The 70,847-nt window shown below is 46.3% G+C and overlaps 2 protein-coding genes across 2 annotated transcripts; both read left to right on the forward strand.

Annotated features, from left to right (window-relative positions):
- Positions 1 to 1,885: 1,885 nt before the first annotated feature.
- Positions 1,886 to 22,829, forward strand: LOC104563916 (cystathionine beta-synthase-like protein). Its single transcript, XM_061988614.1, has 16 exons — positions 1,886 to 1,944; positions 3,114 to 3,298; positions 3,894 to 4,000; positions 5,083 to 5,217; positions 7,819 to 7,898; positions 9,199 to 9,333; positions 9,856 to 9,925; positions 11,819 to 11,910; positions 12,776 to 12,901; positions 13,605 to 13,689; positions 13,889 to 13,994; positions 14,834 to 14,908; positions 15,643 to 15,777; positions 16,712 to 16,820; positions 20,254 to 20,338; positions 22,518 to 22,829. The coding sequence occupies exons 1-16, from the start codon at positions 1,903 to 1,905 to the stop codon at positions 22,625 to 22,627; spliced, it is 1,677 nt and encodes a 558-aa protein (XP_061844598.1). The 5' UTR covers positions 1,886 to 1,902; the 3' UTR covers positions 22,628 to 22,829.
- A 13,004-nt stretch (positions 22,830 to 35,833) lies between these two features.
- On the forward strand, positions 35,834 to 59,138 carry LOC104563917 (cystathionine beta-synthase). The gene is given in 16 exon segments (XM_062004947.1): positions 35,834 to 36,088; positions 37,787 to 37,941; positions 41,706 to 41,812; positions 43,819 to 43,953; positions 45,077 to 45,156; positions 46,396 to 46,527; positions 47,604 to 47,673; positions 48,924 to 49,015; positions 50,131 to 50,256; positions 51,221 to 51,305; positions 52,938 to 53,043; positions 53,958 to 54,029; positions 55,278 to 55,412; positions 55,899 to 56,007; positions 56,502 to 56,586; positions 59,041 to 59,138. Coding segments are annotated over 16 exon segments (1,842 nt in total).
- Positions 59,139 to 70,847: the final 11,709 nt, after the last annotated feature.

The following is a 70,847-nucleotide window of genomic DNA, read 5'->3' on the forward strand; positions in this document are numbered from 1 at the left end:
AAGAACAAGTACTTATTTTTTCAAATCTTTGAATCTTTTACCACAAGTAATTGTTCCCCTTTTACCCTCAATTTTTGGACCCTCTTGAAGGACAGTGAGGACTGATGATTTAAAGCTTTTGAAGGTTTTGTGTTCCTCTTTTATGAGAGCTTGGAAGATGAACAAAATCTACTGTCCCTTGCTGCTTTATTCCTATGTGTTGAAATGGCCTGATCCTTTGGCAATGACGTACTCTGATTAGATGGACTTGGTAAATCTTGTCAGTATTACCTGTGAGCAGGGGTAGTTGGTGTTTATTTCCAGTATTGCATGCCAGCTGTCTGAAGGAGCATGTGGATATGGCTCGTAAGAAGCCTTGAAACTTCTTCAGTATATTTTCTTTACTAATAAAAGGTGATGATAGTCTTAGCTGTGACCCAGGCACCTTCTAGAAATTGAAATGAAGGTTATGTTTCACTCCAGAACTGTAAGTACAGTAATTTCTGGTAACAAAGACTGGCTGGTGTTAGGTTATGTGTATTTCTGGAATGTTAGGTTTCTTGAACTGGTGTCTCTCAGTCTAGTCCTGATCGGTAGCCTAAGATAGGATCCATCTTGGGCATATATTAACCAAAATAAAGTATAATCATATCATTTTGGTGATGTGAAGTCTTTATAACCAGAAGGAGAATTATTTCAAGCCTTAGTCTGGAAAATGGACACTTTCAGAGGCCTTTTTTTTTTATTTCCCCCCAAAGGACAGCAATTTAAACACCTTAGACATTTTCTTCAAATCACCATGCAAGAAAGGAATCGATGTGCCTAGAGCAGTAGTAGTTTGTGGTTAGTAGTCCGTGTTAACTTGTAGGATCAGATGCTAAAGTTCACCGATCCTGTGATTCAAATATTTTTTCAATGTGTCACTAGACCATCAACTTTGCCTGATGAAAGCTGTATCTGTTTTGTGTGCATTTGTCAGAAGGAGGAGATTCAGATCAGGGACCCTTTCCAGGCCTAGCACAGTTCAGTATTGGAAAGAGCTGAATCTTCCTGCAAAAATGATGATGAGAAAAAACGATATTAGGAAAAAAACCCACACTTTCCAAGACTTCAGACAGATTTTTGTCTTCAGAGGAAGAGAAGCAGGCAGACCCTATTGAACAGCTGTCTGGAGCAGGAGAAATTAACTTATTGCTTCCATTTTTATATTTCCTAAATTCTGAAACAAAAAGCCTGCTAGAAGGCTTCCTTGTGGTTGAAGTGTTTGCTGTGTCTCTTACATTCAGTGTCACTGTAGCTGTGTATGAAACACATGTTCAGTTCAGGTAGGAATTTGTGGGATTTTTGGTCTCCTCAAGGGCAGAGAGGCCTTGTCAAGTGATCCTGTAAAAAAAGACTTTTCCTAAGTTTTGCACAGGGTCTTTTGGTGATGGCACCATGAAGCCTGTTCACCCTTGATGTACCTAGAAGAGCATATCCTGTGACAATCTGGAGTATTTTTCTATTGCTTTGTGTAGCTTTTCAGCTTATAGAATTGCAGACAGTCCAATAGAAATGCTTTCTGATTACTTTACTGGATCTGAACTATGGAGGGCAGGGCAGAGGGAAGAATAGGTAATGTAGGAAGAACAGAGTCTTGAGACTGTCCATTGGTCTTACACAATACCTCTGCTGCATGATTATTTTGGATTTTAATCCTGTCTATACAAATCATCTTAACTTTGTTTTGCAGCTTTGCTCATTTTTTTTCCCCTATGAAGGTGGGATGTGTGTCTTGCCCCTATGACAAACTGTTTCCTGATAGTTATTTTTTCAAACTTGTATGACCTGCAGCTTTTGAAGAGGATTTCAGTCTTGTGACCCACAGTACTCCATCTCCTGAGGAAAGTCCAGTCTACTGTGCTGTCACCTTCATCAAAGAACATGGAGAAGGTGATATCAGAAAAGCCTGTTTCTGTGTCTAAGGTACTCATTGGTCTTTGGGGAATATGTTTGCCTGTCTTTCTGTCAACCAGAATTTAGGAAAACTCTTATTGGTTTTCAGAAGGATTTCTAGGTTTTGGAGTGATTTTGGTCTTTTTTGGGTTTTTTTTCTGGAATGCTGCAGAGGTGGATGCAGTGGCCTTTCTGGAAGAGTTCTCCTTTGTGACCACAAGTAGCAGAGTCTTTTGGCACCACTTTCTAACTAGTCACCAAACAGCCTTACTCTGTTCCCCTGTGCTTGGAATTGGGAGGTTTTGTTTCAGAGGGGTTTTTTTTTTTTTGATGTGGGAAGAGTGTCTCCCATGAGACTAGTCCTTCTCCTTGATTGGTATGGAGGTTAGTTACAGTAAGCATATGCTTCATTGTGCTTACCTCATGTAAGGCCACTGTATTGAGCTTTTGGACTCAGCATTGCAGTACAAGATTATCTTTTTGTTGATAAGGATTTGGCAAATGAAAATTACACTGAAGTGCTTTCTCATCTTCACAGTACTATGGAAACATCATCCATTCATTAAAATACCCGTTTGTGATGCCCTTTTTTTGTATAAGGGAAAGCCAACACTGGGATGTTTGAGCATGGAATTTGTCTGAGACATACTGTGCTCTCTCATCTAACACCTGGGTCTTCGGTATAGTGACAGGATCTCTTGCAGTAGTGGCAGAACCTGTTCTTTGGTGTTAAGAACTACTTGTTGTCATTGTCCTTTTTTATTTATTAGGCAATAAAATTGCCTTGAAAATTGCCACTAGGGTAGTTTCTGTGCAGGCTTTCCTCTGAAGAACTGCATGCTGAGATACTAGACTGGAAACAGATTAACATAAAAGGCAGAAATGTTGGTGGAAGGACAGACAAGAATAAGGACTCCTTATTAGTAACATGATTTTTAGCTATCAGTGAAGAGGCGGTGATGTTGAATGGATGGTTTCCCATGGTTCAGAACTTGAATAACTCAGTCTGAAAAGATTCTCTGACCTTGTTACAGCAGGGCACACAAATCACTCTTATATTTGTGAGGGACTTTTTTCCCCTTTTGTTTCCTCTTTGGTTTTGAAGGGTTTTTTTTGAGGGGGAGGTGTTTCTTCTTTGTGTTTTTTTTATCCTTTCCTCCCCCTCCCCTAAGGGTGAAATGTCTACGCTTCCTTCCCAGGAGAAACCAGGTATGAACTCGTGCCCTCATGCACCCGACAAGTATTTTCTCCCTGGTGGGTTGGACAATGAAAACTGCAAGGCTAATGAGAAGGAAATAGAGTGGATCCGCCCTGATACACCTAGCAAATGCACATGGAAGCTTGGGACCCCCCTCTCTGCCTCCCCACATCGTCACACCACTCTGTAAGTATTGCTTTCGTTTGCTGATTTTCAGTACGGCACTAACCCAGGTCTCTTCAGAACCATGTGAATGTGACAAATATGACTGATTTAAGTTGATATTGTTTTAGCATGTAGATACTTCTGAACTTACATGTATAAACAAAGCTAAGAACCCAGATTAAGCACACAAGGGGCCTTGTGCCGAAGCTGTGAAGCTACATGGACTGGAACTAACTTATTTGAAGTAACTTGGCAAGCAGCTCCCTGACTAGATGAAAGTTTGCACTGTTAATGCCTTCTGCTTGTAAAATAGCTGACTCTGAACAGTGCTAAGCTACTTCATGCCAGGAGGAAGTGCAGAGCAGTTCATTCTTGCCTCAGCGTTGGGCTTGATGTCTGATTAATCCTTGTTCGGGATCAAAGACTTGATGTTTTGTGAATTTTTATCCAGTGGACATTCTTTTGAACCAAAATATCTGAAATAACTAGCCTGATAAAGGGCAGTGAGACAGCTGGCTGAAATAAAAAGCATTTGAAGTGCTGTGTTGCTTTTGTGTGACCTGCTCGTGGCCCTTCTGTCAATACACTGCCTTTTTTTTTTCTGCTTGTGTACCAGGCCAGAGCCTCTGAAAATCCTGCCAAGCATTCTGGATAAAGTTGGCAATACACCCTTGGTGCGAATCAACAAGATTGGGAAGCAGTATGGGCTCAAGTGTGAACTTTGTAAGTACTTCTGCAGGCAGAAAATTAAAAGAAGAAACAGTGTCAGACACCTGGACAGTAGTAACCTGGGCACAGGAGGAGTCCTAGATGAGTTCCTGTGTGACCTACTCTAGGTGGTCGTGCTTTGGCAGGGTAGTTGGACTAGATGATCTTTTGAGATCCCTTCCAACCCTTAAGATTCTGTGATTCTGTGAGTGTGGGTACCATGTCAAAAATGGTGAGGAAAAGATTCCTCTTTCTTCAGCAGATTTTCAGATTTTTAGGATTTGGTCATCTAAAGCATCTTTCAGTTTGTACTTCATGAGGAAATTTCCTGAAGCTTTTCCATGTTTGTAGGAGAAGTAAAACTTTCTTCATAACAAATCATTTATTTTTTTAATTTTAAAGAAGTTGTGTGAAGTTTTTGACTGCTGCTTATATCCAGAGTATTCACCATCGAGTGCAAAACGCAAACCTGCAGTTACCACTAAAGAACGCTGGGAATTATGAAAGGAATGCAACTGTCAGTACATGTGGGTGGTTTGGGATTTTGGTTTGTTTTGTTTTGTTTTTAAACCCAACCATATTGGAGCTACCTGAAGGCTCTGATCAGAGTTCTGAAAGGTGTTGTTTAACAGCATTGAAGGAATTCATGCTGGGAGTACTGAAGTGAAAGAGTAGGCTGAACAAGGGGAGAAACTTTCAGTTTGATCAGAAACTCATCTGGAAATGTTGCAGGGAAAAGGCAAGGCATGCTGGTAGAGTTCTCTTCCTACCTCTCTCTGTGGGACCTAAGGCTTGCCTGTAACAATGTCTGAGCTGTGATAAAGAGGAAAGGTGAAAGGAGATGTCATCTCTTGAAGAGATTGACAGAGGATGGGTTCTTGGCTTCTGTGGCCAACATCAATACCAGACTTGGGGTCACATTTTTGTGACCCATAACAGTGGAGATGCTGTATACTGAATCACCATCTCAGGTGGTGTAAGTAGGGAGGTGAATTGGGCAGACAAGTTAACAGAATTGCTCTTGCAGCTATGTTGGAGATCAGCAGCCTGTTTAGCAAATGACTGCTGTTTAAGAACTCTGTTGTCTTTGTTTCCAGTGGCAAAATGTGAGTTCTTCAATGCTGGGGGCAGTGTGAAGGACCGCATCAGCCTGAGGATGGTAGAGGATGCTGAGGAGGCTGGGATCTTGAAGCCTGGGGACACTATCATAGAGCCAACCTCTGGAAACACAGGTAGGGGATGGAAAAACCCTAGCAAAGTGGGGAGGAAAAGTGCTGTGGTGGTTTTCCTGGAAGAGGCAGGCTTAGGATTGGAGTGTGTAGACTGCCTGTGCAAGGAAGAAAGGGGATCTCTTCCTGCCTGCATAGTGTAGAGAGCAATGCCTCTTCCTGCTCACACAAGCAACAACTCTGCAGTGTCCTTTGCTGAACAGAAGAGCTGTGGAGAAGGCCCACTACATTTGCAGAGGCTTTTTGCTTTAAAAGAAAACAAGTGTTGGGCCAGATTGACTGGGGTCCTTAGGCCTTATTTGGGAATGAAAGTCTGACTGAAATTATTGGAAATCAAGTACCAAAAGACTAGTGTGAATCTGGAACTTCCCTTTCTGTTTGTCAAGTCCCATGGTCCTTGTTCTTATGTTCCATCAGATGAGGTGGATCTAGCTTGATAAACAACCTTTCCCATGTGTGCAGCTGAGATGAGATACAAACTGCATCATCCCTACAGCATTATCCTGTAACACAGCCCTTACACACCTAGATTTTCAGTGGATTCCATTTGGGCCAGTGTCTCTTCCTTGGAGAGGTAGAGGAAGGAACAGTCCTGCTAGTCAGGGGCTGGGGCAGGACATCTATCTGGAGTGAACTCTGGGCTCCCGTGTCACAGCTGTTGTACTTCTCTTAAGCTGCTCTACTGGTGAGGAGTAAACTTATCTGGAACGTTTCCCCTCAAACTAGTTAAGTATAAAATACGCTGCCTCTGAGAAAGAGGTTCCTGAGCTGAGCTACAAGCTACTTCCCTGCCTGATATGCTCTGGAGAGGTACCTTGTCCTGTTCTTAAACTCTTTCTTGGGCATCCATCCAGTGTTGCCTTCTGATAGACACAGTCCAGGCAGATCTTTCTCTTGTTCTTTTGATCCAGTCCAGCCTTTGTTAACAGAGGGACTGGAATGATGAGCTGATATGTGACCAGTTCTTGTGCCTTCAGCAGGAAACTGGGAAGTCGTATCTGTTACCATTTGCTTAGCATGCGCTCTGCGGGGGGAGCAGTGCAACTTGAAGCCCGTGTGACTGTGGCTATACCTCTGCCTCAATCGTGGCATGTAGTGGAAAATACCCATATATATTGCATTTCTCCAGTATCTGAGGTCATACTATGACATTCTGCTTTCTGGATCAGTACCTGATAAATGGTTCTTCTTGCCACAGAACCCAAAAGATAGAAAGAAAGCAGAACTGAAGGAGATAGAGGACAATTACTTTAGAAAGCTGTCTCTTTTCATTGGAAAGCAAAGACCAAGGCAGGCAGTGACCTGAGAGAATTGATGTTTGCTCTAGGCTGCTGCTCAGAGCTACTGAGTATGTTAAATGTAAGAGTTGATGTGTTATACTCTTGTCCTCTCTGCATCCCACTTCTCCCTCAGCCAAAGTCTGATGCATTTCCCAATCAGTAGCAGAAAGTATAAAGGGTTAGAATTCAAAAGTGTTAGGTCTCAAAATTCTTTCTCCATCACAGACCATGAGAGAGGATGCTGGATGGCTTATCTTCAGCCTTAGTGAGGCCTTTGCTCTCTTTGTGGTTTGATTTTGGTATCCATAATTATCTGTAATATACTGGGAAAAGGTGTGGGCCTTTTTTTTTTCTCCCCTCTCAGATATTTAGAGACTGATTGAATTACTTGAGGTATGAATTATGTTTCTCTTACAGGAACAGCTAGAGAGTTTCATTTTTTTTTCACCCCTACGCAATCCGGAACCATGTAGAAACAGAGCCAGCTCTGAACAAACAAGTCTCTGTATAGGGTAAACTGCCTGTAAGGCATTGTCCTAGGCATGCGTTGGTGGTATGCCTGATACCCAAAGCAGCAGGGGAGGTGCCATGCAGCCTGACCTCAGACACATATCAGCTAACTTGATCTGTTTAGCTTATCCAGCAAAGAGGTGACCTGAAATTCCATGGGGAAGGCACTCCTGAGCTTAGCTTTTCAGGTAGGGCAGACGATGACGAGCTGGAAGGCAGAAATCGGGCTGGCAGGGCAGATTTTTAAAGTGGAAAAGAGGTATCTGTCTTTAACAGTCGAGATCCTTCACTACAATAGCAAGGTGACACAATGCCTCAGAACCTCAAGCATACAGAGCATCTAAATCATGTATTTTTAGAAAGGACTTAGTTTTGGTGCATTGCAAACTAGGGATTTAACGCAGAAGTGAGCATCAACAGAGGCTCTAATGCTCTTCTGACAGTATCAAAATGATTCCTCTAGTCCTTTTTAGCCTAAAGTTCATTCCTTTCCCAAATTAATTCTGTAAAAATGAAGTGAGTGAGACAGGAGGAAGGTGATGTGCATGTGGTAAGGCATAGCAGTTTGCACATGTCAAGTTTCCCCACCCTTGGCTAAACTTTCTGTTGGCTGTGGTACTCAAAGAACTTGCAGAATCTGTAAATCCAGTTCTCCCCAGTAGCCATAAACATTTTGTTTGCCCTCCCCAGAGACACTGTACTTAAGCCTCTGGTGAAAATCTGATTACAGCCAGGGCATGCTAATGCTAGCGTTGTGGGTTTTGCTCTTTGTTGCTCCTCACTGTATGCTCTACGTGCCTTTGCTTGCTTCCAGGAATTGGGCTGGCCTTGGCTGCAGCAGTGAAGGGTTACCACTGTATCATCGTGATGCCAGAGAAAATGAGCATGGAGAAGGTTGGATCTGCTTTTATTTTAAAGAATTAAGAAATAAGCATGTATGCTCTTGCAGAGTTGCTGGTGCAGATGAGTGATGTGGCTTTAGAAACAAAGGTGTAGGCTCTTGGTCTCCAAGTCATTGGCCAGGCAGAGCTCTGCTGTGGATCTGTTGCCATTGCCCAGAGAAATCCAGGCTGGCTAGCTGTGGACAGATTATGTCTTTAAGACCCATCCTTGCAGCCCTCTTGCTTGGAAAACTCATAACTGTTTTAAATACAAATGTCAAGGGAACTTGAGATTTACCTAGCACATTGAAGTGACTTACTGCCCCAGGTTAGCTGTCCCTCACTGAGGAGCACAAAGAAAGGCAATGCTAAAGCTTTGAATATTCATCTGTTCTTTGAATATTCTTCAGCACTGAGCTGAGCAAGGCTGTGAGGAAGCCTGTTGAGCTCTTCAAGTTACACTGGGAGATACTGGTGAGCATCTGAGTTGTGTCACCACAACAGCAAAGAGGAAGGAAAAGCCACCTGAGTAATGTCCACTTACCTTCACTGTGGAGGGCATAAAACATCTAGCTTTAGAGCAGGCTCTGTCTTGTGGTGCAACCAAAAGAAAATAAGAGATCTCCAGTGTTTCAATTGAAGCAGCAAATTGCTGTTAGCAACACCACTTATTTCAGTCCAAGCACTTGCAGTGTTCCAGCTGAAAGACAGTGGCAGAAATGAGGAAAACATCCTCTGAAGGCCTATACCCATTGCTTGCTCTTACCTGCTCTGGAGAAAGAGCTACTGCATGGCCATTGCCACACGCCACGCAGCACCAAAGGCCTCCCTCCCATCTGAAGACAAGTTTTGTCTTAGCTCAGTGTCATATACTTTCTTGCCCTGTTGTAGCAGTTGAATGGTGTGTGGAGCTTTGGAGGGTCGTTTGCTTCCTATTTCCAAAGAAGGCGGTAGATATGCATAGTTGGCACTTCAACTGAGCCATAGCACTGTTGGAGTGAAGAACATATGTGGTCAACATGAGAGGAGATGATGTTTTGCCTGTATGAGGCTTCTGAATGCATAGTAAGGGTCCTTACAGGCCTGAAGGCTTAGAATAGGATCAGGAATTTGACATCTAGCTCCCAAGTAAAGCTTATTTCAGGACCAGTGATGTTAGGGATTTGGACTCATGACTCAGTAATGTGAGGCTGGGGTCTAGGAGAAGAGCTAAAGAGGCTATTGCAGGTTGGGTAAAAGAGAAGATGCATCTAGTAAAGTCTCTGAACTGGGAGAGTGCTTTGGGGTTATATGACTACTTTTATTTGCTACAGGTGGATGTCTTGAGAGCTCTGGGTGCTGAGATTGTGAGGACCCCAACTACTGCCAGATTTGATTCTCCTGAGTCTCACGTGGGAGTAGCATGGAGACTGAAAAATGAAATTCCCAATGCACATATACTAGACCAGGTAAAAGCCAAGGTGTCAGAGATGCATGGGCAGTGTGGGAGGATGTATTGCAGCCTCTTTCTTTTGTCTAGGTGTATCTCTGGGTCGTCACTTCCTCTGGGTCTGGAGCTGTGGTTGAGCCATCACCGTGCTGGAGGGCAGCAAGTTTTTGTAGTCAGTAGAGGGAGCAACGAGCCTATATTTGCAGAAACTGCAAAACATAGTGATGGCTCTTGCCACTGAATTGGCACTCCAGCGTGGAAGAATGAACACAAGGGTCATGTTCCTAAAACTGTCCCACAGACAGGTCTGATCTTGCCATTGGAAGGTGCTGGCACCTTAGAACTACTCTTAGATTAAGTCACTTAGGAAGGTTGTATCTCCTCTCAGGCATTCTGCCTAGATTCAGATAATAGAGAAGGAAACAGCCTGGAAAGAGTATATGTGGCTGTTGTGGGGCTTGCATAATGTTTTTCATGTTCTTAAAATGCCTCACAACTTTGTCTTTCTGGTCCACTTAATGGCTATCCTCTTTCAATATAGTACCGTAACGCCAGCAACCCCCTGACGCACTATGACACCACAGCTGAAGAGATCCTGCAGCAGTGTGAAGGTATGGTTGCTCTGCTGCTATAACCCTCTCTTCAGTGACTCTCTGGTATTCACTTATGGTTAGGTTCTTGAAGAACGGGACCTGAGGTGGGTGAGAAATGCATGGGATTTGATACAGCAAATCCTACACGTGCTATGTGTCATTTGAGTCTCTATTCACTATTTCAATAGTTGTAGTAATGATTTTTTTTTTTCCCATTAGAGGGACACTTTGGATTTTAGGCTCCTCTGCTTGTGATCAGGTGGAAAAAGCAGTGATGCTTAAGATATCTTTCAAAAAAAAATAGACATAACTGGAGTGGCATGAAGGAACACGATGTTGAGATCTGTTATCTCAAATAGAGAAATGTTTTTTACCTTCTTAGACAAAATACTCCATTACACTTCAGTTATGTACAGGGTAGGTGTCAGGAGGATGGAGCCGAGCTGTTCTCAGTGACATTCAATGATAGGACAAGGGACAGTGGGTACAAGCTGGAACATAAGAGGTTCCAAAGAAACATAAGGAAGAATTTCTTCACTGTGAGGGTGAGAGGGCACTGGAACAGGCTGCCCAGATGGGTTGTGGGGTCTCCTTCTCTAGAGACATTCAGAACCCAGGTGGATGAGTTCCTGTGTGACCTACTCTAGGTGGCCCTGCTCTGGCAAGGGGATTGGACTAGATGATCTCTTGAGATCTCTTGAGGTCCCTTCCAACCCTTAAGATTCTGTGATTCTGTGATTTGTCCTCAGGAGTACAAACTGGTCTGTGTTGCAGTCGTCCCCAGTAAGAGTTTTTTACTTTGTAGAGGTCACTTCCATGTTAGTTGTAGGCAGCTGAGGTGAAGTACCAGAAATGATTGAGCTGTGGCAGTAGAGAGCTTTAGCTGGGCTAACTCACACAGCTAAGAAATTGATCTGAGAGCTGTGAGAGGTGTTCAGTGTGATGCTGCAGCCTACCAACTAAGTGTTTGCCATAGATGGTAGAAGGAGCCACACAGGAGACTATGACCTCCTGTTATAAAGCAGTGCAGTTTTTGGTGGGACCTTCTAATAAGTAAATCACCTATAAATTCCTTCTCATTTAAGGGGAGCTGGAACATCTCTCTTATGAGGAATGACTGAAACATTGGCAGATGTCAGGAGGATAGGGCGAGCCTTTTCCCTGTAGTGCCCAGGGAGAGGACAAGGGGTAAGAGACACAATCTGGAACACAGGATGTTCCATTGGAACATGAGGAGAAACTTGGCTGTGAGGGGGAGAGAGCCCTGGCACAAGGTGTGAGGTTTCCTTCTCTGGAGATTTTCAAAATTCAGCTGGATGCATTCCTGTGTGACCTAGTTGAGGTGAATCTGGTTTAGCACAGGATTGAACTGGATGGTCTCTAGAGGTCCCTTCCAACCCTGACCATTCTGGGATTCTGTGAAGGTGAAGACCATGTGAAGGAAATTTTCTCCTTCACCTCCTCAAAAGTAACTCTAGCTGTTCTGAGGATTCAGTTTGTCTTTGTTAAAGTACCCCATTTTAATTCAAACTTCAAGTTTGCCACAAACTACCATGCCACAAACTTAGAGCCTGGACTGCTCATTCCAAGTTAAAGAATGAACTATCTACTTCAGCAAATACAGTAACAGGAAAACTACAGGTGTCAGCTGTGTGAGCCACCTCTTGTCCTGTCCAAAGTATCACAAATTGATGCCTTGCCAGGCCACTTGGATGGATATTTCAAAACCACTGTTGAAGTAAATGGGGACTGAGCAAGGTGGTCTCAAGGTAGGTCTCATAACACAGCTCTTGGGAAGGAAAGAGCCTTATCTTGCCCATTTTTATTGAAGTCCGTACCTAGGTTTAAGTCAGTTTTTAATCCATCATTCTGGGAGAGGTTTCACAACTAACACCCTTCACCTTTAAACAGGAAAAATAGACATGATGGTGGCTACGGCTGGCACAGGAGGTACCATCACCGGCATCGCCAGAAAACTAAAGGAGAAATGTCCAAGTTGCAAAGTAAGTGGCAAGCCTAAAGCATTTCTCTTTAGCATGGTGAAATTCAAACTGCTCCACTTGGCACATCCCATTCCTTCCAAGCCTGCCCTGGGTCTTCCCTGCTCTGGGTAGCTCTTGGATGTTCTCAGAAGATAGTCTGAAAACCTTTCTTTTCTGCTGAGAACTGTCTGAAACCATCATTCTCTGGTCTCACAGCTGAGCAGAACTCAGAGTTCAGCAGATGAAACCCATCTCTCGGATCCCTTCATGGGGTGTCTGAGAAACTTCCTTCTCTGGTATGCACTGCAGCCTTGTGTTTCCTCTCTGATTGTGCCTTCCTTAACTTGTTTGGAGCTGCTGAGGTTTTATCCAGGCAAATATTCTCTGCACACACCAACCTGTGTGTCTAACTGTGTGCTGTGTTGGATTTCCCCCCAGAAATTGGTGTTGTGCTTCAATAGCAACTATTTTCCTACATAGGCAGGAAGTGGTAAACAAAATAAAACTTATCTGCTTACACGTGGCACAAAATGTATTGGCTGTACTGGTGCCTGACATATGAATGAAGACAAACTTGTCTCAAGGAAACCCTGCCTTCTGTTTAAGCCAAGCAAAACCCACGTAAAACAAGTGGTGCCCCTCAGTGTCCGTCGCTTGAGGAGACAGGATGAATTGCCAAGGAGCCAGAAGCAGCAAAGCATTTTGTGCACAGAGGACGTGAATGCTGCCAGGAAGAAATGAATAGGAGACTAGGTTGCTGTTAGCTTGGTTAGCTGTGCAGCCAGTGTGACAGCAACAGCTGTAAGGAGGCCAAGGCTCATGAGTAAATAGCTGTGTTCTCAAAAGCAATGTGTCATGGTAGACAAAGTGGAAACTGCTTCTCCAGATTATAGGTGTTGATCCTGAAGGCTCCATCCTTGCTACACCAGAAGAACTGAACAAGACTGACACGACAATGTATGAAGTGGAAGGAATTGGATATGATTTTGTCCCCACAGTGCTGGATAGATCTGTAAGTCATGCTTCTTGATTTACTGCCCTTTCACCTCTCCTGGGATGCAGAAGTGAGGTGAAAGGTGCAGGAAAAACTCGGGAAAATATTTTTTGCGCTGAGAAGGGAAGGCTAGGAGACAGAACTATGCTTGTTCTTTCCATCAGCAAAAGCAGTCCTCAGCAGGCTTCTGCACTGGCCATGTTAGTTTTACAATGCTAGGTGGAAATACTATGAGCTGGTAACAGTTTCCTAGAACACAGTACTTACACAGTACTTTTAAAAAATCATTATTTATTAAAGAAAAAAGAACGAAACCAAAACACCTCAAAGAAACTCCACACAACCAATCAAGAAATACCCTCAATAAAGCACCCCAACCCTTCCTGGCCAAAAGTGATATAACTATGTCCTGAGTAGAGCCTGTGTTCCTGGGAAATTCTCCAAGAGGGGAGGAAACTCTTTGATGCTCTCTGTGGCTGTTTCACAACAGCCTGTACTCACAGCAAAGTTTCAATAAGGAGCCTGTTGTGCTGATGTGATCGTCTTACCTTGGCAAAAAAACCCCAGCACTTGGCATTTGGAGGGTGGAAATCCCAGCGCATGGCTCAGTAGGGCAGCTATTACCTCAAAGAGCATGGGTTGAATTAACACTAGTTGTGTAGCTCTCCTAGCCCTGCTCATTTAAAGAGATCCTTGTTTCTGTCTTCCTGCCCTTTCACAGGTAGTGGACCAGTGGTACAAGAGCAATGATGAGGAGTCTTTTGCTTTAGCACGCATGCTGATCCGAGAGGAAGGACTGCTGTGTGGTAAGAGCAGATGCAAATCTTTTGGGTTTCTGTGGATAATACGTGGGAGGCTGAAGCCTTGTGCAGGTCAAGGAGACCTCCTTCCACTTCAGAAGCCATCCTCCTCACCCTCGGCTCCCCTATCTCTCCTCCTCACTTTTGTTCTTTCTCATTTTACTTAACGATTTGACAGCTTTGCCCCTGATTTGCATTTTGGCAGGTGGCAGCTCAGGCAGTGCCATGTCTGCAGCTGTGAAGGCAGCCAAAGAGCTGAAGGAAGGTCAGCGCTGTGTCGTTATCCTCCCTGACTCTGTCAGGAACTACATGTAAGAACCTGTGTGTCTTCTCTCTGGGAAAAGGGCAAGGCAGTCCCTTAAACCTCCTTACAGCAGTAGCGAGTTGAATACAGATCTCTTATAGCATCCAGTTACCAAAGCAAGGAATGTGTGTGGGGCACAATTTCTGAGGCATCTAGAAAGGCTCTCACATGGAGTAGAAAGGAGTTTAGCTCTATGAAAGCTGAGCTCCTCCTTGTGTCTGACTTCAGTACATAACCATCACTGGATAGCATCTTTCACAGGAAAATACTTGCTTTCACTGTTTTATTTATTGGTGACCATTGGTTTTATCCTGTTCCTGGATTAAGGGTCCCTGTAAGGCAGTCTGCTCTCTCTGTCCACAGCAGAATACGGCACTACTGTGGCAGCAGCCAGTGTTGGGGTAAGTTTACAGGTGAAAGTGTGAGGACTCTGAGCTGTGCTGAGAAGTTTCTCTTCTACTGCATTGAAACATATCCCAAAATGTCAAGTTTTTAGCTGTATTTCCCGGTTTCTGTTTCATCCAACACAATACTAGCCAACTTGAAACTGCAGACAGACCTTGCCTGAGTACAGGTTGTCCTGATGTCCCAGATTGGCTTTCTATGCTATTGCAAGGGACTGATGTAGCCAAAACTTTTGTTTCCTATGGGTTTCGTTTTTTCTTCCTATGAGTATTTCTTCTCAGTGTTGCCATTTGGCAAGCTTGGCTTACAAATGGCAGCATATATTTGATTACACTGTAGTTGTTTATGATAGTGGGCTGCAAACAGTTGCCTCTGTGCAATTAGCTTTGCTGTCAGATGTTCAGCCTGCTAATGAGCTTTTCACTTCCTGATGCTTCGCAGGTCCAAGTTCTTGAGTGACAAATGGATGTTTCAGAAAGGGTTCATGAAAGAAGAAGACCTTGTCAAAAAGCCTTGGTAAGCACATTGGATCCCTTAGGATTTTCATGAGTCTGTTCAATCAACTTCATGGCAGTTGCTTGTTTAAAGTTCATTTCAATTTACTTCCTTTGATTCAGCTAATCTTTCATGCTCTTGTGTTGATGTGTAATTGCAGCTGTTAATCAGATCTGCTTAAATGAGTTGATTTCTTTCTTCGAGTTGCATAGAAGCAGAAAAAAACTTTGTATTTATTTAATGAAAAGGTTTGTATCTGAAATGAAAGAGTAGTATCTAGAGAATCCTTCTGAGATCAGAGTTCTTGAGTGCAAAGCACTGCAAGCCTATGTAGGTGAAGGGGGATCTTCCATAAAGTGCTGCCTATAATGACTGTAACTATGGGTAGCTCTTTTGAGTAGGAGCACAAAATTTTCTGTGTAAGATGAGTATGAAATAGGGAGATTATGAATCTCCCATCATTATAAATAATGAAGCTAGGGAGACCAGTACTCTCCATTTACTATCTGTAATTAATCGTAGAATGTGGATGAAATGAAGAAAAGCGTTTTGATCTTAAAGCTTCAGTGACTTCAGTGACTTTCTGATAATGGGGAAGAACTGTAAAGCCCTGAAGGCTGACTGAGGCTGCTGAATCCTGACTCTTCTGGGCAGCCATTGGTCACCCCTGTAGTGCTGAAGGCCATGAAGCACATGAAAAACTGGTTCTGTTCTCTCCATGACTTGCATGGGTTTGGGTTTTATTTCATCCCTAGGTGGTGGAACATCAGTGTTCAGGAACTAAGCCTCTCTGCTCCCCTGACTGTGCTTCCAACTGTTACCTGTGCAAAGACTGTTGAAATTCTTCGGGAGAAGGGATTCGACCAGGTACCAGTTGTTGATGAATCTGGGTATGTCCACATATATCACTATTCATCCATATGTATCACTTCCCTCACCAGGTCCCAAGGGGTGTCTTTTAAATGCTTACTAGAACTATAATATTCTCTTACTCCTTTTTCTTCAATTATAACACCACAGTTTGGAAATGCTGCCTTAGACACACCAATGCTTGACTTAATATGAAATCTGCCCTGCCCTTCACATAAGCTTCTAATGATTGTTATGATATACTTACTCAGTATGTCTCATTGGTTTTTCTAACAGTTATTCAACAAAGCAAAAATTCATATTTAAAACAACCACCCTCAAAGGTATCACTCTCAAGCACACCTTTCACCCAGTTTCTTCAGGACACTGCATTACAGTGCAATGTTGTAAGGTCTTTATAAACCAAGGTGTCCCCTGCAAGCTGGTATGATGTATTACCCTGTAGATCTCCTGTAAGACAGGCTGAATAATGGAGAGTTGCTCAGTTACTCTCCAGTTGCAGAGCTAACTAATAGTTGAAGGTCCCTGCAACATCCTAGGTCCCCTGCAAGGAGAAGGGAAATGAGCAAAACTGAGGTGAACATGTCACTGTTGCTGTCATGCCTTTCAAAAAGACAGATAAGGGTTTAAAACAATGAAGTCTGTGCTTTTGAAAAGCTCTCTCAGGTTGCAAGAAGTTCTCCACTTGCCAGGACTAGAGACAGAAAGAGCCTAATGTTCAGAAGGGCCAGGCACCCACAGCACCTGCTGACTTCTGTGTGAGTCTCCAGAACTTCTGAAAACTGGACTCTGTCTCCTGAGAAACTTAGAATCCAAGTATACCATCAATGATATTGCTTTATACTGTGAAGCAGTTGAACTGACTTTTCAGGGGTGGCTAAGAGTGGGTGGTTTTATCTACAGGAACACCTGAGGTTTTTATGTTGTTTAGCCCTATCTCCTCTCCTTCCCCAGAGTGATTTTGGGCATGGTCACCCTGGGTAACATGCTTTCTTCATTGCTTGCTGGAAAAGTTCAGCCTTCTGATGAAGTCAGCAAAGTAATCTACAAGCAATTTAAACAGGTAAGCAGGTATATTCTGTAACTCCTGGTTCTTTGGTGTAAAGTACTGCTGGAGGTGTCCTAACAGCACAACAGCTTCAGGTTGGGTAAGGTTTACCTGAGACCATAATAGACTAGTTGTTACTGAGCACGGTCCTAGGTCACTCAACAGCTCTCAGATTTGTGTTCCGGCTCTGTATTGTGCTTTGTTACTTCAACAGGCTTTCTCCTAGCAGGATTTTACTTTCCTCCTTCCCCCAAAACTCTGGCACAAATCTAGGTGGTGTTAATTACCCAGGGGAAGAGACAGAAAGATGTTGAAACATCTCTTCTAAATAATTTCTGTACTGGCTAAAAGCAAGCAGCTGTTTGCTTCTTGTGTCAGATGCCTTGCTGAAACAGTGGGGTGGGTTCTGAAAGCTGACGTTAGCAAGATATGTGGATTTTGATGTTAGCCACTTTTACCTGTCCATCCAATGTGGTTTGCTGAGGTGTCACAACTTCCAAGCCGTATGTGTGCTCTTCTAAAATGTGTAAATATTGTTTCTGCTGCTTTGCTTCTTTTGCAGGAAAAGGATTTTCTTTGTAACATGCAATGTTTGACCTTGTTTTCATCAGGCTTTTTAGTTTCAGCACTCTCTCATAGTTGATGAGGTGCTGTATTCCAGAAGTATGCCTAATGATTCCGTGCAGTCTACAAACTACCAAGTCCCTGAGGTTGAGAATGGATGGTAGTTGTTTATGGAAAAAATGTAAATGTGTTTTTTCTTCCCCAGACAGATAATCAAGCATCAGGTGGAAATGTGGTGCGTAACAAAACTGCTTAGCTCATGTCCTCCCTCACTCCCACCTTCAGAGTTTCTGGGGCTGGTGATGTGCAATCATTTCTGTAGCTACGCTGGTGTTAGCTGTAGTAGTCAATTCTCTGCACTTCTGAGGTTGTGGCTTTTTTCCATGAGCAGCTTGAAGTTTTCAATGCTTCTTCAGTAAAGAACAGCTTAACCGTTCCTTTTCTCTTTTGTTCTGACATTTTCCTTGGTGGAGGATGGAAGGGGAGTGACACAAGTGGTGGTATTGCTAACACGCTAACTAAAAGTGTCATTCATTGGTTATTTTCCATTTGAATTGATGGCTTAATGGAGAAACATGGTTAAATGCACATAACCTCAGAAGTATTGTGGATTTTGCTTTAGTCAGGCTTGTTTGGCTCATTTACTGTTGAAACTGGGGAAACAGAGCATCTGTGTCACTGAAACAACCTGGGATATCCTACAGTTAGGATCTGTACCACAGCATGCATCAATAAGAGGTCATCTTAGTCTGTGACTACCAAGGCAAAGCTTTCTTTTGTCAACACAGAAGGCTTTCTTTGATGTGATTGACACAATTGTTTTGTGGTGAGCTCTTAGACGGGAAGAGTAATGGTTATAGAGTTTTTTCAAGTCTCCAGGAGAACAGTGCTCTAGGGCTTTAAAAACACCAGTCACGGGATAATTTGCCAGTCAAACAAGTGCTGTGTCTTAGTGGAGACATGGACCATTCTTATGGAGTCAGACGTTAGTTCCTAGTGGTTTGGGTTAAATCCAGTGAGTCCCCAAAGGATCTTTGCATCAACTACTGACATCTCCTAGGTGTGGTACTGACATAGCCTTAGGAGACTTCTTGTCTGCCTTTTCCAGAAATTAAGTCTGGAGCATGTTGTCTGGCACTCTGCTGTTAGTATACCTAGTGTTTGTTAGCCTATTCCCTGGTGTGATTTCTGGTTAGTGGCCTAAACCATTTAACACTCTGCTAAACAACACAAGACCTGGTGTTCTCACAATCCCTAGTGGACCAAAGCTTACTTTTGAGAAAGGAGAGAATTCAGTTGTAAAATTCAGGGCCCTTAGAGCCAAACAAGCAGTCTCAGTCACATGTAGTGTAGTAGCATGTGCATAGGCCATTTGCCTTAAAGACTTCATAGTTTGTTTGTGGGGTTTTTTTCTAAAAAAAAAGAGCCTAAATGTGAGAAAAGTCATGGGCAACATTTTTAGGAAGCTTGACTGAGTGATAGTGAGACAACTGTGGCAGTGCTGTTAAATTTCCATTAAGTATTTCAAAACATGTTTCTGCCTTCACCGTTGTCCCAGTGATGCCCATGGGCTGCTAGTCCTGGTCATCCTTAGCCTACCCCATCCCTGAGAAGGATTGTGGACAATTGTTGTTGTTATTATTTTATATTGATTATGCACAACTAGAAGGCAGGGGACTCTCCCCCTTCACTGAGCTTTGAACTTAGGTTCAAGTGTTTCGCTTTGCACACAGATTTGCACAAAACTGCTTGCCAGTGGTGGTGACTGATAGCTGACTAGATGTGGCAGTAAGTCCAGGTTCCCCCCTGTGCTGTGCCTCACCCACAAGCTTAAGGATTGATGCTCCAGAATGCACTATAGCCTGCTGGTCCCTTAAACACAGGCTTCTGGGAATCCTTTTGATCTCATTGAACTCACAGTATGGAGACCAGAGCTCTGTGTTCCAGAGCAGCCCAACTCTCCGTGCTATGGCATTTATTTCTCAGTCACAAACTGATCTCACTGAAGGATAAGGGTTTGTTTTGTTTTGGTTTGTTTTGTTTAACCCTGCAGTGCAAGGATTTTCTTTGCTGTGAATTCCCTTAATCTCCTTTAATGAAAGTATGTCAGAAGGTGGGTGCTGCTGTTACCTGGAGAGTCACCTGGATAGTAGACTTGTTACTGCTGCTTCATATGTTAAAGCATGTAGGAAGAATAGTTTAATGTATTCTTTCCAGCAAGTGGTTTGCCAAGTGTTTGAGAAGTATCTGTACTCTTTCTGCAGAGCCAATAACAGGGTATTTTCTTGTTTAGTCTTAGCAAAGTTGAAATTCACTTAAAAAATTAATTCTTAATTCCTAGATTTGCACCTGACTACAATGTTAGCTGAGTAATCTTCACCCTTAGTTTTGTTTTGGCCTGTTTGGGCTCTTCTCTTTCCACAATGCCTTTGCAGATTATATTCACATCCACAATGATTTACAGTCTGATTCACTCCCTTTTTCCCCAGCTTGCCACAGTGGATTCACCAAACGTAATCAGTTTTATGGTAACTTCTTCTGTTAGATACATGGAACACTTCACCTTCTTCCACAATTAATATCTTTCAGATATTCAGTATGTTCAATATTTTCAATATGTTTGCAGAATTAGAATTAATAGCTTAATGCTTCATTGTTTTTTAAATTCTGTTTTCTTGGAAATTAGAAACAAAACTGATCTTGAAACAACAAAAACCAATCTCTTAAGTTGACCTTGATTTGTTAGTGCTTTACAATACTTCAGATGTGAGCAATGTATAAATACTGATACATTGTTTTTAATACTGCACAAAGTGTTTAGAGATTATCAACCACTAAACATGTAAAGGACTGTTTTATTGAAGCTTTGTAACTCTCTCCTCAGATTAAACTGAAAGACAACTTGGGGAAACTCTCTCATATCCTGGAAATAGACCACTTTGCTCTAGTGGTTCATGAACAAATCCAATGTGAGTATGATGTACAGCACCTTGTAAGAAAGTAATCTTTGAGTGGTAACAGGAAGCAAGTACAAGTGTGTGTCAGGAAACAAGTTCTGAAGAAGTCAAATTCTCTTTCTGTGTATGTAACTGTGGCTACTAGCACTTTCATTCTTGTAGAGTAAATGTTAAACCCATTAATAACCTCACATACTGTAATATACCTGCTTTTGGAGCAAGATGCTGCTGAGAACTGAGCAAGACTACCTGAGTCTAGGTCACTGACAGTGGCTTTTTTAGTAGCAGTAAGCCAATGAATAAGCTTCTGTAGTGCAGCTGATCTTTGCTTCTTCCTACTCCTGCCATATAGCTTCCAGCAGCCCCATCACAGTGAGCATTCCAGGTTAACTACACTTCAATTTTGCCTTTCTAAAGCAAAATCTTTATTACAACTTACTAAAATTTAGTTAGACACAGATTAACAGTGTAAGTAAGGAAGATCAACACCGACATCACTGTCTCAACATAGCTTAATATTTCTTTTTCCTGTTTATTTAATTTAAGCTAACTTATTCCCCTTCACTTGACATTTTTCCCTTCAAACTCTACTTTTCTTCATCCTTCTCAAAACTCTTTACACTGCTTTCTTTATGACCTGGAAATTACTAAATAAGTCTCCAAAGCTAGGGTTTGTTATTTGTGAATAAACAAATAGTGTTTTTTCCTGGTTTATCTTTCTTATAGCAGGTAACTTGCAAATTTACAAACATTGAGAAACTAGACTAAAAACCAAATATTAAGACTCATCAGATATATTTATCTGACAGTTGTCTCAATTGTAAGGGTAAATGAAGAATAGTCGTCAAATTTGGGTTCATTCTGAATAATCTCCGTAAGGATGTGCTCTTATAAACTTAGAATCTCACCAGAAGCTTGCAATAGAACAAAGTAAATGAAAAGTCTAGGACAACCCAGCTGGCCAAACAAACTGAGTATATAAATAGGCTCAACATCTCTAGTACAGACAGACTTTAGGCAGAGAGAATTTAAACCAGAGATAAGGAACCAGAGATCACTTGGACATTTGGCTCCCAAGTCAAAGGCCTATGGCCGCAATGACAAAGCACTTGAACCTGTGCTCTCCATGCAGCAATGATGAGATGGTTAATAAGTTTATTGAATATAAGTGGGAAGGTGTTGTATTGTGATTTTTATACTACTTCTGTATTTGACAGTGAGGTACAAAGATGGTAGTGTGGCATATCCTCCCCTACTGGCCCCTGGTTCAAATAGGATAGTAGCAGTTTGCAGCTACTATCTATCACAAAGTATTCATACTACGATACTATCACAAACCATTAGTTTGTGGAACCACAAACTAATCTATGAGGAAAATATCGCTTATAACAGAGGATTTGTGTTGAATTTTTGTGTCAATAAAAATACATCTGATGGACCCTTATCCTTTATTCTGGGCTTCCCAGCTCAAGAGGGACAGGGAACTTCTCAAGAGAGTCCAGCGCAGGGCCACCAAGATGATCAGGGGACTGGAGCATCTTCCTTATGAGGAAAGGCTGCGGGAACTGGGACTGTTCAGCCTGGAGAAGAGAAAACTGAGGGAGGGCCTCATTAATACTTACAAGTATTTGAAAAGTGTATGTCAAGTGGATGGGGCAGCCCTTTTTTCTGTAGTATGCAGCAATATGACAAGGGGTAATGGACAAAAGTGGAAACACAGAAAGTTCCACTTAAGGAGAAACTTCTTTCCTGCTCAGGTGAGGGAGCCCTGGCACAGGAGTCTCCTTCTTGAGAGGTTTTCAAAACCTGCCTAGACATGTTCCTGTGTGACTTTTTTTAGGTGCACCTGCTTGAGCAGGGGGTTGTACTGGATGATCTTTACAGGTCCCTTCCAACCTCTACCATTCTGTAATTCTATGATAATATTTCAGTTTTTATATCCCTTTTGTTGGGGAGCCTTTCTGAAATGAAAACACTTACTGCTTCCTGTATGACTGTTGGTCAAGATGCTATTTGGGTTCCCCCTCAACATGCAAGGGTCATCAGTGATGACCAGCTCCACCAACACGCCCTGACACGTAGACCTGGGATGACTCAACACCTGCCTTTACAAACATTGCCATTAAACTTAAATGGGATGGTTTGATTTCATTCCTTCTAAAGCCAAAATCCCCTCTTTGTTCCTGTGTAGATCACAGTGACGGTGCCTCCAGTAAGCGACAGATGGTATTTGGCATCGTTACAGCCATCGACCTTCTGAACTTTGTGACGGCACGAGAACGGGAAAGAAGGTCCAACTAAAGTCAAGTAGCAGCGTAGAGCCTCTTCAACAACATTTTTGCAATCTCCAACAAAGAATCAGGTTTATATTTAGGTAGAATATAAAGATGGAGGGGGGTTTGTGGTGTATCTGTCTGCTATAAAATGCTGAAGACAAGCAGTTAGCTATCCTGGTGTCAGCTATGCAGCCAGTGCATTTTGCTGTATTGCACAGCCTCTGGGGTCTTGTTTCTTAATCAGGTTACACAGTATCTCATATCAAGACAATTTATTTTTTTACCTATATATATATATATATATGTGTGTAAAAATATTGCCTAAATTAAGTGATATTTTCCTTACTTGTTACGTCTGAAGCCTGACTTTCCAAAACATTGTTTCAGATTCATAAAATGTGTTGAAATAAAGAGTTACTGAAGCAGAGGTCCAGGAGAGCTCTGGAAAGTTTTGGATTTTGGGTTTTTCTTTTTTTTGTGCAAGAATGTTAAGTTAGGTACTACTTATCTGGAGACAAAAATGGGGCTGGGGTGTGGAGAGCAGAAAGGAGGAGTTCCCTTCAGGTGACAACAGTGTAAACCAGGAGGAAATCCTGAGGTTTAGAGTGGGGTCTTGTTTCAGCCAGCTGCTCTGAGGAAAAACTTGAATGGAAGCCTGACAGTGAGGTGACAAACTAGTGACCACATTCTACACGGTGCACCATCTTTCACTGCAAAGATAGACCTTTCCTTGTTTTCCAGTTGTACCCTAATAAGTAAGCACAAGTGAAAAGATTAAAAGGTAAGATCAAGCTTCTTGCCTGAAAGGTTTTCAAAATCATGTTGTTTCATCTGGTATCTTCCCCTTACCTCACCACCCTCTTATTTATCTTAAAGTGCTTCCTCTTATGCCAGTTTTAGAAGAATTCAAGGTAATCTGTCAAGAGCTGTAAACTTTCAAGGCCTGTTCAAGTGCTTCTACACTGCAGTGCCTTATTCAAGGAGAAAAGCCCCTACAACTGATTCAATTCACTGTAGCCGAGCTTGGAAGTTAACTAGAAGACATGGTGTGGACTAGTATTGTCAAGAGCAGATGAGTAACATGCAGTAGGTGTGTGCAGCTCCAGCTTCCCCCATTCTATAACTCTGGATTCTTCAGTGGCACAGCCTCATCCATAAGCTGCTGCGCTCAGGCTGCTGACTGCTGGCAGTGAAAGTAAGGGTGAGTGGAATTGCTCTGTGGTTACAGCAGAAAAGTAGCTTTTCTTCATAAAGGGTGCTCTAATCATCTTCTGACTGGCCTTTTGCCAAGACTAACATTTTTGGTCAGCAAGAATGACACTTTCCCGAGCTTGTGTCTTTTTCCACTGAAATGGAAAAGTACTGTTTCAGCGGGAGCTATTGCTGGTAGGAGATCAAAGCTGTGGGGTTTTTGGTTGGTTGGTTTGTTTGTTTTTAAAGAAAAAAGCTGAAGAGAATTTTGAGTCAGCTAAGAGAAGATGAAGGTGTTATTTAAAAATCACAATTACTACCTCCTGTATATAGATTCTTTTTCTACCTTGCTGGCCTCCCTGTGGCAGTGCAGTTTGCTGTGCATTTTGGAAGTTGATGCTCAGAGGAGAGGTAGTGGAAGCAGCACTGTCCCGTGCCAGTACTGAGCAAAGAGCATCAAGCAAAGCCTTTGCATTTGTGCCCTGGGTCATGATGGCCTGGAGAGGGTAGGCAAGAGCTCAAAGCCAAAGAAGTGACGCCAGTGTCAGCACTTGCCTTCCAGAAGTGTGATAACTTGATTTGTTTTCTAGCTGCTTCTCTCTCACCTTAAATTTTTGAATGCTAAGAACTTTGTTGTAATAATAAAACACCTCAGACTTATTTCTGACAACTCTTTAATGCCATGCTGGTAAATACTAGGTTTATTCTGGCCTTATTCTGTTTATTTCCTTAGCCCTTGGCTGTCCCTTCAGATTAGAGGTGTTACTGAAGTAATATGACCCATGCTTACCTTAAACTATGGTACAACCATTACATTCATATTCTTCTTTTAAGATTTAAGACATTTTTTTTCCCAAGGCTCTGGAATAAACTACTATAAAGTGTAAAAACTACTATAAAGTCAAAACATTTGCAACTTCAAGAATAATTTGCTCTAAAGAATGGTTCATGTTCCTATTTTTTTTTTTCTATTGTTCCCCCTCTCCCCTTACACTGTACTTTGATTCCCTTTTCACTGTTCCCTGACACTGCAGTAGCAACCCCAGCTTGGGTGCTCTGAGTAATGGAGAGCTGAACTAGTGTACCAAACGTGTGTACCTGTGCGTTGTGTTTAGCTTTTCGAGGCTGAACAGCTCTGTCCCACTTCTGCTGCTTCTTGACAGAGCCTAATAACTCATCTTTCAAACTGTAGGGTGGTCTTTTATATTTGTTAGCCATGGGCTCATAAATAATTGAGCACAGTTAAAGGCACAGCCTTTGTTCTTAGCAGTTTTATCATCCTTTATGTTTTTCAATGTAGAGAAAGTCTGAATAGCCAGTTGTACCCCTTCAGACATTTGTATTTCAGCCAAACCTCTAAACTCATTTTGCAATTATTTCAAATACTGTTGTCAGATATATTTTCATGTTCATTCTTAATTTACAGGTAAGGCTGAGAGGGACTTATTTCTTTGATTACTTGTGTTTTCACTGCATCCTTTGATTTCCCACTGGTAAAGGAACCTGTGTACTTGACTAGATGCTATTAACTGCAGGATTTACTGCAATTGTAGCTGTCACTGCCACTAAATTTCAGCATTGCTGGTGCCCTTGAAAATTCACCTTACTTTGTTATGATTTTCCCTGTTTTTGCATCTGATCTTCACTGATGGCAATAGGACAGGAGGTGCTTAAGTATTTGGGGTTTTCCTTTTCTTCCTGTGCCTGTAAAAGCTTCATGTCCCAGCCTACCTGAATTCAGCAAGAAAGAGAGACTCTCAAAGTTGCTTTTTGGAACAGCAGTACAGGAGAGGAGTTAAGAGTTGGGTCAGCAGAAGATTAATGGGTAGTTTTACCTGTGACACAGAGAAGAGTGTAAAGGTTTTAATTTGCTTTTTTTTAGCTTACCATTCATAAATTGATCTCTGTAACATCATGAAACCAGGTAGTATTACTGAACAAAAAAGAAGAGGTGGTGAGAGCGGATAGGGAAGAGGGAATGTAAGTCTAAAGCAATCCAAGTAAGCCAGAGTATCCAAGAAATCCACACATGCTGCTCTGCCTCTGCAGCTGGTTTGTCACCTGTTCTACGGCAGCCACCAGCCACTCTTATTCACAGAAGAAACCCTGTCTGACCAGAGGAACTGAGGAGATAGATGAAGTTGCTGAATGACTGAAAAACTTTCCAGAGCTCTTTCTTGTAGTAAGGATGAAAGCAGCAAAGAGAAGGAAATGGGACTCCTGCATGAAGTTTCTCTGATGCAAAAGCTTATGAGTGTGATGGGTTGGTTTTGTGTGTGTGTGTGTATGTGTGTGAACTAGTTACTAGTCCAGTCTTGGTTAGTAGTGATAGGGCTGGGTTAATGCTTGGCTCCCCTCTGTTTCAAATACTGTGAGGACCAATAAAGACATTGCAGTTTGTTTGGTATTTAACCTGAAGTTCAAGTCCAGAGCTTGAACTGAACTGTATGTTTGTTTTTCTGAGGTGGGTGCCTTCATCCTCTGTTTACTTGTGCTGGTTATGCAAGTGCTGACTAAGCCTGAAAAACTGTTTTGCATGTGGATACTTGTATCAACAATTTATGCTGTATTTGTTTATAAACTGTAAATGGATAACAGTCCTTTTTGTCTAATATTGGCTCTGCAAAAGTACCTTTATTTTCTCATCTGAAGACAATTATCCAGTAAACTGTGTATAATATTTTGTGAGCTGCTACCAGGCAATGACTTAAGGATCGTTTTGAAGTCATTGCATCCAATATTACTTCTCACTTCTTCCCCAAGCTGTGGCTGACTCCAGAATTCTGTCTAGCTGTGGTTGCACTAAGCTACCAGACCGGTCTCATCTGCCCACTGAGCTCACCGCAGGATGATTTCTGCAGTTGTCTGCTTGCCATTAGGGATATCCCACAGCATGCTCCCTGGTCAAGAGTTGCCTAGCATTGCCACTGTCATCTATCAGCCTTTCTTAGCATGTCAGCACGCTACTATGGCAAAGGGAAGACTTCATGTGCTTTAAAGAGCTGGGAAAAATCAATATTGTGCACTGTACTTATTGCACAAATGTTCACAAATGTACAATCTAAGGAGATCAATAAAAACCGTTTGATTGCAGAATGACTCTGGGGTTCTTTAATGTCTGTTCAAATGGACAATATGTTAAAATATAGACCGTGAGAAGCTTCTGTCAGCTGCAGAAGACCTCTTGCTTTCAGTGTGTGGACTGCAGTGCTTTACAGTCACATTCCTCTATCTCCAGAGAGCTGCTGGTATGGCAGGATGGGCAGAGAGTGTGGGAAAATGAGAGAGAGAGAGAGAGGCAAGGAGAGCTGTAAACACGCTCAAGTTGCAGCTGCGGTGTCAAAAAACACATCTATCCTACTAATCGTGGTTGGGCGTTGTGTGTTGGATAAGTAGAACATCTGTGTTGAGATAATGTAGGCCTATGATAGACTTGGAGGCATGTGCTTGAGATTACTGCCGTGCTCTGGGAAAGATCAAAGCACAGTGGAAAATTACACCCGTGCAAATCTTTGATACATAGGTGAAAAGAGCAAGTTCAGTGATCCTCTAGCAGTGGAACAAGCTCTGTGGTGCTTGTGTTCCTCCCTGTGTACCTCTGCCAGGGTCCTGCTTTGGGAAACCTCAGTTTCCGAGGATATGAAATTAAAATTACTCTTTTTGGATTTCATCTGTGGTTTTGTGGTGGTTCCACATGTGGAAGAGGGGACAGAATGTACCCTCAGCAAGTTCGCTGATGACACCAAACTGGGAGGACTGGCTGATTCCCCAGAGGGCTGTGCTGCCATTCAGCAGGATCTCGACCGGCTTGAGAGTTGGGCACAGAGGAACCTCATGAGGTTCAACAAGGACAAGTGCAGAGTCCTGCACCTGGGAAGGAACAACCCCATGCACCAGTACAGGCTGGGGATGGACCTGCTGGGGAGCAGCTCTGCAGAGAGAGACCTGGGAGTCCTGATTGATAATAAGCTAACCATGAGCCAGCGATGTGCCCTCGTGGCCAAGAAGGCCAATGGCATCCTTGGCATCAAGAATAGTGTGGCTGAGGCACAGAGAGCAGGTCCAGGGAGGTTCTTCTTCCCCTCTACTCTGCCCTGATGAGGCCTCATCTGGAGTCCTGTGTCCAGTTCTGGGCTCCCCTGCTCAAGAGGGACAGAGAACTTCTGGGGAGAGCCCAGGGCAGAGCCACTAAGATGGCTCAGAAGCCACTGGTTAAGTTCCTACAGCAACAGGTGCCTATGCAGTCAATTGGATAGATCTGAATAAATACAAGGGGCATGGGCCAGTCTGTGTTTCTGTGAGAGAAAAAGGTCCTTTGGGAATTGAAGTTAGAACATTAAAAGGTGTCAGAATTCAAGTGAGGTGCATAGGTGGTGTTCTGTGGATACGGAGCAGCTGTCTGTGCTGTCTCAGAGCTGGTGCTCAGCATCTTGTCAATAGCTCAAGTTAAACTACGATGAAGGTGGTTTATACTTGCTAGGCAAGCAAATAAACTCCTCATCCCTTGTTTTTTGGTTCTTATTTCTTTGTGTGGTCGATTCTTACTCAGCCCCATGCAAATAGCTTAGGGCACTGTCTGCCGGTCTCCCTGGCGCATTGTTCCCATCTTGCAGATACATGGAGAAGGAGCGGTGTGGTGCATGGAGAGGTACAGGGGGGGGCTTCTTCTGCCTGCCTCAGGCGCCAAGGCCAGTCCTGCAGGTATGTGGCACAAACTGCTTCCTGGCTCACTTGCCTGCATGCTAGCTTTTCTTATAAAGGAACAGTTCACCTATCCATTGCACACTGAATGTGCTCACTCCTCGGCTTTATCTTCTTGCTCCTGATGCATTTTGCTCTCCAGCAGCATGGGGGACTAACACAACAGGCAAACGCTGCACTGAACTTTCTTCATCTTACTCATCCTTTTAATGCGATCAGTTGAAATGCTGTTGCTGCCAGCAGCAATTGCAGATGATTGCTTTACCTTTTGTCAGTCTAGTCAGAGGCAAAAGGGACTGTGATATCACAGCCTGGTTCACAGAAGGCCACCATCTCTCCCAGGCTCACCCGTGCAAGGAAAGAGTGTTCCAACAGAAAGGCCAAAGTCTAACCAGGCATAGAGAGCTGCAGGCTGCACACGAGATCAAGTTCCACCTGCCATCAGCCTAAGGACAAGCTTGTGCCAGCCCTGGCCTCTGCTCTGTGCTGCCGCTGCTGCCATGGGGCTGTAACTACAGTCATAAACAGGGAACTGAACCAGTTAACAAATACCCAAGCAATGTAGATCAGGATCTGTTTTAGCCGATGCAGCTATTGAGAGAAGCATCCAGGGCTCCTCAGCATGCCTCAAGGGTATCCCGTTAGCTGCAGCAGCCCCCTAGATTCGAGTGTTACATGGAAGGGACGGCACACACCGCACTTCTGCAGAAGAAGGCAAGACCTATCCCAGCTGCTGAGACGCTGCCTCAAGGCCCTGATACGGCTGAGCTGACCCCAGCTGCAGAGGTGCCTCTCCTCACGAGTCACTGGCGCAGGGAAAATTACTGGGTACAATTTGCTGTACTGGCTCTGGAGATAAATGGAGGACTTCAGTCCCGAAAGCCGCCTTACAAAAGCAATAAATTCCCTTTGGGAAAAAAAAACCTACAACAAAACAAGCCAACCACCCACCCACCCACACTTGTGTGGCTGATGGAAGGGTCACTACCTTGTGCCGCTGCAAGGTAAAGGCAGAAGTGTTTGAGCTTTGCTCGTGAAATATTCCCGAAGGCAATCTTTATCTACATGGCCTTACTTATCTATACGGTGCTTCAAAGAGGGAAGTGGCTGTGAGCAGGATGGCACAGGCACAGCCCCTGACAGGGCACAGGAAGCCCAGCCTGCACCAAGATGCTGGCCCCACTTGCCATGGGGCTAAACATGGCAAGTGGGGCAAGTGGGCACACACAGAGCTCAGGCCCTCTGCCCCTGCCTAAGCTGTGTGCTGCAGCCATGCCTGTGCCCAGCCTTGCATCCAGACACCCATGCTGCTGTTTCGCGTGCCAGTGCCTTGGCTTGGTCTCAAAGCTGCCCTAACTCTTCCCAGTTAACTGTTTTGCCCAACGTCTCCAGCTGAAATGCAGCTTTCCTCCCACACCACATGACCTCATCAGTGAAATCAGTTTTCTGGTTTGTTTTTCTAGGCATCCGTGATGGAGAGGATAACATATGACAGGAATGATTGGTAGAAGGGAGGACTGCAGGAAAGGGTTGCTTAGCTGGTTACCCCCACTGCATCAAACGACAACTCTATGCCTTCCTCAAGGTCAGTGGGAATGACAGAGGAGAGCCACATGTGATGGCTGTCTCCAACCACTGCTTTGCTCAGTGCTGAGAGTCACCCATCGGCTGCAGAGCTGGACAAGGGTGAGCGAGGGGAGAGCCTGCGGAACCTGACCCATGGTGCAGCCCCAAAAGGAACAGCCAACTCCACCTGTGCACCCCTGCTTTATTCTTAAGAAAAACATCTACCCATGTTTAGGGGAAAAAACAAGTGATGTTTACATTCCAGGTTGCACTACTCTTTCAGTATCTAAAAATCTGCCAGAGCTGCTTCAAACAAACGCACTTTCCTCTTTCAGACCTGCCAGCTCCCAGGCTTGGAAAAGTCGCTGGCTCTTCTAGCGGTAACCAACTGGATTTGTATGCCCAGACAAACAGGGTAAGTGGCCCTCAGGTGTATCAGATGTGCTAAAAACCTTGATGGGTTGTACAAGCAAATGCTGACCTCTCCTCAATCAGATGAGTGTGAATGGTTTCTTCAACGCAGCAATAAAAACGTAACTTTTCTAACCCATTTCTGCCTTGGAGTGGGATAGGCTTGGGCTAGTGAAGCTTTCACCAATTACTTTGCTCTGCACCTCAGATTCCTGCTGAGGTGAGGCTGGCCATGAAACACATTGCTGCTCTGAAGCCTCAGGGGGGATCTAGCCACAAGCAATTAAATTCTTTATCTGCTTTTGGTAAGACTTAAATTATGGGGAGGAGAGTAGTGTAAAATGCGTGTTTTGGACAGATGGCAATGTCATGTTTCAGCTGGAATAGTTTTGTACTAAAATAAGGATTTTACAAGTGTGTAGAACAAGTGAAAAATATGTTTAACAGCAAGTAACACCCACCTTTTTCCCCAGTTTACTCATGGAATTTAGATAGCAGGTGTTAGGATCAGTATTCCAACTCACAGTCTCATTCGATTTGACCAGTAGTGGTTTTGACCCCATGTCCTCACAGCAAGATGGCTTTCTCTGATAGCCAAAGATAACCCAAGAGCCAAGGAAAGCCCGTTCTGACCTAAATTTTCTGCTGGGCCTTTCCAGAACGTTGCTAACCCTTCTTCTGCCATCCTATCAGGCCCTACTGTGTAGCTTTGACAAGGCTGTTTTGATTATTAAATTAAATGGAAAGGAAAAACATGGATTTCTGATACAGCAGGATCAGGAAATTTTTAAAAGCAGATTTTCTCCTCTGGGAGATAAAAAAACACCAGGTGGGTGGCTCTGTGGTCACGAATGATCTCTCCTTCCAAGTGGCCAGAAGTAAAACCCCAGCACTGCATCGCTTCTGACCCCACCAAGATGGGTACCATGAAACTATGTCTCCAAAGAGGCTTTAACAGCAGAGCCCCTCTCCCTGTGCATGGGCAGGAACCCTCTCGTTACACCTTTACGTGAGAGTTGGGAGCTGCTGCTGTGCTCTCGGCCTCTGTTGCTCCTTGTTCCTCCGTCTCTTTTTATAGCCAGCAGGCTGGTTCTCCCTAGTCGTCTCTTCCTGGCTGGAGGATGCTGCTGTTTAGTCAGCAAGACCCCTCCTGTAGGGTAAAAGCTGCAAGGTAGGTAACTGTTCAGATAAAGGCCAGGATGATGTGACCTTGCCTTGGAATAAACAGCTCTGCAATGTGTTCTTGAGTGTCTTTTTCAACTTAAACACACGCACCGCAGAACAACAAGTTAAGGTTAGGTACCCACAGGCCATGTCATGTTTTTATTAGGTGCACAGGCTGTCTGGTTTGTCTGTGTGGAGTGGAAGCATGACAAGGGTGCCAGAGTAGACCTCAGCCAGCCCTCCGCAGGCCAGCACCAACATTTACTCTTAACCGAGGTACAGGCAAAGCAAGAAACCCCACAGCCAAATGCCCATTGTCCTCATCTGCCAGGAGCAAAATCATACAGCTGGTGATGGCAGAGTCTGACTGCAGAGCAGCTCTGGGAATGCTGCTGGTGGTGGGCAAATTGTTTGAGCCTTTTGGTCAGATTTAGCTAACAGCTTTTACACACCACACATTCTCCCACGAGATTTTTTTCCAAGTCATATAGATCTGAAGAAAATGTCATTACAAGTTTCACTGGAAAAAAAAGAAATCATTAAACCAACTGCTTCTGCAGGGGGATTGGACTAGATGATCTCTAAAGGTCCCTTCCAACTCCTATCATTCTATGATTCTATGATCTTCTGTCCTTCCTTCCAAATGCCCAGCATTGTTTTATTTTAGGCTGAAAAGAGCTGAATTTCTTGTGGCTTGGACACTGAAGGGACAAACCTTATTTTTTACTGTGTCTTCCCTTTGAGCTTCAGGAGGTAGCCAAGAAGGGGTGGCTTGGTTATTCTGTAACACAATTCTTGCCGAGTTTAGGGTTATTTGCAGCCTCTTTACGAGAGATCTGCATGCTCTGCGTCACATCAGATAGCCCACAAGATTTTTCTACAGCGGATTACCTCTGGCAATGTTTTCCAGAAAGTTCATTTATTGCAAAAAGACCAAAGGTAATGTCGTTCCTGTGCTAATACCTACAACAGCCGTGTCTTTGAAAGGTTTAATTCCAAAATAAGCATTCCAATAAGCCTTATTCTCTCCTGGTCATCTGTACAGCAGTGAAGTTTCTTTTGCAATTGTATTTTGGGGGAGCACGGCTCTGTGCATTGCCCTGGCTGTGGGAAGGAGAAGGGAAAGGAAGGACCAAAATTCTTGTGGGCTTTTCCCCTCCCAGTAAATCTGCACCCACATAATTTCCCAATCGTCCAGCCAGTGATTGGGAATCACCATGGCGCAGAAGCCACTGCTCTTGGCTGATTTAATACTAAAGAAGTTGCATGAGGATTGTGTGAGGAGGACAAAGAGGTTTGGGGCTGGAGGTGGTGCAGAGGCTAACTCTGGATTCCTTAGAGGGGACAGAGAGCACACACCAGATAACACCTAACGTTATGTGCCCTTTTTATCATTGCTTATGCCTGACTCAGCAAGGCACGTGCTGACACAGACGAGCTATAGGTTTGAGTAGCAGGTTAAGTATGAGACATAGAATAAGTCAGGAATAAAACTCTACAGCCACCGCAAAATTGCTGAGGGACGGTTCGAGAGCGCTTCTGAAGACAGGTACGCATTAAAGCGAACAATAAATTGCTTATCTTTTTTTTATACCCCAGCCATTTACTCTCAGAGAGCAATCAGGTGCTGGGCATAATTAGGTGTGGGGCAGGACCCAATCAGCGTGCCTCCACTGAGCACTTACTGGCGCTCATTGGTGTCCTCTGCCACTGGGCATGTATAAGCTCTGCGCTGGAGCTCTGTGAAGGCACTCGGCTGATACATCAAAGGTGGTAAGTATGGCTTATCTGTTACCCACCATGCTGCTTCTCTGAGGGCAGACTGCGTGCGAGCCATGCCCACTAACCAGGTAACTTTGTTGTCATGGGGAGGCTTGGGAAGATGAGGAATCTGGTAGCTACTGCTTCTCATCCTGTTCAGAGGCTGCCCAGGCAAGATCTGAATAGATCTGAAAACGGTGGGGAGATTCTGACTTGACACTACAAGCTCAGTCAGGTGATGGAGTGAGTTGTCTGGAGAACTTGTGCAGGCTCCAATCCTGAGGTTTTCAAGACCTGAGAAGAGAAGCCCTGAGCAAGCTGGGCTGAACTTACTGCTCACCCAGCTTTGAGCAGGAAGCTGGATTGTGGACTTCCCAAGGTCCCTTCCTGCCTGGGTCAGTCACTCTGTGATTCTGTTAAACTGATGTTGCATTTGTCTTGCTCAATGACAGCAATACTGTTTCTTTAATACAAAGCAAGAAAATGACACTTTGCTTTGAATGGAGCAAGATCACATGTAACTCTCTCTGCACTGCTGAAGTTCATCTTATTTTTCCTCAGTCTACTTAACAAGTATCTTGGTTTTTTTTCCTTTTGAAGTTATCAGTGCAGTCTGATAGTCTAATAATTGCAATCTCCTATCTGCAGAGTACTCTGTAAACACTAGCCTGTGTTCTTTGTGACATATTTTCAGTTAGTGGCAGTGTGCCTGTTCTCTTGGCTTGCCTCCCAGCTCCAGTGGATATTTCCATTCATCCTTTACTCAGTCTTGTGCTGTCTCAGGCCTCTCTATTCAGAAGAGAGTAACGGAGCCATTGCAGGACGCTTACAACAGGTCAGATGTATCCGACAGCTGATCAGATGATAGCTGAAGCTTCAGACAGGGGTTAGGAGGAGTGTTGGGACATCGTAAGAGTTTTGGTAAGCAAGAGATGATGTATCTTCACTTTATGACATAAGGTGACTTAAAACTGGACTGGAGGCAGTGTGGGGAGATGTTTGTGTGCATGTTCATGGGATGTGATTGCTGAGATGATCAGCAGGGGAACAGTTTGCTGGTGTCGTGTTGAGGATTCCAAAAGATACTGGAAGGTTATAGAACCATAGAATCACAGAATGGTAGGGGTTGGAAGGGATCTTTAGAGATCATCTAGTCCAACCCCCCCCTCTGCAAAAGCAGGTCCATCTAGATCAGGTCACTCAGGAATGGGTCCAAAAGGGTCTTGAAGACCTCCAAGGAAGGAGACTCCTCACCCTCCCTGGGCAGCCTGTGCCACTGCTCTGTCACCCTCACAGTGAAATAGTTTTTTCTTATGTTTAAATGGAACTTTTTGTGTTCCAGCTTCATCCCATTACCCCTTGTCCTGTTTCTTCTCATCCTTTTTCTGCCATTTCAAGTCATCTACTGTCTCACATATAGAGTATTGAGGATTTTATTTTTAAGATTACCTTCAGAACCACAGTGGTTTTAGATATACTTTAATTTAAACACAAATCCAGACCCTGGGCACAGGGATGCAGAGATTTTTAGAGTGATTTGTAACTGGAAGGACATCTATGCAGTCCTGCAGCACCATGCTAGGAATTAACTAACCCTTGAGGACATACATGAGAAATTCTCCAGCAGAGAGGAATGTAGATGTTGACCTAGTCAAAGGCTAGGTCTTGTTTCTTTTTCTCTGGGCATCTAGAAAATATATCTGTATCCACTTTGGGTGAGTGAACAAGTGAAAACCCCATTCTTGCCTTCGTTTTTTTAATGTCAGGCATTAAGGGAGCAGAGCACAATGGGCAGAATGTAACCTTATTTTAGAAAGCGGAAAGCCAGCAATGCTCTTCACTCTTTCAAGTCCTCCTGCACCAGCTACTGCATGCTGCCTCCAAACTTTAGCTTTAGGGATCACCAGAAAAAAAACCCAATCTCAAATCAACAAAATTTTCATAAGATCCAGTTTGTCAACGTTTTGGTTTGTAACTGGTGACCTCAGTTGTGAAAGCGTGTTAATTGCCTCTGATACACTAGGGTTTATCTATCTTTACCCACAAGTGACTTTTGCTCGTTCCCGGTTAATTCGTTATGTACACAAGGATTTGCTTGGGGAGATAAACTCAAGGCCAGCACAAATCCTGGCTTGCAAGGAAATTAACTTCCCCCCTCCCCCGCCTTTAATCCCTCCTAAGAAGCAACAGGTTTGGTGGTGGTGGGGAAGGGCATTGGCACGCAAAGTTTGCCATGAGAGTTTTGTTCACTGCAGGGTCCAAACTTGTACCCTCGAGAGCGTGGTCTCACTGCTTTTTGAGGCTGGAGTTAGTGTCCCCAGAGGAGAAAAAGTGGCTTAGCACCTAACATGGAGGTGGCCTAATGTGCCTTGACTGTCTCAAACTTTGGCCATGTGGCCAGGCAGCGATGCAAGGTTGCTGATCTCCGTCTTTGGAGATGTCTCTGGCTGAGAAGAGAGCTTGGCTGCACACTGTGGGCCGTTTCATCCCTCTCCTGTTTGCTAAAATAACTGTGTGGTGTATTTCTGTGTTTCAGGAACAGCCCAGCACTTGGGGGGTAAACCGCAGGCCCATCCTTCCAGACAGTGGGGAAACCACCTGGAAAGCCCCGTGCTGATCTCAGGTAGTCCTGCCACGCTGCTTCAAAGGAGCTCCTGCCAAGCACGCCGGCAGAAAGAGGATGGCAGAAACGGTAATCAAAGCTGGCCTTGGACTCACGTGTCGAGCCACAAATTAATTAGATCATTACAACCCAGCCATAACAGTGAGCTGGCTGCTTGACAGATGTGAGTCAGCTGGGCTTCACAGGCACTGCAGGCAGCTGGAGTGTCCAGGAAGGGTAGAATGGTGGCTTTATGCCCTGGGAGGAAGATGACACTCTGCAGACGTTTTGGCCTCCACTATCTTTGCTGTTCATATTGGCTCCAGCATCCTCCTGTCCGGGGCCTGAGTTACCTCCCTAGGGCAGTAGCTAGAACAGATTTCCCACATCCATTCCCCTCCATGTGGCAGCAGGCCTGATCCTTCTGCAGGCAGCCCTCTGCATTTAGAAAGGAGATATTTTGTCTTTGTGTCAGTGGTTTGGTTCTATCACATTTCAAAACAACATCTTTCTTCTCAGTTTGAAGTTAGATACAGAAGGAAGGTCCAATATCACGCCCTTGAGAAATTCTAGTGAGTTAAGCTAATGGGAGCACTGCACTTGCTTTAATTGCAAAATGCACCACCACAATAGTGTAGGAAGATAGGGCAAGCTAAGCTACCACAAGCAGGTTAGCACCAGCTTTCATTATCAATCCAAGAAAGACACAAGTCCCCAACCATGACCCTTGTTGAGCTGCAAGGTCTCTTTAGTCAACAAACACTGAATCAGGGCAAATTTGTTCTGTGAACAAGCCAGAGAAAAAATTCCAGTTACCAAAATGACGCATCTTTTCTTTGTGTGGCTGGTTTCCTTAGCACAAAAGAGTAGGTGATGAGTTATACAGAGGGTCATATCAAGGCTCCATGTAACCCTTGTTTCTGCCGTTGGTCTGTAGCAGATGCCAAGAATAAGCTATAAAACCAGACCTCTGCTTTTCTCTTCATATGCACCAGCAGTACAGAGAAAGCTGCACAGCAAACTTCTGTGTTCACAGAGGCCCAGTGTGTTTAAAAGCCACTCGTGAACTCAGCCTTTGTAAACCTGCCTATGGTTGTTCCTAGTATTTTCATTTTGCCTTATTATTTGATGCTGGGAAACAAGAAAAGTGTTTCTCAGTCACCTTCTCCAGGTACTTGAGGATTTACAGCCGACTTTCACCACCAGCCACCTGTCTCATTTCCAGTCTGATGAATCCTTCTCTATTTACACTGTTTTACCGTGGAAGTTGCTTTGTTGCCCTGAGCACCTTTGCTGCTTTTTCTTGATGTTTTGTTTCTATGAATTCTTTCTTTGTTTGGGTTTTTTTTTTCACTTTTAATATGCTCAAAAGCTGGAGTAGAGATGTCCCCTGACCCTCTGAGTCCTGCTAGCAGTGCACAAGTATTCTCATATTATTACTCAGTAGACTTACCTTCATTTCTTCACTGCTAGAGTGAAAAACACTGCTCGTGACCAAATAATTAAGTGCAGAGCACCAAAGTTTCTATTGGAGGGGATATTTTGGTGTACATTAGAGCAGGGGAACATTCACTGGAGATGATGGTCAGGTGATGGTCTGATATACCACCGTGAAAGAGAGATTTTATGCATCTGCTAGAACTGGCTTTTTGAAATGCTGGTAGGAATGCACCATGCAGGCTGGCCACTCTGCTTTCACATCCACATGTCATTTCTTGCCTTCAACAATTGTTACCTGAGTGCCTTGTTCTCCCAGGTGACTGAGGGTCTCTGTTTCCAACAACACAGGAGCTGACCAAGGCGTGCCTGCTTGTGAATGGCGGTTGTGTAGGAAGTCAGGAAAGCAAAGCTGACAGCACATGGGTTCTTCCCAGCTTGCCCAGTAAGTGCACATGGACAGCTGCAACGCCTGCCAACAAGTCTCCACACTCCTGTATGCCTTTGTAAGTAATTATTTTGTGCTGGTTATTTCAGAGTGCTAACAGTTTAGCGTCCCTGAAGATGAAGTTCTACTGTTACACCAGGATGATGATGGCCAGAAATCAGCAGTTTGACAATACGATGGTTTATTTTCCAGAAGGCAAACCCTACCTAGTATGTCCTCTCCATGAAGAACGTTCTCACTCTCTTTATTCTTGTAGTAGGGTGTGTCTGGCTTGAGAACCAGCTCTGTGTTTTCCAGCACACATTTGAAAGCATTCACTAGTTTGGGGCATCTTATTTCAGAAGAATTAAGATTAATATATTTCGGAGGTAGATTTCAACTAGGGATCTGTACACTTCTGCAAAGTGGACTTGGTAAGGTCTGGTGTTGCACAGAAGAAGTGAAGAACTCCCAAATGCTAGGCTCTTGAAGAGGTGCAGTAATGACTCTCCTGGCAGTAGGGTAATGCATGCATACACTCCAAAACTGCTGCATGCATCCCATTGCAGAGCTCACTCAGTAACAGCCATGCAGTCATCAGTCAGAGGGCTGCCGTTTGGCTGCCCTGGTTCATTCAAACAGTCTGAAACTATGTCCAAGAAGATTTCAAAATACTAGCAGTGTCATTACCGCTGGGTGAAAGACCTTCACGAAAAATGGATTACCAGGGTCTGGTCTTTTGAATAAGTAGCAAATGGCCCACACACAGAAGATATCCACTCGGTGTTAGCAGCTCAAGGGCACAGTACAAAGCAAAGCGATTGTTCTTGTCCTCAGAGCAGCCAGGTTCCCTCCTAAGGTGAGGTAAGCCTGCCAAAGTGCCAAGACTAGTCTCAAGGAGAGGTGCTTTAATAGCCCGGCTAAACAGACCCAGACAGGCTATTAAAGATAAGGCTCTCCTATAAATGTCAGGGGAACTGTAGACACATCCCTGCTATGCCAAAGATGTAAAACATGAATTCAGCTCCAGCATGGGAGGAACTGGAGACCATGGGAGGTGCAGCACTGCTCCATGTGGATGTCTGCCAGCCAAGAACTGGCTGGGAAACGCTCATATCTCATGCTAGGTAGGACATGGCCTGAGCACGGCCACCAGGATGTGTGCAGTCCAGAAGAGCCTCTGGGTCTGGCCTGTGAAGGAAGGAGGAGTGGGCTCCACAGACTCAGAGGTGATCCAGCAAAGTTGAATCCATGCACTCACCCAGTGCAATCCTTGCAGCTAGCACCCCAAGATAAGATCTGTTCTTCTCAGTCAAACTGTTGGGGTTTTTTCTTAGTTATGATGCCGATCAGAATAACTGCTGAGGGAAGACATGATCATGCTGAGAGAAGACATGATCACTCTCTACCACTACCTGAAAGGATGTTGTAGTGAGGTGGAGGTCAGTCTCTTCTCCCCAGTAACTAGTGATAGGACAAGAGGAAATTGCCTCAAGTTGCCCCAGGGGAGGTTTAGATTGGAGATTAGGAAGAACTTTTTCCCTAAGAGGGTTGTTAGACACTGGAACAGGATGCCAAGGGAGGTGGTGGAGTCACTATCCCTGGAGATATTTAAAAGATGCATAGATGAGATGCTGAGGGACATGTTTTAGCAGTGGGCTTGGCAGTGTTAGGCTAGTGGTTGGACTCAATAACCTTCAAGGTCTTTTCCAACCAAAACGATTTAGATTCTGTAATTCTGTAACACTCCTGGTCTTTATCAATTTCACATCAGGGTGCCATGGAGCAGCTAGGGAGGGCTGGTGCCAGGCCCTATATTCCCCTCCAGCCAGGAGATAGGCAGCCAGGGTGGGCATTGGGGCAGCCTTAGCCCTGGGCATCAGGCACCTCTCTGGGGATGAGGCCTGGCTGAGGGGGCCCATGCAGTTTTAGAGACTGAAACACAACCCACTGTATAGTAGTGTGGAAAATATACCAGGACATGTCACACGGTTTCTTCTACTTTGCAACAGTGTGCGAAGGGGGTTGTTTGGTTTCTCTGCTCTGAGCAAATCACAGGTGGCAGCTGAAGGAGCAAAACTCTCTGGACTTTCTGAGATGTGAAACCTGATAAGTGTTTTGGAGGTAGAGGCAGAGGATAGAAAAGACAATATGTTGTTTTGATTGACAATATTAATTACTTACTTTTTTCCAAAGATAGAGAAGTAGGCTAGTTCTGATATCCCCTGAGACAATTCTGACCCTCTACAACCTCAGCAAGAATCCCTTGGTTTGTCTTCCCCTTGCTCATCCTTTCACCAGGATCCACCATCGCAGATCCCAGAGCTGCACAGCACCTTGCCACGCCACATCACACCTTGATGGGGTTCAAAGGGCATGGTGACGTTTCATTTACCAGAATTACTAGCTGAAAGTAAATAAACAGCCTTGCTTTCTTCTCTCTAGGTGACTTCCTGCAATCTAGACACATAACGCTACACACGGGTCGCTCTCTTGAAAGCCAGGCTCTGGTTAAACACTGCCAGAAGGAGCTGGAGTCTCCTCATGCTACAGCTCAGCCTCACTGAAATCCTTTTGGTGGCTTTTAGAGGAGATGGAAAATAGCTGCAGCTGTGGGTGACGCTCATTTGTTGAGTTACTGCCCTCACACTTACCAGCACCCTATAGAGGTCGTGATGTGCGTGGTAACGCTTTCCATGGAGGTGATGACACGTGTCATACACCTTGATTTCTGGGCTTGAAATGTGAAGAGGTTGTCTCCTTTTGGGAGTAAGGACCTGCACTAAACCGCCACCCCTGTACTATTGCAAAGAAAGAGGTGTTTACATCACTCTTGCAAAACCTACAGGGAGGGGTGTGTGTGTGTCTTTCAGTAAATCATCGTGTCATCCACGCACAATATGGACTTATGTCAGCAGACAGCCATCTGCCTGGCTGTGATAGCAGACAAGTATAACTTGGGTTCAAGGTTCAAAGGATGATAGTAGGCAAGAGCTGTGGAAAGCTGAGCAGTGAGGGAGTGGGGCTTTGTCACCCCACTCAGAGAGACATGCAGGCTATTAACCAGAGAGCAATAGCTTTTGTGGCCCCAATAAACATAGCCCTCATCAAGCTTTTCCCTCCATCTTTCAAAAAAGTTCAAGGACACGAGTTCCCTGGCTGCATGACAAGATGAGTTTGGTTGCATGTTGGGCAAACAAGTCTTTTTCATTCTGGCTGCAATTGTCATGACATATTCTTGGCTTCTGCCAGAGCCTGACAGATACTGCCAAAACTAGTAAGCTGGATTGCATTGATCCAAGAGATCAGTTTAATTATTTGCAAAAAATACTCCAGAGTCCTCTGCTAACTGGGCTTTTCTGATGGCTTGGAGCCATCCTTGCAAGTCTGAGAGCACTGACCAGGAAAGCAACAGTTGGCCCACAGATAGCTGAAAATGCAAAAAGCAGAGGGAGTGGTGGGTACGATGGAGGAAAGAGGAAAAGCCTTGTGTTAGGCACAGGATTCCCTCACCCACTACATAAAATTCCAAGGCTTATCAGCTCTTCTCACTTAGTTATAGGCCTGACCTAGGGCCTTGCAGAACAAGACTTTTCAGAACAGCCCTGAAAATTAATTACCTTATTTTTTATGTGAAAGATTTAATAACTCATGGTAAGGGTGATGGAAATCCACAACTAGCTCCTGTTGCCATTAATTGTTGATGGTAACCTTTTCTCTTGTAGTTGGAGTATCTCTGTGGCCTTGCTAGTGTCGCTGAAACCTCACTCAGATTTCATCTCAGTTCATATTGCATACAGTTACTTTGATTTGACTCTTTTTTTCCCCCCTCCATTGTTTCAGGACAGAAGAAACAAAGATATTGCCCAACATCCTGAAGAAAATTGGCTGCACCCCAATGGTCCGAGTCAACAAGATTGGGAAGTCCTATGGGCTCAAGTGTGAGCTCTGTGAGTGTCTCCTTTCCACCAGGTTTTTCCATGCCATGAGGTGAGGGTGAGGGGCGATGCTCGAGGGGGGCTTCAGAAGAGGCTCTGTGGAGAGGGACCACAGACAGGAAGGGGCTAGATGTGGAATGCATTGGGTACTCCCACATATTCAGTTACACTACAGTCCCTTGTCAGACCAAATAGGATGGTTTCAAGCTGCAATGAGCAGGGGGCTGATGGCAGTAGAGGCAATGACAGCTTCCCTTGGAGTTCTTCCTAAAATGCAGCCCTGGGAAGAATAGCAGGGGCTGCAGACAGATGGGTTTATCACTGATATGCATGGCAGGCTCCAGTGCTGAAAGGCAGGCCAAAGTGCTAGCTGTGGGGCCAGGTCTTCCAGAAGGACTCAAGTCCTCTACCTAAGAGGATGTTATTGCTGGTGCTACCTCACATAAGGGTTGGTTTTAGCCTGGTTCCCTACAGATGTAAGGATGGTAAGATTAGGCTGTCTCCAAGCATATGTACTTTTCAATCTCCTTTGCTATGACTTTTAACCCCAATAATGAATTTCAGCCACACTAGGCAGTAGGACAGGTGTCTCAGAGGCAGTAAGATTCACAAGTGTCACATAGTTGGGTAAGGAGAGACTTTAAGAGCATTCGCCCTCAATAAAATGGCAGAGTGGGACCTTACAGTCCTGTTTGGCAGCTGGGAATCCACAAGTCAGCCAGGCTTCTCTGGGAACAGGGCCACATGAAGCTTGCTGTGTTCTTCAACCAGACCCCTTCTTAGGATCCGGGGTCTTTGGGCTCCCTAACCCTGCAACTTCTACCTTGCACCAGCTCTCACTTCCCAGAATGAGTCTGCAGGTGACCACAGACGTAGCAGAGGTGGGAGGACAGGTCTGTGATGTCTGGTACAGCTCTGAAGCAGTCTGTCCCTTGGAGAATGCCTTGCTGGGGCAGGTGGTTTAGGGACATGGCAGGATTTGGTGCAAACAGCAGCAGGGAAGCCAGGGAGACCTTGTTTGCTGGGATGCTGTCTCCCTCCCCTGGTGCAAAAGGGGAAGGAGAGCAGGACAGGCAGAGCAGCTACGTGGTTCCCTCTGACCTGCAGTCAGCACAGAGACTCTTACCAAGTGAACACAGGAGTGCTTGCAGCACTGCCATGTCAAGGAAGCAGTTAGATGTGATTACCACATAAACTCTGGGCCTCCAGGAATCTCAGCAGAGCTGAAGTTCTGGCATTTTGCATTATAAAATGTAATGATGAGCACAAGACTTCTTTTCCCCATTCTGGCTGCTCAGGTATGGGGGTTGATTTCTCAGCCTCAGGTAGCTGTCTCTGATAGGACGAAGTGAATGACACCCTGAAAGCACCTATTTCTCCCTCTTGTCTGTGAAACAGATCTCAGGATCATCAGTTCAGATGTAGATGCTCATCAAAACCTTGGGAAGGAGAGTCCTGCTCTGAGCTTTAGAGGTGTGGAGGGCCTGGTTAGCATTCGAGGTGTGCTTTGCAGTCTGAGCCACCCTTTCTAGTTTGTTTAGTTCACTATATAGTTTTTCTTTTTGGCAGCCCACTCAGGACTACAGATCATTGCTACAGAAGGGCACCTTTTTAGATACCTATAAATAACTGCCATAGACCATGAAACCTTGCTGTTAACCCCAACAAAGCCTTGCTCTGTGAAGAATCCTCAAGGCAGGGTAGCAAGGTGTATTGTACCAGTGTGGGACCTTCCACTTAGCGATCTTTGTATGTCCAGTTTGTATTACCAGGCTTGCCTGCTGCAATTAGACAAAATGTGAGGGCAAGATAGACTGTGGGCAGGTACACTGATGGGTCATCCCATGAGAAGATGCAGCACCCTGTAAAGTGGCTGGTGGATGCGCTCCCCTGAGCAAGGGACCATCTCGTAGGGGAGGAATGGCTGTCCTTAAATGAAGGCAGTGAGGGCCAGGGCAGAGAGGAGCTCATTTTCCCAGCTGCAGCTTGTCCCTCACTGAGCATCTCTTCATTTCCAGTGGCAAAATGTGAGTACTTCAATGCAGGGGGCAGCGTGAAGGACCGCATCGGCCTGAGGATGGTGGAAGATGCAGAGAGAGCTGGGATTATAAAACCAGGAGACACGCTGATTGAACCCACTTCAGGAAACACAGGTGGGAAGGGCAGGGATGCTCTGTCTGCTGGGTACCACACAAGGTGGCATTTATGAGGGGCTGCAGGAGGGGCAGGGATTCAACTAGCTCTTGCACTTGCAGTTGTATGGTCAGGTTGGGGCCCTGTGGCTCTGGTTCTGTCCTCCCGGTGGCCATGTGTGTCCTGGGGTGCTGAGGTGCCTCGTTGATGAAATTCCAGAGGGCCTGGGAGAGTCCTGTGCATGTGCAGGTGTGCACATCAGGTTACCTTTCAGCAAAGCAAACAGCTTGCCAGGGCAACCCCAGGTGTTTTCAGGCTGGGAAGCTCTTGAATATCCAGAGGTTTCCAGAGAGGGTTTTTCTGATGGGACAGAAGAGAAACGAGCTGTTTTTTTTCCCATGTCACTGTCATCCTGCTCAGGCACTACATTATGGTGAGGTATGAGGCAAGGTGGCACAACAGAGGAGCATCCCACCTATTTTGCAGTCTGCTTAGGACTATTAGTGTGAACTCCCATGTCCTTTTGCTGCTCCCTGCACTGGTGTCTCCACTGCATCAGGGATGTGTGCATGCACAGTGTGCTTTCCGGAGAGAAGGCAGGGTGGCACCACACTCCCTCCAGCCACTCCCTCTGCCCTCTCACAGGGAAGTGCTGCTCCTGCCTCACCTTCCCCCTTAGCTGAGGAGCAGCTGGCTCTGTCCATCACCCCCATGAAACCGGAGCAGAAGTCTGCTCTCCGCAGGCTGACGTGCAGCTTCATGTGTATGTGTGTGTGTGTCCCAGCTGAGAGCCTTTGAGGGGGAAGGGAAGGTACTCCTGAAGCAAAATCACATCTCTCCTGTGTTTTGGAAAACAAAGAAAGCGACCTAAGCCTTGGTGAAGGAAGGGAAGCACTTCCCAGCCTCGCTATTTGCTCTGTGTCATGCCAATGGACCCCTGCCAGAAGGAGGGATGATGGAGCTGGGTTGGCCTGCTGGTGTATCCGAGAGGCCCGCAAAGTATATGTCCTCACCTGTAGCTCCTCGCTGAACACTTCTAGGTTACAGTCACCATCAGGAAAGAGGAACTTAGGAAGCAATGCATGTGGGTCAGGCTTGTCAAACATTGTGGTCAACTAATTCACTTTCCTCCCCACCACTTAGGAATTGGGCTGGCACTGGTGGCTGCTGTGAAGGGTTACCGCTGCATCATCGTCTTGCCGGAGAAAATGAGCGTGGAGAAGGTCAGAGCTCTGTATGGCATTACCCTACAGCTGGGGAACATCTCCTTCCCTGTATCTCTCTTCCTCTCCCTTTCTATAGATGGAGCGCCCTCTCCTTTAAAGGGTAAACGAGCCTTGTCACAGCAACCTGGCTTTGTAGTTATTCAGAAGATTTCCTCTTGATGAAAAAAAAAACACACTGTGATGGCCTGGCTGATTATCTAGCATCAGTGATGCAGCTGGGGTCAGGTTACAGACACACAGAGTGTGACTGCAGAGAAACAGAGCAATTTCTGCCGCTTGCGAGGGCGAAGGCTGGATGGAGTGATAGAGAGATGAGCAGATGCTGGGCCTCCACTGCTGGCCCTGCTAACTTCCCCTCTGGCATCTAACCTGTCACTTGGTCGCTCTGTGTCTCTATGGTTTTGTTTAACTTGGAGACACTTACGGTTGCCTGAGCTGCTCTCTTGAGATGGTGGAAGTCCTGTCACTTGCATGAGAACTGATGATTAGGTAAAAAGGCAGTGCCAGAGGTGGCAGCCTTGCTTGGGAAGCAAAAACTCTCACAAATTGCTCAGCTGAACTCATGCCAGTGAAGCCAGACCTGGACCCTGACTTGGCTCAAAACTGAGCACTTCTCCAAAGAACCCCCCTCACTTCAAAATAAATGTCACTTAAGCTCAGTCTAGATCAGAGGCCACCTTCAGCTGCCATGGCTTCATCTCCAGGTGCCCCGACAGTCACTCATCCTTCTCTTGCAACCCACTCTCCTGCCAACAGCCACATCTCCCAGTATATTAGTACCATAGGGCTGATTTGTCTCCTTCCCCATGCTTGATGAGGGGAGATAAGGGACTCGGGGCAAATAAAGCTTTAAGACTTCCTCCTCACATGCAGGGGCTCAGACTACAGCACATAGGAGATGCTGCTCCCTACTTCAGCTCCTTCTACCCCTTTCCCCAGGCACCGAGGAACAGCACAGTGTTACCTACCTCTGCCACGTCCCCTGCCTGCCCTCTGAGCAGGACAGGGCGTGACGCCAGGTTTGAATCTATATGCCAGCTTCAGGCAGCAGGCCCTAGGTGCCAGGAGGATGTCAGAGATAGTATAACCTAGAACTGGACTTTGTGTTTCCAAATGATAAATGTCTCCTGCACGCAAAGCCCCTCTGACATCTGCCACTGCCATGAGCCTGCAGGTTCAGATTACCATCGCTACGTGAGATCGGCAGCGTTACACCTACTCCTTCCCTTCCCAAAGGTCGATATTCTGAAGGCACTGGGTGTTGAAATTGTGAGGACCCCTTGCACTCGCTTTGATGCCCCCGAGTCTAACATTCGTGTGGCCTGGAAGCTGAAAAACGAAATCCCAAACTCTCACATCCTGGACCAGGTAAATGCCATTCCTCCGCTAACTCTCTTTCCAAACACAGTTTATAGCGTGTGCTTCAAGTGCACCCGTGTTTGGGGGCTTTGTTCAAACTGGCAATGGAGACAGATTTCATCGTGTTTTTTTACGCTGTTTGAAACCTAATCTCTCCTCTGTAAAGCACAGGGTGTCAGAAACAAAATAAAGGACACTTCCAAACCTGTAATAGTCCTGCCAAAGCCTGGATGTGGGCAAGGGTGGGTTTTCTTGCACAATTCAAAGACTCCTCAAATTGCTTCAGGTTTAACTTTGACCTTAAATCCAAAAATAATCACTTTTTACACCTGCTTAGCAGCCTCTGCTCTGCCTCAAAAATAAGCCTCATGCTGTGAGGGGCAAATACCAATGATTCACACCAGCAATTCCTGCAGCACCAGGCTCTGTACAGGAGGATACTTTTCCCTCTGGTCTGACTCTGCTGCAGGAAGGCATCCCCACAGCAAGTAAGGGGGCCTTATAGTGCAGAAAAGTCAGGGAAGCTTTTTCCCATTGAGATAAAGGGACCTCAATATCTGAATATAGTTTTTAGAAGCAGCCTGATCTGTGGGTGTGAATGTGGGGCTGTGTACATTTCAATGCTGTACTTGTGTACGCCCTGTGGTAAATCCCTCTGTACAGGTGGGACAACTACTCTGGCCTGCATATCACAGACAACAACTTGCTGCACAACCAATCACAGATGTCCCTGAATGACAAAACAGCCCTTAAAAGTATATATATACATGATACTTCAGAAAAAGTTTTCTAATACATTTTTTGAGGAGGGTTTTTGTTGTTGTTGTTTCTTGTGTTTATTTAGAAGAATTGTGGGGCTGTGATTTAAACTTTTTCAAGGCAACAGAAAAATTGGAAATCTGTCCCAAAGTAACAACCAGGAGAAATACCTGTGACTTGGCCTGGCTGCGATGCAGCCCACCCCTCGCCAGGGAGAGGAGAGGGCAGTTGCATGCCTTGGATAAAGCTCCTCAGGAGCTATTGCTGGTTTGGTATTTGACCTATTTCACATGGTAACTCGTGCTGTTCTCTGTTGAAATAAACAGTATCGAAATCCAAGTAACCCCCTGGCTCACTACGACACCACAGCTGAGGAGATCCTGGAGCAGTGTGAAGGTACGGTCTGTGATGTTATTTCTCCATGCTTATAACGTGCAGAGGGCTATAGCCCTCTCTGACAGGCTTGTTTTACATAATTTATTGACCTTAGTGTCTAGAAATGGCCCAAAGCACCGATGCAGGTGAAGCCACCCTTAATAATATTCCCATGGAGTGTAGCAGCTTCTCATAATCCACCCCAGATACACCTGAGCCTGGAGGGCTTCCCTCCTAGTTTCTTTCATTTCAAAAGCTTGGGGAAGGAGACCAGAGTCTTAACAAAATCAGGCTCTACCCAAGGAGGAAGAATCTATCTCTTGGTAGCTACAACACCTCTGCAATCTATCAGCTGGGAACACGGGATGGCCCAGGAGGCCTCGCTGGGGGATATAAATCCATCAGGGCATGGCAGGCCGCATCTGATCCAGCATACTCACGTGTAAATCAAAATAGGCTGAAACTTCACAGGCTAATGACACTTGATGTGATGGCTGAAGGAGGATAAAGGATTAGCCCAGTGCATGTCTGTGCAGATAGAAGTGGAATTTATTGCCTGTACCGGAGCACTGCAAAATGTAAACAGGACTCAAGGGTTTTAACTGAAGAGCAGTTATCATAACAGTAAAGCAGTCGGGTAGCAACAAGAACACAAGAGTCCCAGCCTTCCCTCCACTACAACGTTTGGATTTGCTCCTACTGGCTGCCAGCAGTGAATTACAACCCTCTTTTCCCAGTGTAGTTGCAGCACAAGGCTCTGAAGGCCTGACCCTGATTCTGCTCCTACCAGTCCTAAATCAGGATGTGAGTGGGGCTACATCTGACTGACACAGTGCCGAGGCAGAGCTATGCTATCTCTCCACCATGGATGCAAACGCTAGCTAAAAAGTTGTCCTGTTCTTGATACGTGCCTGCAATTCACGTGTGTGCTCTGCTTCAACGTGGTGCAGTTTGAAAGTGCTGAGATACTTCCTTCCCCTTAAGCCAGTGGATGCCAAAGACACAGAAATCGTGGGGACCAGTGGGAGATCTGGAGATTGGCTTCAGCCTCCTGCAGTACCAGCTAGGCTCAGATCCTGGAAGCTCATCTGAGCTTCTCCACAGGACCATGCTTTGGCCTCCAGCATGACCTCTGCCTATTCCTTCCACACATGAGGTTCCGGCAGCTGAGGGACATAGGCTCTGCCTCTGTGCAGGGCCCTAAACAAAGTGGGTACCATGCTGGAGGCCATACTGAGTCCTTGCAAGCCCTTCTCTTCCCTGACCTACAGGCAAAGTCCATATGGTGGTGATTGGGTCTGGCACAGGAGGCACCGTCACTGGCGTTGCCAGGAAGCTGAAGGAGAAGTGCCCTGAGTGCAAGGTAAGCTGGGAGGCAAGGCTGCCCACTGTCAGCCACCTTCCCTCTGGGTTTTCCTGCAAGTAACTCCATGGCTCACCTGAACTAGCAAGTTACTGTCTCCACCTACTTGTTTCTTTCACAGCCAGCTTGGCTTTTGGTGGAAGCAATTTAGTGTGATACTCTGCTTGATGTAGATCCATCGGAGTGCCTTAGAAGTCCAAGGATCCACAGCCGCATTGCTAATCTCACCCTATCTGGTGCCCTGCTCTTTGCAGGACACTGCCAGACATCCCTTTGCAGGACACTATCAGATGTCCACCACAGAAGTGGCTGGTCCAGCTGACAGCATTACTGCTCCTGGTTAACCCACCTGCTGAAAGTTTGTGTTCTGGGAGCTCTGCAGGGGTAGGGGCACAGACTGCACAAGTGCTTCTCATCTGCCTTTGCACTAGTTGACACTAGTCATGAATGCTCAGATGTTCTGCAGAGCTGTGCTTCAAGGCAGATTGGAGGCTAATGGCTGTGAGAGTGATCCCTGATACATCAGAGGCAAACTGAGATGGTGTGGAGTTGGTCACTGGAGAACTCAGGCATAAAATGACCTCACTGAGTGCCTGAAGCTGTGTGTGGACCTGTGTCATTATCCCTTCTTAAGCTGTGTGCTGCCAGAAGAACTCTCAGCCCAGACATAAAGATATAAGTAACCAGGGAGGTGCCACTGTCAGACAGATCCAGGAAGGATGTCTATAGCCATGGGTTTCCACAGGTTTGAGCTAGCAGTCTGGCTTTGTGCTGAAGCAGGTTAAGAAGCACTCACACTATCCTAAGAGTTGAGTTTGGAAGTAGCAGGTTCTGCCAAAGAGGTGATGACAAACACCTTAAGAGTGATAACATTTTAAGCTACCAGCTGCTTCTGCAGCAGATGAACACTACCTAGGGTCTATTTTAAAAACCATTGAGAAACATTACCCTCTTATCCTGGAAGGTCTCCATGCTACCAGTAGGTAGGAATATTGATGAATATCATGGGAAGGAAAAGGTTGCCAATAAAGGCAAGGGTAATTTTTCCTTTGAGTTGTGTGTTTGACTATTTCTGAATTCCCTTCCTGCTTTAACACAATTTCCTTCCCTCAAAGATAATTGGCGTAGATCCCGATGGGTCCATCGTTGCTCTGCCCAGTGAGCTGAACAAGACAAACACCACAAACATCGAAGTGGAAGGCATTGGGCATGACTTCATCCCTACTGTCCTCGACAGATCTGTAAGTAGCTGTGTGGTGAGAGGCATCTGTCTGGCTTTGCGTTCAGCCTACTCCCAAGTTCAGAGGTAGCCAGCTCTGGTACTCAGCTATGGCCCAGCCCTAAGGCTACTTGTGTACCTTCCCAGTGCAGAACAAGATGTTGGGGGTGGAGGAGATTGGGACCCCAACACTAAAGTATCTCTCTGAGTAAACCTCATTGTAACTAACCTACAAGGAGAAGGAGAATACAACAGGAAAAGAGGAATATGCCACAGTACTGGCCTCACCAGTGTTCAGAGACTGCCTCTATCACAACGATCACACAGAAGAGTGTTGAGGCTTCTCTTCATCATGCTAGCATTTCCTGAGCCTTTGCTATCACAGGCACTACACACAGAAACCTTGCACTGTTTATTGTCTGGAAGAAAAGATCCAAGTCATGTAAGGTGTACCAGTTGGCACCAGGCTTTAAAGCCCTAAATCAAGCTGCCTGTGTTCCCCCAGCCTCATTCTTAGGGAAGACCCCCACAGCCTCAGTCCCTAGATACATTCTGCTTTCAGGTGTTGTGTTAACTACGTCTCTTCTGTTGGCACGAAGCTTTAGAGCTGTGAACTCTAATAATACAAAACTCTTTTTGTAGTTGGATCTGATTCTGCCTGTCAAAAATTGACCATTAGTGTAGTGTTGTCAGGACATCATGAACACCACTCCTGCATCCTGACCCTGGGCCTGTCAGACATTCCTAACTCTCCCAGGAAAGGATGCTGGCTGGAAAAGCTGGAGTGACTGCCTGCAAGCAAGGACACACTATCCAGACCAAGGATGCCCTGACAAACGTGTTTGCTTTCAACAAGTGTGGAAAGCAGCTCAAAAGCTGCCAGATGTTGTAAGCATCAGCACCAGGATGGCACATAGGATGCCTCAGAGGGTGGGGACAGCCTGAAGTAACACTTCCAAGACCCAACCTTCTTGCTTTCTCTTCAGGTGGTTGATCAGTGGTATAAATGCAATGACAAAGACTCATTCCTCATGTCTCGCAGGCTGATCAGAGAGGAGGGATTATTGTGCGGTAAGAATCAATGACAACAGTTGCTTCTCTTAGCAAGCTCTCTGAACCTCATCCTTTTGGGACCAAAACATGCTGGGGGTAGGTGCTCTCTGCCAGGTTAGCGGGGCTCAATGGCCAAACCGCAAGCCAGTGTGTAGTTTGCTGTAGATTTCAGAGGTGTGGCAGTGAGTCCGTCATCTGGGATCTGACTCATCGGCCATAGTAATTATAGAAGCAACAACTCTCCTCTCACTCGAGCACATTTGCACATGGAACTGGATCTTCAGGCCTAACTCTGTGTGGTGTAGTGTTACATGGGCTGAAGAGAAGATTAATGGGACTCGGGGCAGGACAAAGTGGGCTAAAAGCGTCGCTCCGCTAACAGCTCTGTGAGGCTGTACTCCCAGTCGTTGAATGGTTGCCACGCTAGAGGTGCCAGGTTTGGACCGGGAAAGTTTCAAAGTAAAGAAAGCGTGAGATGTTCTTACTGAGTATTTCAGCCTGTGCCAACAAGCTGTAAGTGATCCCAACCGGCTTTCCAAAATGAACAGGTGCCCTCAGAAAAATCCTGTCTGTACCCTCGGAGCCTCTACATGGCATCGGCGCTTATCCAGCCCTCCCCACCACCAAGCAGATAGCTATAGGTTTGCATCCAGGACCAGACAGTATGTAGGCTTGTAGTTACAGCTGATAAGTGCAGCTTATAAGCTGTAATATATACTATACAACTGATAAGTTACAGCTGATAAAGGCCTGAGTGCCCACATCCAGGGAGTTCTGTAAAAGATCAGGCCGTTTGTAACGTTGGTCTAAGCCAGCAGGCACAGAGCCGATGTGTTTCAGCAGAAAACACTTGCTGAGCTCAACTATAATTTGCAAATTGCTTCATGTTCCCCGAACTGCATTTTTCAGGGCCCTTCCCCATCTGTTTGAAAAATGTGACCCAGTGCTAATTAACCTGCTGTAAAATACGTGCTGCTTTGAATGCGGTGTGTAATGGGCACAACAGATAGTGGAATGTGTTTGACTTCCAGTACTTGAACTACCGGTGGAAGGATTGCCTCTGTAAAGCAGGGACCTGCTTTCCCTACGTGCAGCAAATCACATGTGTGCAGACAGACACGGGGAGTGTTTAAGTCTTCCCATCACGTTGGCCTGGTATTCCAAGCATGAATGTAATCTTTATGGTTTTTTCAGTCTCTACGATGCATTTAAAGCCAATCTTTGATTGCCAAATATGTCAGCCAGAAGCTCTAGATTTGGCACGGTCTTCTCCTCATGCAAAGGAAAGGTGCGGCGTGGGCAGCAGTGGTACGAACACCCCTGTACTGAACCTGCCAGCCATTGGCCTGGCCACAGGGTCACCACAAGAAGTGGTTCATGAAGCTCATAAGGTGACTCTTACACTGCCTCAAAGGCCCATTGCCAAGGGCCACCACATGAACACATCCCCTCATTCCCTACTTCTTCCTGACCCTAAAACCCACAAGGCCGTGGGGCTGATTTTCGCTGCACTCCCAGCGTCTTGATCTGCTCTGATGTTGAGGTGCCACCTCTGCCACTGCTTTGCTGGGGTGCCCCACACACTGGCACCGTGGCCCTACACCCTGTGCAGACCCGATGCTTGCCTCTCTCTTCTCGGTACCCGTCCAGGGGGCAGCTCGGGCAGTGCCATGTCTGTCGCCGTGCAGGCAGCCAAGGACCTGAAGGAAGGTCAGCGCTGCGTCGTCATCCTGCCCGACTCTGTCAGGAACTACATGTGAGTTTCTTGCTTCCTCGCTTGTCCTCCAGCACTGGGGTGGGAGCTCCCTTAGCCCTCTCCCCTGCTCTGTGCATATGGCCTGTGGTTGGGGCCATGGGATCCTTCAGTGACACAAACAGCACTGCTGAGCCCAGGTGGTGTGGGTTGCTGGAGAACCACTCCAATTAGAGAAGAATGAGAAGGGACCTTATCAACACTTATAAGTACCTGAAGGGCAGGTGTCAAGAGGATGAGGCCAGTCTTTTCTCTGTAGTGTCCAGAGTAACAGGCACAAGCTGGAACCCAGAAAGTTCCACTTGACTTTCCTGTGAGAGTGAGGGGGCCCTGGCTCAGGCTGCCCAGAGAAGGTGTGGAGTCTCCTTCTCTGGAGGTTTTCAACCTCACTAGGATGTGTTCCTGTGTGACCTAGGCATACCTGCTTGAGCTGGGGAGGGGTGGGGGGGGTGGGGAGTGGCAGTTGAACTAGATGATCTTTAGAGGTCTCTTCCAACCCTGAACATTCTGTGATCCTGTGGTAACTCTGACGGCATGGCACCCAGACCAAGCCCAGAGCTGGGAGTCCCTCTCGGGCAGGAAAAAAAACCCCAAAGCAAACAACAGGGAGAAATAGCATACTGCTGTGGCAAACACACTTAGGTTTATTTCCTCTGTCACTGACTTACTGCATGGAGCAGGAATCAGTCAAGCTACAGTTTTTGAACTTGCATGCCTAAAGTTAGGAAGGCAAATAGCTGGCATGCTTCTGAGTGTTACTGAGCACCCGCAGCTCCCGTTGACCTTAAAAGGGGCTGAGAGCAGCCAGCTGCAAAAATCATGGGAGCCCCTGGGGCAGTGCTACAGTCTAGTGCATGAAACAAAGCACGACTTCTTCTGGAAGGCTCACAGACTTGCTCTTTGTTGGTGATTTCTAGGTCCAAATTTTTGAATGATAAGTGGATGATAAAAAACGGTTTCCTAAATGATGTCCAGGAGCACAGGCCTTGGTAAGACAACTTTCTGCTGGTATAAACTGGGAATCAGCTTTCTGAGTCTGGAAATTATCATCTTCAAAAGAAATTTGTATCTTTTAGTGTTTAGAAAAAACCCACACTTAAGTGCAGATCCCCCTGGGGAGGCCATAATGTCAGCTCCTCTCTTTTGAGTGGTCAGATATTCCAGTTCTCCAGTCAAAGCCTATAAGTGAGACATTCCTGTCCCAAAGTGGATGATCCATTCCCATATAGGAGTCATTGTCCAGGCCACCTAAACCCTGTCAAGCATGGTGGGGCATCCCACGGCTGAGGTGGACATCCAGTTTCACTTAAAACCTCCTCTCTCTACTCCATGGAAGATGTTCAAAGGAACATCAGGATAGAAGGTCCTTCCTGTAGCAAGCTGATCTTTCAAACAAATCTGGAGGTCTTTTCAGGCAGGGAACAGTAAATTTTCACTTTCCAAAGCTGCAGGACAGAAAAGATGACCAACTCAGCTGTCTCTTGCACACTATGGGAAAAGAGTCTCCTCAAGACAGGGAATGACAGACAAACTCCTGATGCCAGTTGACATGTGGCTGGGCAAATGTCAGTTGTTTAGAAAGTGCTTACTTTCACTTTGAAGACAGCAGATGTTATTAATGTCACCTGCAGCTTTGGATTACTGTCACTAAAGTTTATTGCAAGATACTCCCAAAAATACTTAATACATTTTCAAGGCCTCTCATGCCCGGTTAGATCACTCTTGGCCCTTCCCGCCTCTGACGTTGCTCTGCCTTTTCTGCAGGGACAAAGGGCTGAGTTGATTTGGGAGTTGCCCGTGGTCTGCAGCAAACAAGTGTAACTTGTCCCTCACAAGTCACATGAGTATCTCTGCCAGGGTGTCTCCTGGGGGAGCTGCAAATGCTGCGTTTTGAGGACCCAGAATAAAAACAAAAGAAATAAAACTGCTTCGTGAGCTTGAAGCAAAGCCCTCAGTAGCTCCCTTGGATTCAGGACAGCTCAGCACCTTGCTCACCTCAGCCCTGTCTCTGGAGTTGAGTGAACACTAGTCATATGGAAAGCTTGGCACCAGCAAGACCTGGCCACGGTGAACTTGTAGCATTACTACTTTGGGGATAGGAGTGAGGCAAGCTTGGAGGGCAGGCAGAATATCTCTGCATAGTTGGTCTCCTCTCTGCTGGCCTTGCCTCCCCGAGCAAGACCCACAGCTGTGCAGTGGAGAGTATCAGCTTGGTGCTGCCATTTGTCTTCCAACAGGTGGTGGAACATCAAGGTGCAGAAACTGAATCTCTCAGCTCCTCTCATTCTCCTCCCAGAAGTCAGCTGTCAAAAGGCGATTGAGATCCTCCAGGAGAAGGGATATGACCAAGCTCCTGTTGTTGCTGAATCAGGGTAACTATTTTTATTCATTACAGGGACAGCCATTCACATAGGAAGAGCAGCCATGATGAACCTTAAGACAAAGCATCATTTACTGATCCAGTGACTGGGCTCTTGCACTGGACTCTGTGATGCATGTTTTTAAAATAACATCTGCCTCTTTGTGAAGACTCATACAGAAAACTCCTTATAAATGAGCTAGTTGTAAATGATCAGTGCACAGTCAAAGGGAAGCCAAAGGAAAGGGGAGGACTGAGTGGGAAACCCACTCAAATAAGCAGCCAGAAGGACCGTAAGTTTCTGCAATAGCAGACTTACCAAACTACTATGAAACCAACAGCTTGGTGAGGACAAGGATCTTCTTGTCTCACTCAGATGAGGAGAAAGCTGGTGACTCCCACTGGCAGCAACAACAATTTAGTCACTGACTTCAGCCCCTACGAAGCACGTGCCCTACCTCAAGTCTGACCTCTTGTAAAACTCCCTCTTCCCCTACAGACTTATTTTGGGAATGGTGACCCTCAGCAACACCCTCACCTCGGTGCTGGCTGGAAATGCACAGTTCTCAGACCCCGTTACGAAGGTCATCTACGACCAGTTCTCAAAGGTATTGCTAAGGCCGTGGCTAGTGTCAGCTGCTGTCCAGGGAAGGGGAGAGGTTCACCATCACCCCGAGGAGCTGGGAGAAGAGGTCAATGAGATGACAGAGAGGTGAAGGCAGAGAGAGGTGGGGAGGGTAATGAAGACAGTGGGGAGATGAGAGTAAGGACAGCCAGCTGCACAAATCAGTGCGGACCATCAATGGCCCAGAGATGGAGTGACTGAAATGGATGGTGTTTGGGGGAAGCTGGCCTATGGAGGCACTTTGGACTGAGGAGAGACAGCACTGCATTTCTGCTACAGCAAAAGCAGTTGTGCAGGTTGTCTACATCGCCTCCCATCTCCCCAGAAACCTGCGGGTGGGTGAGGTGCCCTCGATGCAGGCCTGGAAGGTGCCACCCTGACCACTCACGACCACAGTCAGAGGCAGGATTCAGGCTCCACACCACTGTCCTCTCAATGTGAAGTGAAGCCTCACATGTGTCTTTTCATCCTGTTTAGATTAGCCTGGAGGACAGCCTGGGGAAGCTTTCCTGCATCCTGGAGAACGACCATTTTGCTATCGTTGTACACGAGCAAATGCAGTGTAGGTATCTGCAGAGACACTGTGCAGGCTTTGCACAGATATAGAAGCGGATAGAGGGAAATTCTCAAACTGTGCTTGGTAGGTATCAGCACAAGTGCTCCATGTGTGCAGCCCCTGAGCCTTTGTAGAAAGGATTTCTGCCCCATGGCTCTGCAAAGCCCTGGAACTACCAACTACTCACTCATTTCCTCTCCTGACGTGACAACGATGAAGGGAGAGGGGGAAAGGCTTGACTATAGGAGCCTGGGACCAGCACACTACTGGATATGTGTCCTGCAAGAGCACTTCCCAGATCCTGGCCATGAGACCTGTGTTGTCCCCCCATGCAGGGGTGACAGTGAAGCACCCATTAGCTCCATCTCCTCCCCTCCTCTCACAGTTTCCCATGGAAACTCACTTTGGGAAAGTATTAATTATAGATCTAATTTAGCCCCTTCTGACAGCCAAGGTGGACTGTAGGTAGCAGCTTGGGGTGCAGTGCCTTTGTTTCACAGCTGTAAGCTCAGGCCTCTAGTACTGCTTTAGTCACCTGACCTTGAATTCAAATCACCACCTTATTGGTTGTGGGCAACAGAGGAAACAAGGGGGAAGCCGGGGATCTCCATAGACTTAATATCCCAAGAGAAAGGTTGCAAGGAGCATTTTAGGCACGTTAGGTAAAGCTTAGGTGGAGTTCAAGCATGTAAGTGCAAAGGAACAAACTACACAGTCCACTGCTTAAAGACCTTTTGCTGTGCATTCCCTGAGGCTGAGCCACCCTCTCAGAACACCTCTGTCCCCACGTGCCACCTCTGGAGATGCAGACAAAAGATGTTCTTATGCCTGTGTGTCCCAAGGGGGCTGGGTAAATCAATAGGATGAGGGGCCTTCCATGCTGGGTGCTATCAGACACCTACCATGGAGGTCCAGGTAAGTCAAGAAAGCTGAAAACAAGTGTGTTGGACTGTGAGCGAGCCCCATGGCAGGGGCACAGGAGTTGGGAGCCAGGAGGCACAATGCATGGTGATGCGTGCAGCCTGGGGCATCTGCCTATGGGCCTTACCTGGACATTGGCTGGGTACAGGGATGCCCTGCCAATTTGGGAGCACTGCTAGACTAGTCCAAAGCAGCAGCCGTGCAGCACCTTTGGTTTATTCTCAAACCCACTGCAGAGCCACACTCTCCCAGGTGAAGCAAACTGGCTCCGTGGGGTCATGTGTGGTAGGACAACACCAGCACAAGGGTTGCTGACACCTTGCTGTTCCACTGACAAAAACAGGTATGGTGGCAGGTGCTGTCCTGTGAATCTGACACGCCTTTGCCTGTAAATTATACCATAAAACTTGCAGAAGAACAAATCTGGCCTTATCTCTAGGGAGTTGCTTTGTTTAAAATGTCAGCAACTTGAGAAAGCAGACAGAAGATCTGTGTTTAGGTCGTTTAAATGAGACCTAATGAGGGCTGAAGGCTGTAATTATACTGATTTTATGGCATTACACGCTGAACATGCTAAGCATTCCTACGGTGAGCAAGCATGCAACACTGCACTGCATCAACTGCCTGCTAGAAACACACCATGCACCAACACCCAAGCCCCTCTGCAAGCTGTCCTCGAGCCCCATCAGCTCTAAAGCTGGCTTGCAAGTCCAGCCATGCTTACATGAAGCGTTGCAAATGAAATTCACTCATTCCAAACTGCCTTTGAGGCACACTTCCAACTCTCTCAGCAAAAATAACACTGGCCAGAACTTCTTTTCTCAGCCATGTTGCCGCAAGATGACAAAAATCTGTGTGGTATCCCATTTTGATTGAAATTAAGCATTATCTGCTAATAGAAATTAGATGGTACCCACCAAAATGCACCAGCCAGCTGCATGCAGCGCCTCTTGCTCTGGTTTTCAAACACCTGTTTCCTTTTCCAGTGCTGCAGTTTTAGCTCCATCACAGTTACCCCCTTATTTATGACTTTCTTCCCACACCTTTAGAGCTTGCATTTTATCTTGTGTTTGGGCTCTGGTGGCTAATTTTGTTTTTATTTAAGAAAACATTTCTCAGATAGTTAAAGCAATAGTTGTGATGCTGTTTTATTAATGGTGGCCTAGGACGTTATGAGAACAGAGTAAAAAGTGTCTCACAGCTGCTCTTAAAGAGCCTCATTAGCTTGGCCTGAAAAGTTTTGTGGCGATAGAAGCGGGGCTGGAACAGGTTGGGTGAGAACAACTGGGAAATTAAGTTTCCTACTCTGGTAAAGAGTGTGTGATTTGGAGGGAAAACCCCTGCCATGATCACAGTAACCTGACCAAAGCTACATCAGTCCTTTCTGTTGAGGCAGAGCAGAGACAGCTGCTGTCCCCATTTGGGTTGTCTTTTAATAAACAAATAGCAGCCTCTGCACAGCTGGGATGGGGAGGGGGGGTGGTTCTACTCACTGCCACCCCAGCCTCCCCACTAAACTGGCGTTTTCTGTGCTTACAGTCAATGGAAATGGCAGTTCCTTCATGAAGCAGATGGTGTTTGGTGTGGTCACAGCCATGGACCTCCTCACCTTTGTCAGCAGAAACGACAAGAAGTAGCAGAGTAGTTTGGCTGCAGCCACCTCTGCTCTGCAGGCTCCCCTTGAGCCCAACCACCTGGCCCAGGGTGCTTTCTGGGCTAATCCAGCTGATAGTTTCTCAAAATGACTAGGTGAAAATCGTGATGTAATAACCATTTGCCTGCTAAATGCCACACGGAATATCACTAAAGAGAAGATAACTAAAGAAATTGCGTTTGATAGCCATGTTTGGTTACCTGGAGCTACCCAGGGCCAGAGAGGTAACATGGGGGGAGGGATGGGAAGGGAGGGGAAGGGATGGTTGCTGTCGCCCAGATTTTAGCAGGTGTGGGGTTTGGAGTGTTTGCAAGCAGTAGCTACCTATGCATTGACAGAGTTACAGCTGCCGAGAGCAGTCCTGGTCCGAGCAGGGCTGGAGCCTGTCCCCACCATGAGAAGTTCCAGCTCTCTTGAGGCCTGGGGACAAGCCAAGTTGTGGTTGCAGTCTCCTGGTCCTCTCCATCCCTCATGAGGAGGTCTGCATGTACCCCTCATAGACCTTCCTTCTCACACCTTAGCTCTCTTTGGAGGCCAAGGAGATGGCTTCTTTCTCCCCTCTCTGGGACCAGAGCACTGGAGGAGTGATGAGGAAGGGAGCAGATGGGACGTAGCACCCTGGTAAAGGTGGGAGCTGGACAGATATGGGCAGGAGGGATGGGAAGGGACAGCCAAGGGCCATGATGGGCAAGGGTGGGGAACCATCACTCCTATAGCAACAACTGGCCTTTCGAAAAGCACCTTCCTCACCCCTGGGTGAGATGGTGGCATCAATCAGGGTGTCTTGGACTTGGTCTTGTGAGGAGAGTGGTGAATCTGGCCCCTTGAAGAGGTAAAAACTCATCCTCACTGTACAGTAACTGGGAGAGGAGGTACAGCTTCACCCCTGTGTCCTGGAACAGTTATCTTCTGAATATGCATCCTGAGAGATCATTATTGAGAGGTAGAAGGGAAGGAGAGGCTGATCTTCATTGTGTTGTCAGAATATTATATTCCAGGAACTGATAATGAAGGTCAGAAGAGCCATTTGCCATGGCCCCTAAAAAAACCGTAAATGGAAGCAAATGTGAAAGGAGGGTTGTGGGGCCAGACGAAGCGCTGCTGAAACCTGCTTTGGGGGAGCTGCTCTCCAAAGACGTGAAGAACTTTGCACTGTTTCCATAAGTCTTGAGAGCTGCTCCAAGGAGACAGCAACCAATTTTGATTTTGGCTTGCTGCTGGGTGCCTAGCACATACGTTCAATCTAATCTGGTTTATACGGGACTTTTATTAAATTATAGAATGCTGAAGTATTTATATTTAGGAAGAGTGTCTCCTCTCTCTTTTGTTTCCTGAGTGACACGAGCCATATCAGATCTCTGGCAAGTTTTCCTTGAGTAATAACCGTATTTGTCCAAAAACCTAAAAACTGGTTAGCGCAGCCTCATTGTATTGTATTTATTTTAGTGACCCTGTTGCAAACCAAAGGGTATTAGTCCATGCATGTATTCCAAACTCAAACAAGGAAGTCTTTAAGTGCCCCATAACTCTATGAAGCCCAGAACCGAGCCAGAATTTGGACAGCTGTGAAGCCTAGGACATGCCAGACCCTTTCCGATACCCTTAACTGCAGTGTGTCCTGCTGTGCTTTAGCTTGGAGGAGACTGAGGGGTGACCTCATTAATGTTTACAAATACATAAAGAGTGAGTGTCAGGAGGATGGAGCCAGGCTCTTCTCAGTGATGGCCAATGATAGGACAAGGGGCAATGGGTATAAGCAGGAATACAAGAGGTTCCAAAGACACACAAGGAAGATTTTTTTCACTGTGAGGGTGAGGGAGCACTGGAACAGGCTGCCCAGATTGGCTGTTGAGTCTCCTTCTCTGGAGACATTCAAAACCCACCTGGATGAATTCCTGCTCTAGGTGATCCTGCTCTGGCAGGGGGTTGGACTAGATGATCTTTCGAGGTCCCTTCCAACCCTTAAGATTCTGTGATTCTGTGCAGCAGGTCTGGCTACAAGAGACAGAGCAGAGGTTTACCTCTAGCTAACAGCCAAGGGCGCATCTGTCTTTGCAGGGAGCTGAGAGCATCCCCTCCAACTCCCAGATCCCTCACCTTCTATATGAATACCCCAATGGGATAGCTCTTGTCCCAAAGGCAGATCATGAGTTTTAAGGTCAGGCATGAGACACTCCTTGAGCTGCTCCAGAGACATGGATACCTTCGAAGGGGTGACCTGCCTGTGCTTGGAGACCACTGCATCCCCATCCCAGAGGTAGCCGCTCCAAACACACGTGGAAGTAAGGCCTTGTATGCTGGACAGGTCTCTCTCGGGGGATGAGGGAAGTTTTAGAATGCCTGAGTTGCACCCAAGAGTTTTGCAGCAGGAATGAGGCTGTTGCTACTGCTGCATGTGTGTGGAAACAGGAGCTTAAGACAGCTCTCCTTTTGCTCCAGCAGTGCGCAAGGCTGTGGGGAGTGAGCCATTCTGGTGCCTTGTCCTCTCAGAAATTGCCTGGTTTTGTTTAAAGGCTGTTCCATTACTGTGAGTTTGAACAGAAACAGATCCCTTATTTGAGGCGATTGAGGGGAACGCCTGCTGAGCCGGCTGCCCTGCAGCACGCCTCACCTCATGGACCTGCAACATCAGGCAGCTCTGGAGGAAAAAAAAGCCCAACTAGATGATGGCCTAATGGCACGTAATCACTGCTCTGGAAAAAGCCCAACCAAATGATGAGCTAATGACACGTAAGGACTGCTGGGGCTTCTGCCTCCCTGAAGATCCTCTCACTCTCCTCCGCACGGCCCCAATGGCTGTGTCCAGGCCCCAGGCAGGCCATGGGACAGGCGTACAAATATTAGCCATAAATATTTAGAACAGGTGGTAGGAGCATCCCATCCCACTGGTCTGAGCAGCACGGCACCCAGCTACAGTGCAGGAGGTGGACCCTGGTCCTGCAACACCAGCCCGTGCTCTTCTCCAATCACCTTCTGCTTGGAGGGCTGCGCACGCATGTGTATGGCCCCACAGTCCCTGCTGCTCTCCACAGTCCCATCTGCTGCAAGGTGTCTCTGCTCTTCATCCCATTGCTCTGCAAGGTTGGGGAGGTGGGGGGACACATTTCCAACAAGATCATTAGTACATCAGCCTGTGGTATTCACATCAGGGAGCAAACAGCCCTGTGAGAGCTGGCACATGAAACTCATGCGCACCTCCTCTGCTGGGATACACAGCCTTAGCTCCCTGCAGCTCAATCCATTGGAAAACAGCCACGTAGTTCCCAAAGCACTTTCAATGGTCTGTCAGGCATGTAGTGTGGGAGAGCTGCCTTGCCCCAGGAAGCTGCATGGAGGCAAGGATAAAACTTGTGCACCAAGAAGGTCCATTTTCACTTCCAGCTCCTGAGGGAGAGAATTGTGGGGTGCATCACCCCAGAGTTGGCTGCCCCTGCCCTGTGCTGCGTCGCTAGAGCTTTGAAATAATTTTGCTTTCCCTCAGGACACTAGTGTCTGTGCCCCCAGCAGCCTGTAAAGCACAGGGAGATGCTGATTCCTCAGAAACTTTGGCTTAAGCCTGCAAAGCAGGGTGTGTGGATTAGTCTGCGGTCAGACAGACTAACCCAACACCACTAGAAAGATAAGCATCTTGCAGGCCCTGCCCAGCCACCTTCTGTTACAGAGGCTTCCCCTCCTCCCCCATAGTGTCTCCACACACCCCTCACCCGCCCCCCTGCAATGCTTCAGCGTGGAATCACCACCAGCAGCACATAAATAGAGGACTCGGGTGGGCTGCTGGGCAAAGACCGAAGAGGCTGCTCAGGGTCCCAAACCACGTCCCAGCATCCATCCCGCCTGACCCCAACACTCTGCAGGTAACTGGCGCCGCATGGCAGCAGTGGGACCCCGGGGGGACTTGGCACAGGGCAGAAGGGAGTGTCTTACCCATCCTGCAGACTAGCTTTACTAAACTTGAAGGGGAGGTCAAGCATTATCACCAGGTAAACCGTGCTGGCGCAAGCTGGGGGCTGTTCCTGCTCTGCAGCTGCTGAATGACAAACTCGATGTGGGGTTTTGCTGAAAAGCAGCTCTGTTGAGGAAACAATGTCACTGCCAAGTGAGGACAGAAGTTTCAGCAGGGGGTTGGACAGGGACTCGGGTGCGGAAACTCTTTGAGTTGATGGTGTCTGAAGGCAGTGCCCTGCTCTGTCTGTGCGTGAAGTCCGGCTGGCTGAAGCTGGGGCAGGCAGGAGGGAGCTCTGTAGAAGGGAGACCCTTGCCCAGCAGCAACCTTTTGGCTGGAAGCACTGGGCTCTGCACTGCTCCACACAGCGGTCAGTGTGCTGGGAATGGTGATGAAGGAACTGGTAGATTAAAATGTGTGCATGTAACAGAAAGGTAGGAGAGTAACACAGCATGAAGCAGTTACCAGTAATTTAAGCAAGAGTTTGCCTTAAAAACAGGCTTTAAAGTCTTTTTTCAAATTGAAGGCAGATGCAGTTCATACTTACAAGTTTTTTCTTCGTAGTTACACAATGTGGAGATATTTTTGTTTAAAGGAATGCAAAGAAGTTATCACAAATAGTTGCATGTCCGCAAGAGTAGGAAACTGAGGCTATCAAATGCACAGCATGAAAGTGATATCATGGTAATCAAAGGTAACACTGGGGCTACCCGTTGGGGTAATCAAAGGGAATGTTGGGAAGAGACACGACTTGAAAGGACCTAGTGAAGGACAAAAGCAAGCATATCTAATATAGTGGGACATAAGGTCACTCAGACAGGGGGAAGAGATCCAAAAGCGTGGGCTGCACTTGAGGAAGTGGTGAGTCTCCAGAAGCTGGTGCTCCATAAAAGATGTACTCAGCCTTAAGACAGAGAAAAGAAGCAGTATGAGCTGCCAGGCAGTGTGGTGCATCCTAGGAGGTGTAAGTGGAGGAAGAGAGAGCAGGCATCAGAAAGCGATTTCATGCCTCTGAACAGAGATCTGCTTGAAAAACTTATGACAGCAAAGAGCAGGATCACACAGGAGTGCCTGATGTTGTAAACATCTTCCTGATGAAGCAAAAGGTTCACAACTTGAAACAAGAATGAAGTGACCCTCTCTTGGCTTCCTATGAGGGAGTAGGGTGGATGGAAAGGGCATGACATGGGGGACTGGTAGCTGGCACCCAGACTCAGTCCCTGGAGAAGCAGTGTCCCAACTGCAGTAGTAGCTGCAGGACAAGCCGCCGATACACAAGATTGAGCCCTTCATGTTTCCATGCCCAAATGTCTCCCAAACCAATTAGTCACTGAAACATGAATTATTAGCATCAGTATAGAGGTGAACGAGTGCCATTTGCTTGGTGCCCAAGCTCAGTGTGTGCTGTACCCTGGGCTTTGCCAAGTTGGTGCCCACAGAGCAGCTGTCTGAACGCCTGGGTGGGTGGGGGACACCTCAGTTGAACCAGGATGACCTTTTGGGAACAAGATTTTCTGTTTTATAGCAAACCCCCTGGTCCCACAAGCTGCAGTTGGCCGAAATTGTGGCTAACGGCCGCGTTGGGGAGAGTTGGTTGTGATTTAAAGGAGTTCAGCCCTTGGAGGAGTGATATGCCCACTGATGACTGTGCCTATCTCCCCATTTCTCTCCCCAGAATCATGGCTCTTGCCAGTGCCCTTCGCCTGTCACTCACCTGCCTCCTGCTCTGTGGTGTGGCCTCAAAACCCACGTGTGACCCCAGCACCTGCACCCCATGCCCCGAGAGGGACGTGGAGGGCCCAACGGCCGCCATCGCCGAGGCCTGCTGCCCCCCCTGCCCCCCACCCTGCGCCTGCCCTCCGTACCTGGCGAGTGACTGCGAGATGCAAGGCTTCGCCAGCGGCCACGTCCCCGCCGGACGCTCCTTCTACATCGACTTTGCCCGCAAGCTGTGCACGTGCCAGCCTGGTGGGGACATCACCTGCGTTCCGCTGTGCCCCCGCCTGCCTGCCACCTGCCAGGCCGTGGGCAGCCCCGTGGCCGATGGCTGCCCACGCTGCGTCTGCTACGATGAGGAAGAGATGGCAGTGCCCGCCGGCACCGTCACCACCCATGGCACCCAGGTCTGCACCTGCCCCCCTCACGGGGGCCAGCTGCAGTGCAGCCAGCAGTGAACCTCTGCTCTGTGCCAGCCGAGGGCGGGAGGACAGGGGAGCCTCTCTGGCAGCAGAAGGCTTTCTGTGCCGTGAGGTATCCGCACTGGAAAGCCTTCAGTGCTTCCACGCTGTCCCAGAGGACTCGGCTAATTGCTACAGCCACGCCGCCGGAGAGAGGTGCCGCGATTGCATGTCATGTATAGGCGGGTGAGCTTTTGTGGCTCTATGGTTTGTTCCGTGGCGGGGGGCTGTGAGAGCTTAGACTGGCTGCTGCTAGCATGTAACTGGAACAAATGCAGTTATTTATTTATTTGTAAGACGATGGGGCTTTCGTATGTGTTTATATAACTCGCTGGATAAACTTTCTCCCAGGAGCCAAGTTTTTGCTTCCCCTGTAATTCCATCAGATTCAAAGTGGTGGGACCAAAATCAGAAGATTGGTTGACATCCCTCTCTCCAGGTTTTTTGTTGACGTGGGAGGAGTAGGTGGGTCAGCACGTGACTATCTTCTTAAGAGGAGGCAAACCCCTCTCGTTCCTCCGTCCTCTGGAGCAACACCTTGAATACTCACGTAAGGCCACTGTCAATCAAGGGTCAATCCTTCACAACTGCCTCAGTGAAGCTCAGGTCTGACTCTGTTGACAGCCCCTGCTGTGTCCCAGTTCCCCTTATCACTGCTGGAGATGGGATACGGCAGAACCGCAGGTTCTGAATGCTTTGATGTATACAGATATACACACACACTCACAGCTGTATATCTGCAGGGATACTTTGATAAAACCCACATCTTCCCTGGGCTATGTTAACAAGTGTTAATTGCTTTCCTCTGAGGGGTTGTATAAAATCAATTTTGCCAATAAACTTTTGAAACTTTTACGGATAAGCACGCATATACTTTCCTCATGTGTTAGCTGGTGTTACTCAGGCCAGGCAAGCCTCTCTCCAGTCACCCTGTCCCCGGGTATAGCTGGAAACATTAAATGTGCCCCCTAGATGGTTTTAATATCCCTCTCTACTGCTCTGTCTGATGTTGCTTGGCTGCAAAAAAGGACAGCGAGCAGATGAGATTCAGGTGGTTAGAAAAAGTTTAGAGGAAGGGAGTGAATTTGCTTTTCAAGATGAAACAAGGGTCTTCATCAATTAGGGCTGTCAGAGGATGACCCTGCCCAGGGGTCTGGTGAGCCTCAGCCAGAGACATGCTAGCTCTGCACATCCAAAAACCTCAACACACTCTCAAAACCAGGCCTGGGGTATAAGAGTATCTGAGTGGCCACAATGTCCCCTCAGCTCAGCCACTTCATTGATGGCCCTCGGCTGGTAACTGCAGGGTGGGTAAGGGCTGGAACCCTGAACCTGGGACTTTTCCTGTGACTGGAGAGCTCTCAGGGATTAACAGGGCCACGCTGATTTGGGGCCTTGCACCTGGCACTTTGGGAGCATACGAAGGGCACATGCTCTGTGTGGAGCTCAGGCTGTCAGGCTACCTCCTTGCCCTAGTCCTGTACCAGCTCCTGTGGGGATGAGGAAGGAAGGGAGTTGGAGAGAAGAATGCCGGGGATGAGGAAGGAAGGGAGTTGGAGAGGAGACGAATGCCTTTAAGGGTCAAAAATGTCCTACTTCAGGTACCCAGCCCATGCCTGGCACATTCCCCAGTGGGGATGGGATGACCCTTGCACAGTCACCCACTCGCCCCGCAGAGCCAAAATGCTCTACGGTTTTGCCTCCTGCCTGTGTGAGTTGCAGAAAACCACAGCGAATCTGCAAGCTGGCCTTGGTGAGGAAGAGAGCTCTCTGCAGAGACACAACATGGTCCTGCAGAAGTCACCCCTGGAGCCCACTCTAATGCGGAAAACCACAGGAGGCACCAAGCTGAGTCATCTGTGTGCAGTCAGAGATTTCTGCAGTGTTTGCCTTGCAGTTCTGAGTGAGAAACTCGTGATTTGTGACAACTAACAGGGTTAGGAAACAACACCTCTTGCTTTCCCCTGGTCTCCTGAGCTGTTATTAAGATAGATGGTGACTAAGGATGTAAGCTGACACTGAGTCTGTGAACACACACCTCCTCCACTGCTGATTTTATTGCAGCTGAGCTGTCGAAACGGGGTCAGAAATTGCCCTCCCTGAGCAGCAAAGGTGCCTGTGCCTCTGCATGCTGCAGGCCCAGCCAGGGCCCTCAAGCTCCAGCACAAGCTGAGCCGCCCAAGCCCCCAGCCTCATGCACATCCCTGCCCTCTTCCCAGAGCACATGTCACGGCAAAGAAGGGTTTACCCAGCATCCCTTCCCCCTCCGCTCTTCCCCATTTGGGTGAAAAAAAAAGTGGTTTTAATAAGATTAAAGCTCAGCCACCTTACAGACCAGACAACAGTGTGAATGAAGCAGGAAGAAAGCAACTCCCATTTTATCTGGGGTGGGGGAAAGAGCACCTACACCAACCATGCTTGACAAGTCAGCATCCCACACTGCTGCTAAGGCCAGAAGCACAAGAAATTCCTCTCCTGTATAGATGTCAATTACACTCTGTCCAGGTATTTCCAAATAGCTGAATGAATTTACATCCTGTACATGCTTTCGCGGTGCAAGGAGTTCATGGGGTTAGCTCTCTTTTGCTCCTCCCAAGCATTGAAGGAAAGGAGACAGGACTTGCAAGCACAGTGATCAGGTTTGCAAGCACAGTGATTGTTGGGAGGGAATCACGAGGGATTCAGGCAGACTCCTTGCCGCCTGGGGACGGTGGTAGTCTGTTGGGGTTGTTTATCCTTTGTCACCCATCTTATCTCTCACCCTCCTTCCCTACCTCGTGTTATCAATAACCCTTGAACAGGAGAGAATGACCGACAGATGGCAAACTCTGAAAAACACCAAGTTTGTGTGAGTGCTCTTTATACAGGGTCCGCACAGGAACGAGGAGTTACTGAAATATCTGTGCACAAAGTCCCTGTCAGCCCCTTTGCAAGGCACCCACCGAAGTGATGGACAGGTCTTTGCCTTGCCATCTGACTTGCCTCTCGCCTGCATCCCTAGCCTCTGCCTGAAAGTCTCACAGGGTCTCCATCCACATTTCATCACACTGAAATAAGCAGCTGCATTGTTCAAAGACAATGAACCATTCAGTTGACAGAAATTATTAACACCCGCTTGATTGGAATGGCTGTTGTCCTGGATTCTCCAATATTAATTACCCATGTGCTTACCCTCATTTTGAGCACAGTATTGCTGGTATTGCTTGTATTTTTCCAGGCCAGGTTTTCCTCGTGGGCCAGACAACTGCACAGCTCTGTGGCTACTCATTCACACAGTCAGTGTTACTTTGCATGGTGTCCACACATTTGCAGGGCTGGAGACACACATTTATGATGTGCAAAGCAGCACACGGACTCTCCTGTCTCCCAAAAGTAGCCCTGAAAATGGAGTAAAAAGCTGAAATTCAAAACTACTCAAAAGGATTACTCACAGGGTAATCAAGTTTGGGGCGGTTCTTTGTCTTCTTTAGTGAAAAGATCATTACTGCTGCTTAGACTGTGGAACTGACAGGGCCATTCTTTTATCAGTGATGTAATTACCGATTTAAATACAATCATGTTTTCGGCATCAGCCCTTTCAACACACCTGCTCAGTTCCTGCCTCATGAGGCTGTAAAATACTTATCCTTTGTCATTCATCTTATCTCTCGCCCCATGTCAAATATTCCTGAGTGAAAGCCAAGGAGTAGGTGTCCTCTAAGCACAATTCTGCCCTGTGCCAAGAAGTTGAAGTGTTTGCCCAAGTCCTTCTACCTTACCTGACACCCTGCAGGAACAGGTGACTTTCTTCTGGGTGATTCTCAAAACACCTTTAGCATCCCTGCTGCTCTTCTACCCTACAGCAAGAGTGGTGAAGTTTGTCACTTTATCTTTTGAATGCATTCCTGGAAGGACATTTTAAGTGTGTATTTGTCTTGACATGCCCACTGGTGTGGCACTCAAGGAACACGGTAGCTAGCAAACGGGACAAAGAGGAGAATGAAACACACACACACACATACTTGATTGGGCCAACATAGAAATATTATGAAGTAAAATGAATGATCTACACCAGGACGGTGCACTGAAGCAGATATTTGAAGTGTGACTTCTTCCCATAGCCCTTTGGTTCACTGTCAGAGTGAAATGAGGTACTTCAGACAAAGCTGCAAACAATATTACATGACCTTAAGAGAAGCCCCGACGGCTGGATGTTTCCTGCGTTACAGGTAACAGCCTTTCCTTCTTCCATGGGAGGGGGTGGGGGAACCAAAAATGTAGATTTGGCATTTAAAACAGATATTCTTTGGGCAGAGCTGAGGAGCTGATGCTTGGGTTAGCTCAGTCAAAACGACAAAACATCAAGAAGAGGGAGGTGCTGGTCAGGAGCTTCAGGGCAAACTCAATAGATGCACACCATGCAGTATAGATTTTGCTTCTGAAATTTAAATGTAATAAAGGGTCAGGAAAAAACTCCATATTTAAATGTATTTTTTTAAAGACCGTGTAACAGGGAGGGGGATTTCATGTTTCCCTAAGATGTGTGTATTTTGTGATGCAGAGTTAAAATATGCATTTGTAGGCCTGTTACTGGATCAAACACAAACACCGTGAAAAAGCATGTGTGTGACAGAAACAACACACATCCATTTGGGATAATGATGTACAAATCGTTTTGGGCAGGAAGTGCATCCACACTATGGATAGCTTTGTTTTAGTTACCATTCCAATACTGCATTCAGAGCAGCATCCACAGCTTGGTTGTGGAAAGCTGTTAAGTCTTTTTCCAGCAAATCTGGCTTTGAATCTTGAATGTTCTGCACAGGCATTATTCAACACTAGTCACAGTCCAAAAGCTCAAGAGACACAGAAAAGTCCAGGGTATGTAATCAAGGATTAATTGTTGACAGCTTTCAAAAAAGGAAGAAAGGAGGAAAAAAAAATTTTAAAGAAAGGAACAGGAAACAGGAAAGCAAAAACAGTTGTTTGAAAACAGAATGGAGGTCTTGGAGGAAAACAGTTAGTTCTGTAGCTGCTTGGTGTGTCACTGTGTTTACAAGCAAGTAACAATTTCCCAGTGAGGGTGATGGAGCCCTGGCACAGGCTGCCCAGGGAGGGTGTGGAGTCTTCTTCTCTGAAGGTTTTCAAACCCACCTGGACACGTTCCTGTGTGACCTGATTGAGGTGAACCTGCTTCTGCAGGGGGCTGGACTGGATTATGTCTAGAGGTCCCTTCCAACACATACCATTCTGTGACTCTGAGTCTGGAGTCTTGTTTCCCCCAGCAGCTGAGAAGCTGGAAAGGCAGCTCAGGTATCATCTAACACATGTCAACCCAGTTCCTCAAAAATCAGCGTGTTTCATAGGATGATGATGCTTAAAACTTTCAAGAACTTTCAGGTCTCAATCCAGCTATAGCATTGAGTAAAGAAAGTTAATCAGAATCACCTGTGCAAAGTAGTCTTTCTAGGTATTTAAAACAAACAAAAAGATGAATCACCCTCTTGTTCCAATATAAAAATACAGAGAGACATCAGTAACAAATATTCTTGCTCTCCTCTTTGTTTTTAATTGAGATGTCACTCATGAACAG

Source organism: Colius striatus, chromosome 1 (assembly GCF_028858725.1).
Source record: "Colius striatus isolate bColStr4 chromosome 1, bColStr4.1.hap1, whole genome shotgun sequence".
NCBI lineage: Eukaryota > Metazoa > Chordata > Aves > Coliiformes > Coliidae > Colius > Colius striatus.

Bases quoted from the DNA above. Each gene is read 5' to 3' on its own strand.
- LOC104563916 (XM_061988614.1), top strand. From the start codon at position 1,903: ATGGAGAAGGTGATATCAGAAAAGCCTGTTTCTGTGTCTAAG. The intron at 9,334-9,855 runs GTAAAAGCCAAG...CTTTCAATATAG, and splicing joins ATGCACATATACTAGACCAG to TACCGTAACGCCAGCAACCC. The intron at 15,778-16,711 runs GTATGTCCACAT...CTCCTTCCCCAG, and splicing joins CCAGTTGTTGATGAATCTGG to AGTGATTTTGGGCATGGTCA.